This window comes from Lotus japonicus, chromosome 3, assembly GCF_012489685.1.
Source record: "Lotus japonicus ecotype B-129 chromosome 3, LjGifu_v1.2".
Classification (NCBI taxonomy): Eukaryota; Viridiplantae; Streptophyta; class Magnoliopsida; order Fabales; family Fabaceae; genus Lotus; species Lotus japonicus.
In genome coordinates, this window is record NC_080043.1 from 71,099,316 (window position 1) to 71,171,404 (window position 72,089).

The 72,089-nt window shown below is 38.3% G+C and overlaps 4 protein-coding genes and 1 long non-coding RNA gene across 6 annotated transcripts; 3 read left to right on the plus strand and 2 right to left on the minus strand.

Moving 5' to 3' along the window:
* Positions 1–7,107: 7,107 nt before the first annotated feature.
* On the plus strand, positions 7,108–8,136 carry LOC130742484 (uncharacterized). The gene is made up of 2 exons (XR_009021167.1): positions 7,108–7,528; positions 7,780–8,136. It is a non-coding gene; the product is annotated as an uncharacterized LOC130742484 (long non-coding RNA).
* Positions 8,137–33,626: 25,490 nt separating this feature from the next.
* LOC130745621 (protein HIGH CHLOROPHYLL FLUORESCENCE PHENOTYPE 173, chloroplastic-like) lies at positions 33,627–37,719 on the plus strand. Its single transcript, XM_057597973.1, has 9 exons — positions 33,627–33,735; positions 33,846–33,950; positions 34,774–34,854; positions 35,498–35,587; positions 35,694–35,759; positions 36,914–36,970; positions 37,120–37,197; positions 37,286–37,333; positions 37,421–37,719. The coding sequence occupies exons 3-9, from the start codon at positions 34,798–34,800 to the stop codon at positions 37,490–37,492; spliced, it is 468 nt and encodes a 155-aa protein (XP_057453956.1). The 5' UTR covers positions 33,627–33,735; positions 33,846–33,950; positions 34,774–34,797; the 3' UTR covers positions 37,493–37,719.
* A 1,939-nt stretch (positions 37,720–39,658) lies between these two features.
* LOC130744639 (U-box domain-containing protein 40-like) lies at positions 39,659–40,363 on the minus strand. The gene has a single exon (XM_057596807.1). It carries the CDS (start codon positions 40,361–40,363, stop codon positions 39,722–39,724), a length of 642 nt encoding a protein of 213 aa, XP_057452790.1. The 3' UTR covers positions 39,659–39,721.
* A 545-nt stretch (positions 40,364–40,908) lies between these two features.
* On the plus strand, positions 40,909–52,614 carry LOC130745620 (beta-amyrin 11-oxidase-like). Of its 2 annotated transcripts, none has more exons than XM_057597972.1 (8): positions 40,909–41,048; positions 46,581–47,055; positions 47,156–47,419; positions 51,063–51,152; positions 51,247–51,325; positions 51,423–51,529; positions 51,619–51,740; positions 52,232–52,614. In XM_057597972.1, exons 2-8 carry the CDS (start codon positions 46,597–46,599, stop codon positions 52,329–52,331), a joined length of 1,221 nt encoding a protein of 406 aa, XP_057453955.1. In that variant the 5' UTR covers positions 40,909–41,048; positions 46,581–46,596; the 3' UTR covers positions 52,332–52,614. The 2 variants fall into 2 exon arrangements, with proteins under 2 accessions (XP_057453955.1, XP_057453954.1); XM_057597971.1 differs by lacking the exon at positions 40,909–41,048 and adding an exon at positions 46,140–46,486.
* On the minus strand, positions 41,638–44,290 carry LOC130745619 (cytochrome P450 71D11-like). The gene is made up of 2 exons (XM_057597970.1): positions 42,759–44,290; positions 41,638–42,531 (listed from the first exon to the last, which is right to left on the minus strand). The coding sequence occupies exons 1-2, from the start codon at positions 43,632–43,634 to the stop codon at positions 41,914–41,916; spliced, it is 1,494 nt and encodes a 497-aa protein (XP_057453953.1). The 5' UTR covers positions 43,635–44,290; the 3' UTR covers positions 41,638–41,913.
* Positions 52,615–72,089: the final 19,475 nt, after the last annotated feature.

Genomic DNA, 72,089 nt, shown 5'->3' on the forward strand with positions numbered 1-72,089 from the left:
CACCTGCTGGAGATGGAAATAGAATCCAAACCCGTGGGCATCCGGCCGAACCCAACCCGATTTAACGGGTAAAACCCGATATGATGGGGTTTGGGTTTGGTATTGGTGAAACCCGCACCCGAACCCGAACAATATATGTAAAATTACCAAACTAATCTTATATATACCATGTTTAGAACTTGATTTGTTAACAATTCAATCGTATTTGAACTATAAGATACCATTTTTTTTTAAAAAGATATAAAATAGTTTTATTCACAATAAAATAATATAAGTTGCATTTTGTATTGCAAAAAAGTCTATGGTTTAAGTTAAGTTAGGACATGGGTCGGAGGCTACATCGGGTTTGAGTTTGGGAAAGGCAAAACCCGACCCGTCCCGTTGCCATCCCTTCCACTGGGTGAGGTTATGCGTCGAGCCTTGTCGTCTGGCACGTTCAAGCTTCACCGATGACAATCAGATGTCCAAGCTAGCCATCTTGGTTCAACCACGTCGAATGTCGTCGGCTGAGGCACGCTGACAAACACCCACCCAAGACACAGTCGACTGACATTCTACAACCAAAGCTACTCATTTACAACCAAAGGAAAATGATACATAAAAGGCAATGACACAAGGTTCATATATACATCCCACCAAACAAAACAAGACGAAAGAAAAGTTCATTACAAAATGCTCAACCAAAGTAAAGAAATTTCATCCATGTGTTTACATAATAAATAAAAGAGAAGGGGACATGAATAACCTACTTCAGTTTGAAGGGGTTGAGTGCTAAGAAATCTAGGTCGTCGTAAAGTATCCTCACCTGCTGCAGCGCCTTCTCAAAGCAGACGGCGGATTCCATAGTGTTGCTCTACTTCAGCTCATCTATCTCAGTCACGAACTCACTTTCCCTAGTCTCAAATGAGATGGTCGCTGTTGTCTTTGTCCTCTTCAAGCTCACATATCTTGTTAGTCGACTGACCATGGTCCTCTTCCCATTGTATCTTCTATGCTATCAAAACGGACACGTCATTCTCCAACGTCAGATGGGCTGTAGTTTGGTATGCGAGTTTCTTCCTCAAGTTCCCCGTCTTCGACGCATCCTCTTGTTGACTTCTCTTCAATGAGACGAGGGCTAAGAAAATCTCCCTGTGACACGTGTCTTTCTCACCTTGGAGGGCGAGCCGACTCTTAACGACAGCACGTGAACAGACCGATGAACAAGCACAATCGACTAGTATCCCACGCACGCAAGTAACCAGACATGTCGCTTTAATTAAGGCTTTTATGACTTTCTAGCCACAAGCCTTGGGGTTGTGGACCGTCATGAATTTGAGCCAGGAAGTTGAGTATTGGATTGTTGGGCCTAGGGGAGTTCAGTCAGAAGTTCATTCCACGTTAGGGGAAGTTGGCAGTCAATTAAACATCAGGGCGTCCCTCAATCACGTATCTAGCTACGGAAAGCAATCATGACCTCTACCCTGATTAGGGCTACTTGTCTACGTAGTCAACCAGCCATGTAATAGATGTTGGATCTAGGGTAAGGAGGTCGACCTACTATAAAAAGGGGACCTCCACAAACTCGTATATAGTCACTTTTTCCACTTGAATAATACTTTAAATCTTTTGCTCATCAAAATCTGGTCTTAAGGTTTTATACTAGAACATTTATCAATTAGTATTTTCTTACATTTGAAAAAAAATAAAGGTTGATATATGTGCATTTTGTTTTAAAGGATGCTAATCCGTTTTCTGCAATGACAATGCAAAAAGTCTCAGAGCCATTGATACTTTCTACTCGTAGTTGTTACTACCTAAAAAATAAAAATAGAGAAGTTCGGCTAGCTGCGTCAACTGTTAAGTAGCTAGTTTGAACTTTTAACTATGACAGTTGATTTTATTTAGTTGATTTTTTCTATACTGTATACTCTTTCTGATTCCTACAGATGTCACTCTCTCGTGTAATAATTTCTTTTGGTGTTTTTTTTCTTTCTCTCATACTATTATTATTAGGTTGATGATGTCATATTTATATTTTATGAATTTCTAAGAATTTAAAAATTCAGTATGACCTTATTATTTATTCAAATTCATAAGTCATGATAAATACAATTATAGAAATACATTATTTTCTCAAGTAAATTTTATTTATTTCAATTTACAATTTAAAAAGAAATAACGAATTGCATATCCAATTTAAATGTTTATTTTTATTAGTTTTCCTCATATAATCCAAACATGATTCAAAAATTTGATTGTTCAAATCTAATATTAAAAATAAATCGCATCTAACAAAACTTTGTGCTCATAAAAATTGTGATATTAATTCTAATTCAAAATTAATTTAAACTTTTTATTACAATGTAATTTAAAAGAATTGTCATCTTAAAATTTTGAAAAAAGGGTATCAATTTCTCAACTAATATCAATTGATTACTTTATTATATTATAGTAATGTAAATTAATATTATAGTGATATAAATTAACTACTAAAAACAAATCTTATTTTACACATTTTTGTGCTCTAAATATAAGTCAAAGCAATTGTAATTACAATTTAAATAGTAAATTATTTATTATAATGTAAAATTTCAACTAATATCTTCAAATACCAGTGCTAACATATGACTAATTGTATGTGATGCTTTCTAGAGTTACAAGTAGGAAATTGTTACCATTAACTGAATAGTAGAAAACTTGCTATGCTCTCTCTCCTCTATTTCACGCTTGACCTTGCCCCCTTGGGTAGCAGCCACATCGACACTGTGTGCGGCAACAATCCCTGTCGTCTTATTACTTCTTGTCTCCTCCCTTCCTTTCCGAGTCCTGGTTTCCTTGCCATTTCGCGGTGGCTAAGCTCTTTTGCTTTCAATGAAGGGGCGGACCACCCTTGTTGATCTCCTTTCCTGTCACGACGGAGAAGCTTTGGATCAGTCGATATGGGTCGTCCTCGCCTCCTGTATCTCTGCTCCTTCCTCTGCTAGCGTCTTCGCTATCCGTTTTGTATCGTTCTCGTCCGCCTCCCTTTTTCAAACGCTCTTGCCTCCTGGAGCCTCTACGATGTTGGTTCGATTTTTTTATAAGCTTGTTCGTTGCTGGGGTCGTGGTTTTGAGATCTAGCTTTGGTGGTTCATTCAGATCTGACTTCAATGGGTCAGGTGGTGGCTGGCTTGTTCTTGAGTCTCTATCGAGTAGTGACGACGGTGTTCTCGGGGCGTGCAACAGTAGATCTGAAACAGAAACCAGGCACGACTTCTTCTTCCTCCCCAATTGCTCAATCACTGCTTGCAAACGCCGCACTTCATGGAATGAGCATGCTTATGGAAAGCTGGATTTAATTATATGAAGCCAAAGGATTGGAGCTGCAATAGCAAATAACTCATCTTGTCAGCTCTCTCGAGAACTACCTATAATGTTTTCTCCTTCAAGATCAGTTAGAGAGACCATAAGAAGTCAAAATGTTGCAGCTTGTAGTTATTCACTTTGAAGACTCCATACCTGCACTCCAAACATGACCGTATTATTCATAGAAGTGAAATCTTCATTATGATTGGTTTCTACCTTGTGGAAGCTAATTCATGAGGTGTTATTTACTTTTGAATTGGTTATGAATATGGGAATAGGATAGCATGTCTGTTCAAAGATCATGCTATGTGAATTGGTGTGTGGCGGCGGTCTTCCCATTTTTTATGGTTTGCGTTCTTCTCTTCACCACGCCTCCTCTGTTCTTGGTTCTTGCATCATGTTTTTGGGTACCGTTTCAGATTGGTGCCTTCAAAGTGCTGAGTGTTGTTTAGTCTCCCTCACCTTTCTACAACTTTGGTGTTAGAGGCAGATCATATGATTCTTCCAGCTCTGTTCGTGAGGTGTTGCAAGGTGGAGTTATGGCCAAAGGTATAGTGCAGCCAGTGTGTCGCTGTTCATTTTCACAGATCTGTTTTGCAGCTCGAGGTCGATAATGAAAGTTATGAAGTTTCGAGCCGACCATGTGCGAATCGAGTCGTTGGTGTTCTTCCTCTTAGGTTTTATGATTTCGCTTTTTCGGTTGATGTCCTTTGATGATTGTCGTCTCCTCCAATAGCGAGATGTGCTCTGTTTTGGGGGGTTATGTGGCTTTTCTTTTTCACATCTCGGTCCCCGACATATGCTCCTTCTCATTGGTCGTGTAGTGCTTTATCTGGGTTTAGACCTTGTCAATGTTGCTTGGGGTTTTACTGCAATTTGTGCAAGGTAGGTGTTTTTTAGGTGTTAGATTTCTAAAGTTTATTCTTTGGGCGCACCAGAGTGAAGGTATGAAAAACACTAGAAAAGGGGGGGAAGGGTTGAATAAGGTTTTACGTTTAAAAACTTTCCCTTTAAGATTTTAACAAATCTTCTCGGTTTCAAGAACACAAAGTGCAAGAGATAAAGAGATGAGAAAAGCACACAAATATTTTATCCTGGTTCATTTGATAAATCCCTCAAGCTAATCCAGTCCACCCGTTAAGGTGATTTCTTCCTTCGTAGAATGAAGGTAATCCACTATTCAAAGATGGTTACTACAGCTCTAGCATACCTTGCTCAGTGTCTAAAAAATCTAAGAACTAGCAACACTAAGACACACAAGTCTTAGTCTTCTCAAGAAATCTGACCTAACCGGTCTCTCAAGGAAATACGAACAAATTTGTAGAAGGTTTGGGTTTACAATGATTTGCTTCTAAACAAGCAGAGGTAAACACAATAAGAACAATGAAGAAATATTGCTAAGGTATTCGCTGGAAGGTTTTCACTTTGATTGCACAATAGTTTCTTAGCCAATTTCTTCTTTCTTCAGCCTTTAAATACTCAAAGGTGAGAGGTTGTATCCGTTGGAAGAATCAAACCGTTGGAGGGCAATTCTGAAAATTCCAGAGCATGTTGTGGCTGAACCTTGTTAGGTAAGGCGGCAGAATAGTACACTGCTTTTGTACTATTGATAATGACATTTGTCTTATCCTAGTTGACTTCTGATCTTTGGAGACGCTTCGAGAACCTCTGAAGCAAATTGATCATAGTCACGAGGAAGCTTGGATCCTCTGACCCTCATAATTTCTGTATCTGGACCGTTCACTCAGAACTTCTGGTCTTCAGAATCAGAAGCACTTTGGTCTTGAGAGCCAGCTTTCTCTTGGACTTTAGAGTCTTCAAGTCTTCAGCTTCTGGACCGTTCGCTCAGAACTTCTGGTCTTCAGAATCTTCAGAGCTTACATCAGAGCTTTAATCTTCAGAACATCTGAAGCATTCACTACCGTTTAGAAGAACGTAGTGATTGCAGAAGCGATTCACTGGTTACTCTTTGGTCTTTAACTTCTGATAAATATGTCTTTGAATCAGAATCAGAACCTATTAGTCAAACACTTGAAAGACAAACGTTAGAGTACCATAATTGTTCATACACAAATATAAACTTGTTATCATCAAAACATAGAGTTGTACCACCTGGCCAAATCTTGGTCTTACACAGAGAAATTTGATTTCTAGGTATTCATGTGTACTATTGGTGGGGATTATGCTCACTATGTTGAGTTCTGTTTGTACAATCAATCATTCCATCTAATAAAACTTTTGCTTAAAAAAAAGTAGGAAATTGTTGAATTTTTTTTTTTTGCCATTGATGAGAAATGAAATCTGTCTTCACAACAAATAATGTAGTTTATAAATATGTTTTTACCAACATATGATTAACCCTTGATAATTTAATTGACTTATATACATGTTCAATTTAGTTTTTATTTATTTATTTGTGTGCTTCGTATAACAGTCGTGCATGGTGCGGGTTCAATACTAGTAATGTTCTAATTGAGGTATGTTCATCAACGTACTGATTCAGATTTTCTGGATAAGACAATTGATTTTGGATTACTAGGTCGACCGTTAGATTGACTGGACAATCAGTTGTTACCGATGGATCGAACTGCTAATGATTTGCTAATTAATCATTAGCTGATGAATTGGATGCCAATCATTTGATTTGAAATTTCTGAATTAGGCGAATGCTTTTGTCATGTTGGATCAACTCTTAACTTATTAATGGAGGCTAATTTAGCTGATTGATCGGTTGCTAGTCACCTAATTTGGGCTTTTTGAATTTCCAGTTGATTTGGGCCTTGAAATGAGGAGGGTTATCAACCTAAATTCAGTGCTTGAGTAAAATCCCTAGCTAGATAAAACACATGCTATAAGAGATCATGCAGTTTTTGTTGATAATGATAAGTTTATGCGTTTTTAGGAGGGAATATTTTGCATAGATCTTGAGAATTTTACAAAAGATTATTATATTTTTAGTGACATTTTCATTCAAAACTTGAAGAGAATGTCGGAATGGACCCGGTTGTCATAAATATAGGAGTTTCATGTCAAATAAAGGTAGAGGAACCAGCTGATCAACTTTGGAAAGGAAACCCACTAGTCGATTTTTCAATTTTTAAAGGACGTCGTGATAAAATGTCGTGATACTTTATGTTTGTATACATGCTTAGTGGCTAGAGAACGTGATGGACTCCATTGTAAGCCAATAGCTGTTTGAGGCTCATTTGTAGACAATCCAACAACCAAACATACAATTTTTTTTATTTTTTTTTGCATTTTTCTGTCTATTTTCCTAAGTTACCTTTCCGAATTTTACTTTAAGTTTTATACTTTGTCTTTAGCCGTTTCGGTTATTTGTTATTAATTTTTTGTCATTATCTTAGTTATGTTCAACTACTTCATCTTTAACCTCTTACTTATGGTAATAATTTGTTTAAAGAATCATTACATTAGTTTTGAGCCAGCTCACACAATAATCACTATACTACGTGCCCAAATTTATTTGAATCAAATAGTTGTTTTATTTATTATGCATAATATGAGCAAAAATGTTTTGTCGCACCCTTCCCACCTACACTTAATACAGGGAAAGAGAAATAAGATGAAATTTGATGAAATAAAAAAAGGTGCCTGCTGTGGTGCCTCCTCTCAGATGAAGGTATGATGCCTCTACCTAGTTGGACCAGTAATAATAAAACATGTATTAAATGAGGTGTCTTTTCCATTTATTCTGAAATGATTTTAAATAATATTGGTTTTTAGAAAAAAAGTTTATATATTTGCTAACCGGTCCCTAACTAAATCAGTTACCATTTACCATTTAGCCTTTGTTAATATTGTTTTAAATAATATAGTTGGACTTTTCAACACCCATTTACCATTTTCCGCCGCCCCTTTTGTTTTTTCTTTGGTTTTAAACAGATTCTATCATCTGGGTCTTAAGTTTTGATATTAAAGTTTGGATTTTTAGATTTGTGCATTAGGGTTTTTGGTTTTTATGGAGAATTTGGGTTTTTTTCAGGCACCGAGGAGTTTGTTGACGAAGTTGCAGAGGGAGATGAACAGATTTCAGGATCCACCATTGCTGGGTGCGTATATCTATTTGAAGGAGCAGAAGGTGATGGTGGATCATGAAAGGGCATTGTTGAACAAGAGAAAAATAGGGTGCAGATGCTGTTGCAGGGTAATCAATCCCTTGCTCTCTCACCCATATGTGCAGGTCCAATGTTTCACTCCCCTTTTTGCTTTTCTGCATTTTCATTGGATCTCATTTTCCAATCGTTAATTTGGGGGGTTCAGAGACCCATTTATTTTTTTCCTTTTTCATGCACTTGGGTTTCAGATTTTTCATTGCCTATTTATTTACCATTTCTGGCGACCCTCTTTTTTTTTTTCCAGTTTTACACAAATTTTATCATCTGGGTCTTCCGTTTTGATGTTAAAGTTTGCATTTTTTGATTTGTGCATTAGGGTCTTGGTATTTATGGAGATTTTGGGTAATAGTTAATCATCTTGAAATTAACGACAGAGGGAGAAAGGAGACGAAGTTGCAGAGACAACAAATTTCAAATTCTAAGGAAGATGAACCAAAATGGAAGATGAAAAGGATGATATTTGGGTTCCTCATCTCTGAAAGATGAAGAATTGAAGATGAAGAAGTATGAGATTAGGGTTTACTGGTGGTGTGTTGAGGATGAACCAAGAACAATAGAATATGAACCAGCAATGTCTACTTCAATCTTCAAACTAAATCTCACTCATGGTAAAAACTCATATTAACCAGGGGCAACTTTCTAACAATTGCTAAAAAATCCTTCTCAAAATTAATATCACAAATTATTTCAAATTTATAGAAAAAATTGAAATTGATGAAAATTAAAAAATTTGGTATAATAATTGCCACATGTCTCATTTCTATTTGACAGACCACATGGAGGCACCACACCCACATTTTCCCACAGACACCACAGAATTCACCAATAAAAAATGAAGTGTGAATATATCATATTTGTTATATTTTTTTGTTGTTGTTGAGCATCATATGTCTTGCATTAGATCAGCAGATATTGTAAATCCACTTTAAAATATATTTCTTCATTAATTTAGGGAAGTGCAGCGCTTTGTTTATTATATTGGAACCTACAATTGTAGTACTGCCGGCTTTCAAAAAACATCATGCTTAGGACTATTATGGATCAAGTGAACAATAATGTTTGGTCAGCCGTCTTAACCTTAACGGAATAATACAGCTATCGTCACTGTCTTATATTTCCTTTTCTTTTTGTTACATGTGGAAACATATTTCCTATTCTTTTGTTATATAATATTATTATTATTATATATTATTACTAGCAGATTGTTCTCGCCAAGAACATAAAATCAAGGCATGGTGCCAAGAGTGTGTGAAATGTGATCGGAGATTTTAGAGAGATGAGCTCTTAACTGCTTAGAGAGAGAAAATATAACTGAATTTCAATGTTGTTATTGTCAAATGAGCTAAGAGTCCCTTACAATTGGTAACCGTCCCCTATTTATAGATTTGGGGTTGAGCCTTCATGCCTTTAACCTGTCTAAATGGGCCGGTTGGGTCTTAGGGAGAGCGGCCCAAGGTCCAGGCATGTTCCGCGCCTAAGGTTGAGTCTCCTGGGCAAGAGACCCTGTGGTCTCGCCCAATCCACAAGTCCACAAGACATCGAGCTCGAAGCATGAGAGCTAAGTGTGTCTTTAAACAGAAGAAACCAAGGCGAGGACTACGAAAGACTAAACAGTGATAAAACCTAAAGCTTTTAACAAAATGAAAAAACAATTACCAACATGGCTGGGAGAATAAAGTCAAAAATCTCCGTGTTCTAAACTTTTCACTGCACCACCCTTTTCCTAGGCAAACTGAGTCCACAAGGAGTCCCAGGGCGATGACACTTGACCTGCTCGCCTTGCCAGCACTGCGCACGTGCCCTAAATCATGACACTTCGACAGGTGTTGTGCGTTCGCCACGCGTTGCGCCATGAAGTAGTTTTTAAGTCAGCAAATCCACCGAATCTCAACTGCCACTTTTGAAATGTCTTTTCGATTCCCAGCGAACCCTGTCAACCCGAATTTTAACCAATAAGCTTCTGTTACGGTACCTTCCATTTAATGCGTTACGTCAAACCCTGACATTTTTTTTGAATTTAAACCAATCAGCATCAACGGTTACAACTTTTCGCCTAACACGCTGCCTTTACTTTTTCGGGATTAATGCCACGTTTCTCAAATAATCATTCCACCTTTGTCATGATGGACACGATTTCCGAACCGACTCTTAATTCCTACTTTAAAACTTTCTTTCTTCTCCACTTTCGCCATTCTTGAACATCCAGCGACAATCCAAAAGTCATCAACTCAACATTTCCTGTTAGCCTTCTCCCTTCATTCTTAGAAATGACTCCTAAGCGCCGTACTCATAGGTCCTCCCGATCCCGAAGTGCTGCCTCTGCACCTCCCACTCCTGCCCCGACGGCCACACCCCCTGCCGGGGGAACTCCCCTTAACGAAGATGAGAAAGATGCCTTTTGTCGACAAATTTTCATCAATCTTCCCCAGCCCACAGTCGAAGAGCCTAAGTGTGCGGCCATTTGTCAAACCTCTGAGCTGTTTACTGACGAGTCCATCGCCGAGTTAATTCGTAAAGCCGGAGGGCTCTGCCGTGAGAAGTCTTTGGAGGATGCCCTCATCATCGGCCCAGGCTTGGACATTCGTCACCCCTGGAGGTGTCGTGGGCTTGAACAAAAGGCTAAACGGCCACATTTCTTCTATGTTTATGAATATTTCTACCTAGAGTTAGGAATCAAATTACCCTTTTCCTCGTTCCTCTGCCAAGTCATGAGGGAAATCAACGTGGCCCCTTGCCAACTCCATCAGAATGCTTGGGCCTTCATCCGTTGCTTCGAGATCCTCTGCGAAGCCATCGGCCTCGAAGCAAAAGCCTCACACTTTTTCTACTTTTATGGGTAGATCCAAAATGCTTGAAGACGGAAACTCCCGGATGGATTTCCTTGAAATCCCGCTCAGGTCGGCATCGCTTTTACCTTTATAAGAGTAACATTAAGAAGGGCCCCGGGCGACGCTATTTCCGTGTGATCGTTCATCCCTCTTACCCTGATGCCTTCACCCGACGATATGGATCCGTTCTGTTTCCCCTTTATTGGACGAAGAGTCCTTGTGATGTTCCCCCGCCAACTGATTCGTCGCTGAGCAGCGTGGACAAAGCAGCCATCGGCCTTTTCGCCAGACTCCCCATCCTTGAGTGCTCCCAACTGTTGGAGGCTTCCCGCAGCAACTCCCTTCGCTCACTCTTGGAGGGATTCAATTTCACCGAAGCCTCGCTGCAACGCGCTTTGGCCGCTGATTCTCCCAAATTTCCTCCCACCTTTAACACCGAGGGAGCGAAACAGAAACACACCGCGACTAGTTCTGACGCCGAAATTGCTGCCCCTCCCGCGAAGAGATTCTGGGGGTCTTCCTCCACTACCACCATCCCATCCGCCGGGGTGGCTAAGGCCGTCCCCTCTCCAAAAGGGCTCGAACTTACGCCGGAGGATACCGTCCAACCTTTACCCTTAAGAGAAATCCAAAAATCCAAAAGGGGTGCCTCTGGCATTGATGCTCCCTCTCCTCAGAAAGAGAAGAAGAAGAAGAAGAAAAAGGTGAAAAGATCCAAGACCGGCGACGCTGCTGCTTCCCCTCAAGCTTTGGGGGGGGGGGGGTGAAGAAAACGCTTCTCCAGGCGACACTGAACCATCACCCTACCCTAGAGGAATTGCTACCGGCGAGCCAAATCTGGAGGAGGGGGTCCCTTCGGCGGTTCTCTCCCCTGATCGCCCGTCTCCTCAAGTCGAGGCGACCCTAGATGAAACCTTGCTTGCCCGCACGGTAGACCCACATGGTGAAGACCTTGCACCTCGCACCCCGCCATCTCCCTACCAAACCTCTTTCAAGGCCAATCTCACTTCCACTGGTGATCAAGCAGGCTCCATTCCAAACCAGCGGACTTCTCCTATTGATTTCGTCCTTTCTGACAATTTCTTTGGGAGCGCGAGAGTGGCTGAGATTCCCGACCTTGATCAGGCCGCGCAGGAAGCTCTGTTCAACCTTCTACGCGCAGGGTGTCTCTTCGCCCAACTATCTCGGGGCTCAGCTTCTTCTCTAGAGATGGAGAGACTCCAGCAGGAGGTTGAAGGCTACCAGGCAGCGGCGCAGGAAGCGCACCGCAAGCATGACGAGATGCTGTCCCAAATGGTGGCTCAAACCAACAAGCAAGCCAACTTATGCATAGAGCTGAACCGCCATGAGGAAGACTTATCAGCTTGTAAAGATAGGATGGAAGATTTGGAGCTGGATTGGTTTGAACTGCGACGGGAAGTGAACGCAAAGATAGAGTCAATCAACGCCGGCAGGGCCACTTGCATCCTCAAGGATCGGGAAATCGCGTCCCTCCTCTTTGAACTGGGGGAAACGAACGAGTCTCTCGCCGACTTGAGGTTACAACTTGAGGAAAAGAAATGGGCCCTCGCCGAGAGGGACTCGCAAATCAAGACTTCTAAGGCTAGGTCCGTGGCTGGTGCTGCTGTTGAAATTTTGGAGGAGCGAGGTCGTGGTTTCTTCCTTGCCAAAGCTCAAGTTCAACATCTCTACAAAGGAATCGACCTTGATGGCATGGGAGCTTTCAAGAAAGTTACTCCTCACGGGCTTGTTGGTCGAGATGATCCCCCAGGCTATTCCACCGAGCACTTTGCTGAAATTGAGGAAGAAAAGATGAGGGAGAAAAGTTAATGAAACATAGTTATATTCGTACTAATTGTATGTACTTTGCTTTCTCGAGTTTTTCATCGCCGTTTTAGGCTCTGCCTTAAATTCCATCGCTTCGTGTTCTCCGTTCGCCTTTTAGGCTTAGCTTTTCCTTTTGCTAATTCGTGTAGCGATTTTGAAGGTGTGCCAAAGAAACTAGGACTTTTGCTCAGCTTTTGAACCGAGGCTTTTCCTCGTATCAATATTTCCCGTAAGAGCAGGTGCGGCCTCGACAGTTTTTTCCCGCCAAGGGCTTACACTGCTGGGGGCCCAATGGCCATATGGGTTTACCCAGACTTACGCCTAGTTTATATTCTCGCCACATATTTTGGGGAGGTCTCTTATTCCCAGATTTCGGGGAGACTAAGGGGACAAGGGACTTGCCCCATTTTGGGGATAAGTCGCTTTCCCGCACACATCGCCAACGAGAAATCAACGTTTCACACTGGACTTCCCCGGAGTAATCCCCAGACATCAAGGTCGTGTTGGGATTGCCACCTTCGAAGAATTTTTCTCACCACGCGAACGTGATATGATGATCGAATTTTGCTATCTGAGTAGCGTCGGTTCGCGCCGGACTTTCCCGGAGCAATCCCCAGACATCAAGGTCGTGTTGGGATTGCCACCTTCGGGGAATTTTTCCCACCGGGCGAACAGAGTTGAGTGATTTGAGCCAGGAGTATTTCTGATGAATATCCTTTTGTATTTGACTTGTTTGGAATTTTACATCGAGGGATGCCTCGTTAAAAAACTCCCGTGTTGGAGAAAAAGAGTGCATCTTTATTTTTTAGTCCTATTTTGTGGTTAATCCTAGTCGCCATCCTCTTTGCCGCGCCCCTGCTTGCCTAGCTCTTTCCTCAAAGTATGGTGCCCAGCACCTCTTCTTTCGTTCCCGAGGTACTTGCTATCCATTCACTCGCAGAATGCCTGTTCGCCTCTAACTCTTTCTTTTGCTTGTTACCCTTGACCTTTTTGCTTCTGGAGGCCATTTCCTTTGCCACAGATTTCCCTTTGCTCTTACTGCAGTGTGCCGAGCCTTTCTTCTTCCGAAAGTGGTCATGCCCTTTGCTCAACCCTTGTCCATAAACTTCCCGCTGGGATACTTCCAAGTCCAGACTTCGGCCTATCGCCGCTTTCCCCTTCCAGTCGCCTGGTCCCTTGCTCAAAAGGGCTGGTGTCCTGAACTGCGGAAGGTTCCAAAGTGCAGCGTCCTTCGGACTCCAGCTGAAGAGGTCAAAATTGCCCTCTACCAGCTTTTCCAATCGTCTATCTTGCTTAAGGGTGAGCCTAGGCTCAATCGCCAACACACCTCTACTGAACTTGTACCTTTCCAAGTCATCCACTATGCCTGCCCAGCGTTCCTCCGCTGTTATGTCTGTGAACGATCCATCCCACTTCGTCTTCTCGACTTCTTCCCTAAGTTGCCCCTGACTATTCCTTTGTCTTTTCACCCTCCTGTGTTCCATCTCCTGCGTCTCATTCCTTGACCTATCTTGCTCGTTCTGACTTTTCTCTTGGATCTCGATCTCATGACACCGGTGTCCCTCGCCTGTTCCTTTCTTCCCGTACATGCTGAGACAATTATTGTAGCATTCTCTCGCCCTTCTTTGGTCAACCACAATTTTTCCCACCTTTCCACAGAGCAGTGGGTACTTTACTGCAAGATGGACTGTTGAAATGACGGCGCACAAACGGTTTAAGGTATTCCTCCCAATGATAACGTTGTATGAGGCTACAACTTGTATCACTAAGTACCTCACGCGAAGGAGCTTGGCGTTGTCCTCTATCCTGAAAATGGTGTCTAAATCTATATAACCCCGCACCCACACTTGCTCACCTGAGAATCCCACTAGTGTTCCCGTATAGGGCATTAAATCCTTATCGGTTAATCCCAGCTTATCAAACGCGTCCCCGTAAATGATATCGGCGGAGCTACCTTGATCTAGGAGTACTCGGCGAACATTAAAGTTGTTGATCCGAACCATAACGACCACCGGATCATCTTTGTGCATTTTGACTCCCTCAAAATCCGCTGATGAGATCACTATATCCGAATGTTGGAAGCCAAAAGGAACTTGGTATTGTTGCACCGAGGTTACTGCCCTGACATGTCTTTTTCTCGCCGAAGCTGTATCTCCCCCTCCGCCGAAACCACCTGCAATTGTATTAATTGTGCCCACTGGCGGCTCGAGATCTTTATTAAATGTTTGCTTTGCATTCTTTTTCTTGGTAGTCAGTGTTTCCTTCTTTTCTGCACTCGGCGTGCGGCGACGATCCTCCCGTCGGCGATCATCCTGCTGGCGAAAGTTCCTATACCTGTTTCCCTGCTGTCGTTCGCCGTTCCAACGTTCATTGCGGTCATTCAGCTGCGCTTGCCCTGCTCTGATGAGCCTCTCGATCTCATTCTTTAAAGTGAAACAATCCCCTGTATCATGTCCCGCTGACCGGTGGTACTCACACCACTTAGTCTTATCTGATTTTGGTCGCGGTGGGTCCGCTTCCCTTTCGCCCTCTTCAACGGCATGGGTTGCCTTAACCTCACGGAGCAGCTCCGTTAGATGAGCGCTTAGACTCTTTCCTGACTCTCCACACCGGCGAGAGTCAGCCTGGCGCCAGGGCCGACGACGCTCGAAATTGTCCTTCCTCGGATACAAGGGATCTTTCGTTGTCTTTTCCGCTGTCCGGACTTTCCTGTCTCGCCTTTTACTCCCTTCAACCTTGTCTTTGCTCGCTTTATCCTCTGGCGACGAGTCCCTTTGATCACCATCCTTTTCCACCTTCGCTCTTCTTCGCTTGAAAGCGTCGTCTTCTTCATCAAGGATGTACGTGTTCGCCCGCGCGCGCACCTCCGCCATCGATTTGGCTGGCTTACGACTCAGTTTGCTATTTAGCTTGCCGGGTTGTAGATCGTTCTTGAAGGCTCGAGCGCAGGAATTCGGCTCCGACTCCTCAATCTTTACCGACGCAGCACTGAATCGTTTCACGTATTGCTTCAGAGTCTCTCATTCAGACTGACGCACGTTGTATAAGTCCTCGATCATCACTTGCTTAGTCTTGCTTGCTGAAAACTGGACGAGGAATTTGGACGAAAAATCTCGGAAGTTGGTGATGGATCCTCGCGGAAGAGTTGTGAACCACGCCATTGTTGTACCACTAGAAGTTGCTGGAAACATTCTGCACTTGACTGCGTCTGAAGCAGCGCTAATCACCATCTTTGTATTGAAATACAGTAGGTGTTCCTTAGGATCTGCTTTTCCGCTGTATGTTTCGAGGACTATATTCTTCATATTATCCGGAATGGCCACTTCCCTTACCGCTGCTGAAAATGGCTCGAATTCAGCCACAACCTCTGCCTCGCGTTCTCCTTCGTCCTGCTGCTCGTGACGATAGTACTCTAGCTGCTCCTGAAGATAGTCGTTATGTTGCCTTATATCGTCGATGCTGCTGATCAAGCGTCTCCAATCTTGGCTGGAGATCGGAGCTTGAGGTGCTTGCGTCTCTCCTCCTGAAACCACAGGTGACTGCTCTGGCGACCTTCTTTGTTCTGGTGATGTCGATGGAGAAGGCAGCGGAGGTGTTGGAGACGGAGGAGGCGGGGGCGGAGCTGGAGGAGTTACTGGAGTTGCTTCCTCGCGGTGAATCGTCTGGTGCTGCGGTCGGCCTCGAACGCGACGCGGCGGCGAAGTACATCGTCACACGTGATCTTCTTCCCGTCGTCTTCGACGTGTTTCCATTGACACCGAAGAACGTTCACCAAAAACTCAAGAACTGACGAAAATGTCTCACAGAAAATCAAAGAATTTCTCCTTCAAATCACGATCCACGTAGTCCGGGAATCAAAATTTATCGATTCCCACAGACGGCGCCAAATGTTCTCGCCAAGAACATAGAATCAAGGCATAGTGCCAAGAGTGTGTGGAATGTGATCAGAGATTTTAGAGAGATGAGCTCTTAACTGCTTAGAGAGAGAAAATATAACTGAATTTCAATGTTGTTATTGTCAAATGAGTTAAGAGTCCCTTACAATTGGTAACCGTCCCCTATTTATAGATTTGGGGTTGGACTTTCATGCCTTTAACCTGTCTAAATGGGCCGGTTGGGCCTTGGGAAGAGCGGCCCAAGGTCCAGGCATGTTCCGCGCCTAAGGCTGAGTCTCCTGGACGAGGGACCCTGTGGTCTTACCCAGTCCACATATTTATATGTGGACCACTTGTGCAACTGAATAGCATTGTGGTTGCTACGACATCACTCTTGGTCAAATGAAGATCTTCTTCTAGAAATTGAGTTGTGAATTCCTGTTTCCTTGGGGTGGTTTCAGACTTTGGACAAAGAGGATGAGCTAGTCCTGGGTGGAGCATCATGTTTTTGTCATTCATATAATTAAATAAATAACAAAAACAAAATAGAAAGATTAAGAAGAAGTAGCTAGATTATGAACCAATGAATATTTGTATATATATGAAAAAGAGAGAAAAGTGGATTATAAGAATAAAGTTGACAAAGTAAAATATAAAAAGAAAAACCTTAAACTTTTTAGTGATATAAAGACATGGTGGGTGCATTTATTATTTTATGGGGTGATTAATTATTCAATATTCTAATAGTATAGTGTATAATATAGAATATTAGTGCTAAAAATTGAAAATGTAGTGGGGGGATGCCCCCTATGCTACCATGTGCATCCTCCCCTGTAGGTTTGCACACCTCAACAAAAACTAATAATATGAGACGCCGGTAAAATCACCAACACGTTTGATATAGAATCGTCCACGTGTATACTGAAAAACATTGTCAGAAGTGATTTGTTCGGTGGTCTCTAAATAAGCACTTATGATCCGTTTGTTACGTTGTATAGTATAAGTATGATTGTATTAGGCCTGATAGGATAAAAACTGATAAAATTTTAATACTATACAACGTTTAGTCATATACTGCATAATTTGGTGGCGACAGTGGTAATGCAATAGTGGTAGTATTGCAAGATCATGATGGTTGTGGTGGTGGCGGCGATGATGATGGTGGTGCTAGTAATCGCGGTAGCGACAATGGTGGCAGTTGGTTGTGGTGGTGTGGTGGATGGTGGTGGTGGTGCTAGTAATGGCGGTAGCGACAATGGTGGCAATTGTGGTATGACAGTATTAACGATGGTGGCATTGGTGGAGCGTAGTGATGGTGGTGGCGACGATGGTGGTAGTGGAGAGTGGTGGTGGTGGAGGGTGTGGGCGGCGGCAGTGGTGGTATGACAGTATCAACGATGGTGGCAATGGTGGAGCGTGGTGGTGGTGGAGGCGACAATGGTGGTGATGGCGGCAGCGGTGACAGTAGTAGCTAGCGGCGGCGGTGATGGGGCCAGCGCAAGTGGTGGTATGACGGTATCAGCGATTGTGACAGAGCGTGGTGGTGGTGGCGGAGACAGTAGTGGTAATGATGGTGGTGATGGCGGCGACGATGGTGGAGGGTGGTGGTGACGGCGATGAGGTGGTAGTAGTAATTAATGATAACGATGACTGTATCAACGGTGGTGCATGACAGTGGTGAAGCGTGGTGGTGATGGCGGCGGTGGCGGCGGCGGTAGTGATGGTGGTAGTGGTGGCGGCGACGGTGGTGGTGGAAGGTAATTGTGGTGACAGTTGATTAAATATATTCAAGTAGTTTATACATCACACTTTTATCATGTCTTATTAATCATCTATAGTGGATTAAATAATTCATCATTTTAATGTATAAGATGAGATTGATGTATAAGCTTATATAATACCATGTAAGCACCAAACAATGGATAAATTCATAATGTATTGTATAAGCTTATACTATCATACCTAATACGGTGTACTAAATGAGCCCTTAATGTGTATATATGATATGATTGGTTCAGAGTCAACTATATTATATAAACTAATTGATGAAAATAAACCAAAGCTTCTTTGATCTTATATATCTTTTTTGTTGGTGGGCAACATTTAAAAATGATATTATGCAAGTAAAATATATATGGTACATATGCACGCAACACACCTCATCAGAATCATTTTCTTTTCTTTTTTGGTATAGAAAATTTGAATAAATGTGTATATGCATGAACACCCTCAGTAAAAAGAAATATGAGACGACTTTAAAACCACTTGAGTTTGATTATTAGATACTGTAGAATTACCATGTGTACACGACATAGATCGACAGACCATAGAACAATATAGCTATTAGCTACCACTTTAAATACTCACTTTTGTGGTAATTACCACACCCAGAAAGTGAAAAATTTAAAAATTCTAATTTTCACTTTGAGCGGTTAAACCTGCCATAAAAATAGGTGTTAGAAGTGATTTTCAATGTTTATTGGTATATGAGTCGCCACTAATATGCATACCTAAAATGTTATAAGTCACTTTTTAATATCTAGGAAGCATTAAATAATTTTTTCCAAGTTCACCCTCATATTTAATATGAAAGAGATGATAAACTTTAAAAGTATTAACTTGGAGAGAGAAAATCATAGGAAAGTAAATAAGGGTAATCTAGGAAAGTAAATCATTTTTTTTACAAATTTATTACTAGTAACTATTTTTCTTAATCTAAGAGAATTAGTTATTTGTGACTTATATATAGGAACGAAGTATTATGCAAGTTGAACAAATATGTATACATATGCAAAACTCAGTATCTTTTTCTTTTTCTGACTTCTTTGACTTGCCAATAGAAAAGTTGAATAAATATGTATACATATACACGCTCACTAAATATTAGGGTCGCACATGATTGGGTTGGATGAATTTTCAGGCTAATTAAGATTCGAATTGATCAAAATTGTTTGGGTTGGGTTGGGTTGGATTTCGTGAATTTTCACCTACGAATCCGAAGCAACCCAATCCGACAATCTTCAGGTTGGTTTGGATGGATTGATTGGATCGCTATATAAAAATAAAAATAATCTGGAATAGTGAAAAATATTAAAAATCAAGTAGTCCAAGTCTCTGACATGTAATTACATCATAAGTTCATAACTACCGTCTACACACATCTATACAATAACACATAACTAAACAAGTACTTCAAGTTTTTAAATATGACAAGTAATTGCAAACAAATTAGTCTCCAAGTCTCCTAAAAATTACTCTAGTAGAAGGACTCAAAGTCTCCATAAATTACATACCCTACAAGTAGTTTAGGTAAAAGTTAAAATTATTAAAAATATATATATTAAATAATATATTATTTTTATATGATTGGATTTCGGTTGGGCTGGATTGATTATTATGGAATCCATGTATCCAATCCAAAGATGATTGGATCGTAATAAAATCCATCTGATTAACCTGTTTGCTTAATCCAACCCGCATTTTTATCATTAGATCGGATTGGATTGGATAATATCATTGGGTTGACCCGGCCATGTGCACCCCTACTAAATATAAATATTAGTATTGATCTCGCGTCATGCACGGATGAAATAAGAGTATTTTTTCGACATATATTAGATGTTTTCATGTTTTCTTTCTCATTTTTCTTTTTTAAATATGTATATCACATATTTAAGTTTTTTTTTCTAATCCTAATTACATTCTAATTTTTTTTTCTTTCTAATTTGTTATACTTTGAATCAATATGCAAAACCATTTTAATCTTCCAGATGTATATACGAAAACATAAAAGCTAGTCAAATAAGTTATAAGGTAGCTGAAATGGTATGCCAAACATAAGCTATATCTTTCTTCATAAGTTTTCTCTATCATGCTATAACTAGTAGGTAGATGATGTCATATTTATATTTTCTGATATTTTTTTATTTAAATATAAAAAATTCCATATTTTCAAAAATAATTAATGTATTAATATTGCATTTAATAGTTATTAATAACATTATAATAATTAATAAAAGTCAATTATTATTTTTCTACCATTCAGATGTATGCAGACAAATTCTTTTTTTTTAATGAATATGATTATTTTTTACATTACAAAATAAAAAAATTGAATGTAATATCTTACAGCCACATTTTTTTTTCTGTGTAAGACAGATGTCCTCCTTCGAAAGCAATCATGTTCGAGCCATGAACATTCACATAATAGTGTGTGTTTGTTTTTCAGTTGGGGCATCCAAAAGTACTTTCGGGTCTTATGTAACTTTCTGTCACTATGTTTTTGGCAAATTAAAAACCACATTCACCAACCCACTTTTAGCCCCAAACCAACTTTCATCACAACTCTCCAAATTGTCACTTCTACATTCATTCAACATACTTTCAATCTCAAACTTTATTTTGAAATAAAAGAATTCAAACATAAATCACGTTACCAACCAACCCACTTTGATCCAAACTATGTTTTGCAAACTCACATTCACTCAAACTCTGTTTTGCAAACTAAAATTCAATCACACACATAGTGGGCTAACTCTCCCAGTGGGAGTTTTACAGTCAAAATGATATTAAATATACTATAAAAAATTGATATCAAATAGTTTTAAATGATTGATTTAAAAATTAATTTAATTTTTTTTGTATTATAGAATAAAGGGTGACACTTATTGAAGTTGCCAATTTTTTATTTCAGATATAATATAGGATAGGATAAGACACAATAATAAAAATTAATAGTTATTTGATAATGTAGTTTTTTTTTTTTTTGAATTTGATAATGTAGAATCGGCTATGTCTATACGAAATAGATTGACGGACCATGGAAAAATAGCTATATAAACTACAAAAATCAAAGTGGGTGTCATGATCAGCAGCTAATTGCCATTCATGTGTATATGACTGGTTCTAAGAATCAACTAAATTATAAACTAATAATAGATGGATACAAACAAAAACATCTTTTTCTTAGATTTACACTTGATATAGATGGACGTCATCTATAAGGAAATAATACGAGTTTAAATAAATTGCATCCAACTTGAAGTTTAAGAATAATATATTAATATATATACATTTTCATCAGCTATAAGAGCTGTAATGGACAAAAAGATAAGTCAAGCTCTTCGGCATTCAACCTTTAACCTGCACAAATTATTTTAAAAATGTGTCACATCTATTAATTAAATAAAATAAAAAATTAATATATTTAGATATTTGAAATCACTTAAGGAATTTTTTTTTCAATTGCTGAACCCACGTGATAAGTCATTTTTAAGAATAATATACATTTTCGTCGGCTATAAGAGCTGTAATGGACAAATTAAAAGATAAGTCAAGCTCTTTGGCATTCAACCTTCAACTGCACAAATGATTTTAAAAATGTTTAATTAATTAAATTAAATAAAAATTAGCATTTCTAGATATTTGTAATCACTTAAAGAACTTTTTTTTTCAATTGTTGAACCCACGTGAGAATTTATTAGTTGATATTTATCAGTATGTAGTTGACAAAAAAAAAATTATCTATATATATATATATATATATATATATATCTAAAGGAGACTTGAGTTTTTGCATGTATTAAATACATTAAACCATAAAAGCTCTCATTTTTTTGCTACATCGGAAAATTAACAACGAAACGAAAAAAAAAAACTAAGGAAGAGCCAAACGATCCCTCAAGACAAGGATCTCTAAATCCGACGGCGGGGTATCTAGGATACACAGCGCCATGGATGAAGTGAATGCCCCTCTCCTGGCTAGCCAATCCGCCGGTTGATTGCAGTCCCGACTAATATCAGAAACAGATACCTTCCACTGTCTACTGATAAGCTCTCGGATGTCGCTTAGAATGGGGAAGAATTTGTGGTTGTCTTCATCCTCCAGCGTCCGAATCAGTTCGCTGCAATCCACACTGCAATATACCTCCCTGAATCTGCGATCCCACACTAGTTGCAAGCCAAGTTTCAGCGCCCTTGCTTCCGATAGCAGAACACTGCCACCTGCAAGATAACTATGGAAACCGCTGACCCACTGCCCCTGATGATCACGAACTAGTCCACCAGAACCCATAAACCTGCCAGCGTGATTAAAGCTTCCGTCGACACAGAGGCTAATCGATCCTTCCGGTGGTGGCAGCCACTTTCTCAGCATCCAATTTCCATCATCATCGTTCATCCCCTTCTTGATTTCATCGTGATCCTAGCACACCCGAGGCCAAGCCTCGCCGCTGGACCACAGAGCCTCTTCAAAAATCATATTGTTCCGCCACTTCCAGCAACCCCACAGACAAGCCACAAACTGAGTTCCATGCCTTCCTTGTATTTGACGCTTAACCCAAGACCCACATCCATGCTGTAGAAATCCTGGCCAAGACAAGGCTCCAGCGCGCATCCAAATCTCTCTTGAATGAGGGCAATCCCTCAGGCAGTGGATTGCGTCTTCATCTGATGCAGAGCAACGAGAACAACTAGGGGTCGCTGCCATATTACAGTTAAAGCGATACCGATTCGTTTGTATTGAATTATGCAACACCAGCCATATGAAAATTCGCACCTTCTCCGGGATCTTTAAGCGCCAGAGCCAACGCCAATCCTCTTGCTGATTGTCCTGCTGCAATTGATCCACGAGCCAAGTGTATCCATCCTTGACAGAGTAGCACCCACTGTCGCTGCTTCCCCACACCCACATGTCCTGGCGATTGATAACCAGATGGGGATCTATGTGCTGCAGCTGAGGAAGCAAATCCGCTGGTATGGCTGTATACAACTTCTCTAAATTCCATCGACCATCGCTGATTATATCCCGTAGTGTCAAGTTTACATCGTGGATGTCTACATAAGGAATCTGGTTCGCCACGCTCCCCACTCCGCTCCATTTTTCATACCACAGAGATGTAGACCCCTCCCCCAATCTGAATTGGCACCCCAAATTGAGATGGTCACGGGCTTTGAGTATCCCTTTCCACACAGGAGAATCTGATCTCTTAGGTTGAACCTGCAAAACAGAGTTAGAACTTAAATATTTGTGTTTCATGACCTATACCCATAGCTTATGAGGCTTATGAATAAGGCTCTATATTGCTTTTCCAAGTAATGTCGTGTTTGCTAGGTTTGTGTCTCGAAGCGCCAGCCCACCATGTTCCTTGGATTTCAACATTTTCTCCCAGCTAACAAGGTGCCATCCCCTCCTTCCCTCGTTGCCCGCCCATATAAAGGACCGCATCATTTGATTAATACGGTTAGTAACATTACGAGGGAGATAAAAGACCTGCATTGTGTATGTCGGGATGGCCGCAATTACTGATTTTGCCAAACAAATCCTCCCTGCTAGGTTAAGCATACTCCTCCTCCAAGTACCCAACTTACGTTGAATATTCTCAAGAAGAAAATCAAAATCTTTGCTCCTCATGCACCCCCTTTGAGTGGAAACCCCAAGTATTTTCCCAAGTCCCTCACAAAAGGGATAGGAGCAATTCTAGAGATCTCTGTCCTCACTTCTATACTGACGCCCTTTGAAATTATGGCTTTGGACTTGTTCATGTTAATCTTGAGACTTGAACTGTCACAAAATGCATAAAAAACTGTCATAAAAGCTCTCATAATATATTAAATACATTAAAAACAAACAAATAAACATTGAATATATTAAAAACTAAAAAATATTGTATTATAAAAAATTATTCAACTACTTATATTAAATAACAACATTCATAAACTTAAAATCGACATGAGCTTTGCATTTGAAAAATATTAAAAATTAAAATTAATAATAAAATAATATGTATTAATAAATAACTTAGATAAAATACCTTTAAAATAAAAAAAATTCTATCTATCTATCTATCTACCTATCTATATACATATGTAAAGCATACTTGAAAAAATAGCATTAAACACATAAAGAAATAATAAATTTATTTTGTATTAAAAGCATTAAATAAAAAAATTGAAAACTAAAATAAAAACTAAATCCACTATATTATTCATTATATATAAATTATTAATCGTTAAACTTTTCAATTTCTCATATTTAAAAGTAAATATTAAAATTTAAAACTTTCCAATTTCTCTTATTTAAAATTAAATAATAAAATTATTTCAATGTTAATTATTCATTAAAACTTGAGGTGAATTATTAAAAAATAATAATAATTGAAATTGACTACCTTTACATTAATGACAATAATAGATTGTTAATAATAATTTGTTTATATTATTTACTAATTGTTAATAATAATTATAATTATAACTATAAATTATTTTAATATTAGTTATCTATATCTATATCTATCTATATCTATCTATCTATCTATCTATCTTTCTATATCTATATCTATATCTATATATTATATAAAAGCAAAGTTTGGCAACAAGGAGGGTAAAATAATCATGCAATAGACTATGACTCTTGAATAAATATTTTATCATGGGTCTTTATGTAATTTTGTAGAATAATTTCTAAGAAATCAATCATGACCGTTGATTAGTTTTGATCTTGACCGTCCTTACAATTTTAAATGAACTTATTACTATGGGATGTTATTAGTTATGGAATTCCATAGGGCAAACATACTTAGTTTTCATTTATTAAATTATTAATTCAATCTTAATTAATATTAATAATCCTTTAGAAGGGAAGTTGAAGAATTTTTTGGTTACAAGAGGAAAAAGAAAACTTAAAAGAAAATTAATTCCATAGGGAAAACATCATTAGTTTTGATTTATTGAATGGGTTAAATATTATGATTTCACTAAAAAAACACTAACCTTTTCCTCTTCCATCAATATTATCTTATATCCATTTACTATTCGCCTTGCAATTAATTTAAATGGATTTATAATTACTTAAATATTATATGTTATGGAATTTCATAGGGCACATTAAATATTATTTCACTCAAACAAAAGAAAAACACACCACTAACCTTTTCCTCTATAACTATATAAATTATTCATCAAGCTCTTTTAGAATGTGTACTTCACATAGTGTATGTTGAGGTATTTGCTTTGATTTTTTCAAATGCTCAAACTTTGAGTCATTTTGCAGGTACTTATAATGTCTTTTTCAATGATTAGCTTAGTTTACCAGTTTGATATTGATTTTTCATCTTGATTTCCTCTGTTTTTTTCTTTGATTTCATCTCACTTTTTCATGAACAAGAATCTCAAGGACCCGTCTTTCTTCAGCACGAAGTTAGTTGATCGAGAAAGCAAGGACTCATGTAGAGAAAGGTCATGAATAGATCGAAAAGACCTCGCGGAGTCGGTAATCCTTTGTCCAGGCTCCTCTCAGACTGAAGAAGAAGCAAAAAATCTTTGTTAGTCTTTCATCTTTCTCCCATGCATCTATTTATCAATATCTATAACTATATATTATATAAAAGAGAAGTTTGGCAACAAGAAGGGTAAAATAGTCATGCAATAGACTATGACTCATGAATGAATATTTTACCATGAGTCTTCATGTAATTTCGTAGAATAACTTCTAGGAAATCAATCATGATCGTTGATTAGTTTTGATCTTGATTGTCCTTACAATTTAAAATGTATTTTTTTTTTTGAAAAGAAAATCTATCTATAATCTATAATCTATAACATATCTATCTATAATCTATAATCTATAATCTATCTATCTATAATCTATAATCTATATAAAAGAGAAGCTTTTGCAACTTTGAGGGTCAAATAGTAACTCAAAAAATCAATGCACATGAGTGAATTTTTTTGTGGGCATATATGTAAATTTGTGAATAATTAGTTACGAAATCAATCTTTACCGTTGATTTCTTCTAATCCTAACCGTGCATTTTTTTACAAAACCCTTTAAGCAACATTTTCACATTCTTGGTTGTTTTGTAACTCTTGATTGTGTTACAAAAACCAGCAATAGTCTCTTCCTATTTCTCACATATATGAAACGTCTTTTCATTCCCCTTTCAAATTCTTTTAATATTTCTCATCTTGATCTCCAAAGCTTCTATTTGTGTGAGACCCAAGTTTTTAAGTTTGGAATAAATCGAATAAAATTCCTTTTCACGATTAATTTAATGTAACGTGAAAGAAAACCTGAACAAGTGTATATTAAATGGAACAAATTTGTGAAGGAGAAAGTTCAGGAAAAAACTAAGGATTGTATTAAGGTCGATAAAAGTTATAACACGATTAGTATTCGCTTAAACCTAGGTCGAAAACACTAGTAAATAACTAATTTACGTTTTTAGACACGACGGAAATTAATTCCAAAAATCTTCAGAGAAATGTTAGAACTTCTCTTGATCGTCTCTAAACAAGAGTTTCGATACGAAACCCTGGAATGTACGAACGCCAAATTCCAATACTTAGAAGTTTGCCGAAACCGAAACCCTGATAGTTCAGAAACCCTAAAATCTACGGACGATGAAGACTTTTTCTATTCGGAGCTTCAAATGAAGATTCCACCCGCGTTCGCCTATTTCTCTCGTTATTTCTAATCTTTCTTCAGAACAAAGTTTTCTCATCCGACGTCAACTGCAAAAAGTAGTTTTCGGGTAAAACTGATTTACACCGACTTTTGATCGTTTGATTAAATTCCAAGGAATACGCAGGAAAAATCGGAATCGCGAAATTATCATTTTTCCAAATTTTCCAAAACCTATAAATAGCGGGAAAATGAAAAATTTTCAAAAAAACCCACCATTTTCTTTCTCAAACCCACGAGCTAGCCAAGGAAGGAGGGAGGAAGTGATTTTCGCCGATTCTTGCCCGTTTGCCGCACAGTTCGTTGCTAATCGAAGACCTCGAGGTAGGAATCTCATATCTCACTTCTGATCGTCGTTTCTGTCGACTTCTTCTATGTCTTTCTGTGCTCAAAGTTTTGAGCTTTTTGTAAAACTGCCCAAATAAGATGATTTTAGTGTCTAAACATATTCCCTGCATGCTCCTGAGCGTGTTTAGCGGATTATATTTTGCCGAATGTCAACGAAATGCCACCGGGATCCATTTCTGTTGGAAAAACCCATTTCTGGGTAAAGTTTCGTTCTTTAAGCTGAAAATTCACGACTTAGCTTAGCGCTAGTAGGATTAGTCGTCATAAACGTCGTTGTTGACGTACCCATCCAATTTGTTTTTCGAAAATCCAGTTTTGAAATTCTGAGCTGAAAATAATGACCAAAATACCCCTGCGACAGTTTTTGATCCGAAAATTTTTCTGAGCTTAGAACCGTCTTAGTTACGGCTAATGATAACCTAGGAACCAAGTTTGATCGAAGAAAAATCGACTCACCTATTTATGGAAAGTGGCCGAGAGCTCCATCAAGGGGGGAGGAAATTTTGTTTTTTCGAAAACTTGTCTTAACGCGTTAGATTGTCGTACTTCGGAGTTTGTAATGTTGCGTGTAACCCTAGTGCGTATTGTTTGCTGAGTTTCTGACTCATTGTGCTTGATTTCTGTGAATTGTTCTAAGGTTCGTTTGAAGAACTTTGTGAAGTTCAAGAGGAGGATTGTGAAGGAAACTTGGAAGAACACCCTAGAAAACCAACAGGTGAGGGCTTCTCACTGAATACTAGATAATGAATTAGGTGTCGACGATTTCGACTTGATTTATTGTTTATGCACTTGATTGTGTTTGATTGGGAAAAACGTTTTCTGAGGCTACGACTGACAATTGATAATCTTTTATTGCTTGATTGTTGTTGAGGTTGATTCACATGCTAAATGATACCTGGTTAATCTAGGATGTGTGATATTTGCCCTATATGCTAAGTGCTAAATGGTTATTCCTCAATGTGTTGATATATGTGCCATGACTGTTGGATTGTACTGTTTTGAATATGCAAGTACACATATATCTGTTATTCGGCAGAGTGAGGATAACGGGCTGTTATGCCAGACTTTATTGTGAGATTTTGAGGAAGTTTGACGGGACGGACCGAGGTTCGGACCCTTGATATTGTTTTGATGGATCGAGACCTTCTCTGGGAATTATTTGGGATCATGGGATCTTTTGAAACTTATAAGACTTGAGATAAAACTGAATGAAAATTATTTTACGAGGAAAATTCATAAGACATTAAACAACCTCTAAACCTTTAATTAATGATTACAAATTCAATTAAGAGCTTAAGACATGAATATTAGTTTTTGGAAAATGAGAAGTGTCGCCGAGTCCAAGTTTTGGGGAAACTAATGAGTTTCCGAGTATGTTAATACTCTTTCGCTCGATGAGCTGATTTGTTGTTTGGGCTATCTAAAGGATAAGCCGAGAAATTAATAAGTTTTCGGGTATGTTGATACTCTTTCGCTCGATGAGCTGATTTGTTGTTTGGGCTATCTGAAAGATAAGCCGGGAAACGGGAAGTTTCCAAGTACATTGGTACTTTTCGCTCGCTGAGCAGATTTTGACCATCGGATGGAGATGAGTCGGATGATTCGAGAAATCATCATGAGTTACTTTTTATAATTAATTGTCTTTTGTCGCAGAATCGACATTTACCTTAGGGTATTCTTTTTAGAGACAATTAGTTAGCTAGAACACGTGACAACGTGACGAGTGAGGTCGGAGACGTTGTTTGGCTAACCACTTGCAGTCATGCACTCATTGAGGTTAATACACGGTGGGATGCCGGACCTCGTTGGATTCCAAAAATGGTCATAAGACCCGGATTTCCATGTAAGAACACTGCGGTGATTCTTGGTAGCAGACCGAAATGGCAGACCTGCGGGTTTACTGCTGATCTGACTACACTTTGTTTGGTATAAGAGACACCCGAGCAGAAATGGTCCCACCGTGGCTGGTGTTAGGGCTGACTCGTTGGTGCCCATCCCTCCGAATGCATCTTGTTCCTTTGCATATGCATTTCATGCACCATTCATGCTGATTATAGTTGCTGTTTGTTATTGTTGCCTGTTAATGTTTTGAGATATGTTATTTGCCAGCAAATGTTATATATATTTCTATTTGACAGGTTTTGCAATTTATAATGTTGACATTCGTAATTAAGCCTATGTGGCTACTACTTAATTTTTGCCTATTGGATGTACTATTATGTAATTCTTTGAGTTGACCCTTGCGCGTGCTACCTGTGTATGGGGGGCTATGTATGCCCTTTTTGTCAGATGATGTCGATGTCCGACTGGTTCGAGATGGTCGTCCCTACGGGGGGGACCAGATTTGAGTTGCTTGATACAGACACCCCGGGCTCTTGGGTGGTCGACCCCGCAGGTCACCGAGCCATTTATACGGGGCGAATAATGGAGGACCACGTGGACCGAATGGGGAACCTGACGCAAGGAGTCTTGAGACGCCACACGGTTAGCTTCAACCTACCACCAGGCGTGCATTGTGGCCCTGGAGTTGTGGTACCGCCACCTTCATCTGAGGACGAGGAGGACCCTTCAGAGGAGTTGCCTGTAGGAGGTGCTTCGTCTGAGTCTAGCTCACCCACCGTCGCGGCTGCTGCTGTCTTGGGTTCGGGTACAGTACCCGTGGAACCCGCTGCGAGGACCGATGCCGTCATCGACGTGATCGTCTTGGATTCAGATTCAGATGACGATCATGGTGACGAGTAGCTGGGAGTGGTGTGTAGTACTCCTCTAGTCGGGATTAGGGTAGGAGTAGCGTCGTGGCTCTGATCTTCAGTTTTTCTCATTTTGGGGCAGGGTAGGTCCCCGACCTATAACTTTTTGTGTGGTTCTCTTGACGGGAGTCACAAGGAGTTGGTCGGATTAGGAGGTCTTCGGGCTGTTTTGAGCTGACCTACTTTCTTGTTGGAGGACTGTATATCAGGATACTGACCTTATATTTTGTGTTGTACATATTTGCCGTCAGGCACTACTTTCCCGTCATTGGAGGTTACTCGTGACGTGGCTTACTGGTTACTGTGGGGAGTGTATATATTGTATATTAGTCTAGTTTATTTTTCGTCGATGCATCTTTAAACCCGACGAGTCTTTAATTACTGAAAACAAATATCGAAAAAAATTATTCACGTTTTTCCGCTTTTATTTTCTTTTGGTTACTAAAGTGACGCCACCGAAATCGGGGTGTTACAATTTGTATGCAAGAAATCTCACTAATCTAGATTCTTCAATAACACCGTCCTTGCACAAGAAAATCTTCCATCAAGTTAGAAAAAATTCCTTCTTAGTCTCTTCTTCTTCATCAGTCACTTCTTCTTCATCAATTTTCATTTTTAGGGTTGATGTTTTTCAACATCATAGTCCATCCGGTAAGAACCCCATTTTTCTTTTCCTTTTCTCTCTCTCTTTTGAATTATTTATTATGATTTCAACATCATTTCTTCTTCACATTTGTTCTTTCTCAACCCGTCTTCTTTCTCCATTCATTCTTCTCATTCTTCATTTTTCACTGCGGTAAGATTCAACGTTTATTCGTAATATATATGTTATTCTCGCTAATTCAATCGGTGAAAGTTACCCATTTTATTTCACTTTCGGCATTGATGCATGTTTTGATAATTTAATCTTTAGTTAATGTAATTTTCTTTCTTTTTTTCCATTATTTTATTATCAACCTAATCAACCAAATGATTGTCTTTTCTTCTAATGCAGTACCATGGAGTCTTTGTTATCCTCTTACATTTAACTGATTTCGTTTACATTTTTTTTCTTGCAGGTTTTGCCGCTATTGTTTTCATTCTTCCAATGTACTATCTTGAAAAAATGTAAGTTTCTTGCATTTTTTGTACTTTTTATTGTTTCATTGTCGAATTGGTCGACCAATGCGACATCTTTATTTTATTTAACAATTTTATGTGGTGTTGTCATCTTCACCGAGGTTCTTCTCTTCTAATACATTAAGTTTAATTCAACTTATGGCATTTTTAGGTGTCACTTACACTATGAATGTGGTCACAAATTTTACATTATTTTTAAAAATTTTGATTTTGTTATGCCTTCTTATTCCTTTTATCTATCAACACTATTTGGTGAGTGTACTTAATATTTGTTTATCTTCCTATTGAAATCAAATCCTTAATTTTTTAAAAAAATTGAAGGAATAATGACATTCAAGTTAAATTATTTGAATTGTCCTTCAATTAACCAGGATTCATGAATATATTTTTTACCGTTGATATTTTTGTAATTGTGTAGATTATTTTATAGGAGACCAATCATGATCGTTCGTTAGTTTTCATCTTGAACGTTCTTTGTAACCTTAATTAAAAAACATATTAGGAGTTAGATAGAAATTGTAAATTTCAAGAATGAATTTTAAATGTCAATACATCATTAAAAACAAAGAACTAAATCCATGAGGCAAAATATTTTTCCCTCCCCAACTTCATAAAGCATGTGTAACATTTACATAAATTTAATTAATATCTAAAAACGCATTATATTCTGACGAGTGTAAAATAATAAAATAAAGTTAACAATTTAAAAAAATAATCTCATTTTAAAACTTAACAAAAGTAAAATTTCATAGAAGACAAGAAAACTTAACCAGTCTCCACAGGGGTTCTTTGTAATATTTTAAGAGTTCTATAAGAAAACCTTTAGGATTTAAATAGAAATTAAGAAATTTGTAACCTTCAAGAATGAATTTAAATCTCACTTCAAAGTGTCTAATCATAAAAGAAAAGGAATTAAATTCATGAGATAAAAAACTTTTCATATCCATAACTCCATATAACATGTGCAAAATTTACATATATTTCAAAAAAAAAAAAAACAGGGTTCCATATTTTGCATTAATATCATTTAATAATCATAGACCAAATAAAAAAATCATATTTTTATGAGTGTAAAATAAAAAAAGAAAAATGATCCAATAAAAATTAAACAATGTCATTTAAAAAAAAATTCTTATAATGGTGTTTTATTTTGCAAGATAGAAACTTACTATGTAACGTATAGATGAGTGCATTTAAAACAAAGATTATATAAAAACAACATTATTTATAATGCAATAGTTTTATTACACTATCATTTATAATGTTGTAGATTTAAAACTTACTAAGGAGCAAATAAAAATTTTCGTATTTGCAAAAATAACAACTTTATTGCAGAGCAACAACATGTCATTAGACAGCTTCCCCTAAATGACTCAAATTGAGAACTTTTATTTGGAGAGAACAGAGAGAACTTTTATTTGAAGAGCATTAACAACAATTAAGATTAAAGGACGAAGAACCCATTACTCACAAGCATTATTTTGAAGTTGTAGACTGAATACTCGGAGATATTATAATATTTACTAATAAGCACAGTTTCAACCAACCTTTTGGAGGAGAAGTTGTTGTTGTGGAATGACAAGAACAACAGAAAGTTTCAACCTACATGAAAATATTGTATCACAAATTTCAAGAAAATATTAATTCAAAACAAAAATATGGACGCATATTGTATCAAAATTGAACTTCACCACATCTGGAGGACGTCGAGCACATGCCGAGGAGGAAGCTCCCTGGAGGTTGGACGCATATGAGGTATTTGTCGTCACCAAATATGGACACAATGCAGCAACATGTCACAATAAAAAACTCAATGTGACGAAACATATTATTTGGATCCTCCCGAATAGTGTAGAAAAAAGACATGAGGATACGTGCACTACCAACATCAACCAAGGTAAAAAAAAAACAGATAAAATCCTGCATATATATATATATATATATATATATATATATATATACATACATATATGCAACACACATACAACAAGCGTTGTAAAACAAGACAAGTTAAAAGTGTGTGTTATGTCGTCTCAGGGGAGACAAGACACCACAGACACACTAAATTCATTATCATGCTACGACCAAACAAAAAAAAACACATCTATAAAAAAAATCTAATATAAAAATTATATATTAATACAAAAATATATTTTAAAAAATAACACAAAAATCATAAAAACACACAAAATAAATTAAAATGAATACTAGTGTTTTTTACCCGCGCGTTGCACGGGAAATATGTCTATTGTATTTGATACATTAATTAATACTTTGATTATTAAAAATATATTAAACAACGAATGAAATAGAAAAGTCAGAATTGATGAGTAAAGTAGACATAAAGACTTCTCTTCTAAGCCCGATTGAGACCAAGAGGAACTCGTTTCACATTCGTTGTAAATATGAAGACGATAACACAAATCATAGATATAAGGAATTATCAACATATTAATCTTAAAAAAAAATTAATGTGATAGTAGCACAAATCAGGATTGTGTAAGATATATCATAAAGTATAACATTATTGTGTTTATTCCAACTAAGTAGGGATGACAATGGGTAGGTACTATAGTACCATCTCCATACCCGCGTTTTTAAAAATTACATGTACCCGTCTCCATACTCACGTGGGTAGCAACTCGAAGCTCTCCACCTTTAGACAATTCAATGTCATTATAGGAAGCTATCCATCTTTACCAAAATCTAAATCTATGGATGACAATGGGTCTCAAAATCATAGGGTACCGCAAAAAATATCCACTATGGGTAGGGTAAAAAACCGCTAAATGGGTATGAGGTTGAGTATAGATAATTACCCGCAAAAAATAGAGGGTATGGGTGCGGGTATGGGTACTATAGTACCCAACCGACCCATATCTGCACACACATGTTATCATTATTATTATTATTATTATTATTATTATTATTATTATTATTATTATTATTATTGTTGGCGGCAATGGTAGATCTTATGTATTAATTCTCGAAGCTGGTGCTTCTGGGGATCCAAGTCAGAGTAAATTGTATTTTACAAGATTTAGTACAAAAGTGGGATTTTGTAGGGTAAGAGTAATTTTCTTTTTGACTAACCTTCTCTGAAATTTATTTTTTGTCAACACTGATGACAAATCAAGTTATAGCTTTCATGTTCCCTATCTGTATTACTATGACAGGTTAGAGTACCATTTTCATCATTCCGCCCTGTGAACCCAGATGATCCAGTTTTAGACCCTTTTCTTGTACACACATTGACAATACGCTTTGAGCCTAGAAAACAGGTTATGTTCACTACCTTATTGCTTCCAATTCTTTTCCTTAAACAGTTAAATGTAGCTTTGTGTTTTCGGACCTTGTAAATATTAATCCACGGCAACTTGTCGTCTTTTCTTATTCAAAAATATGGATAACGGGTGAGGGGCAAAACTACCCGGATGAGCTTGCTGAAATCCAAAGCTCCCAGAGAACTCACTGTAGGGAAAAGGCAGCTGCTGTTTCTAAACTCTTGTTATAGAAGGTTGTTGTCCCAGTGACAGCCTAAACCTTAGAAGGAATTTAGAAACTCCAAAAAGCTGAATTGTAAGCGGAAGGGTTTAGAGACAAAAAGAATGCAGGATAGAAATGTTCTTTCAGGAGGGCACTTTTCTTCCCTCCTCTGTTTAGTAACTAACAATTTGTAACTATCTAACTAACTCTCCTTCTCCCCCTTTGCTCATTACAAATACCTCCTCTAACTGCCTGGTCGACAGTTATGTCATTTACTAACAGACTTGGGATTCCAATCCCTAACAGTTATGTCATTTATTCTCCCTAACATAGACCTTAATTTTCGGACTTGATAACAGGTTCCTGCTTAGCTTCCAACCAAAAGCGAGGTCATTACCTAATTATCCTATAATTTTTTTAATGAGTATTATCTTTCTTTCCTGTTAAATACCTTATGTAATTCTAAACATGTGCAATAACTTACGAAGTCCCCGTTTCATTGCTTTGTTTTGTTTTTGTACATAACTTTTCCCCCTCTTTTCTCTGCATAAGTTTCATGTTTTGTTGAAACTAGTTTACAATTGCTAAGTGCTGAATCTATATTCATTCTTGTTTCAGAGGTCCGTTGATGCAAATGCAACTATGAAACAGGATTTGAGAAGCTTTAAGCTTATATTGGAATATATAAAAGCTTTGCCTGTAAGTGCTTTTATGCAGTTTCCTCTTAAGGTGGCATCAACTACAGCATCGTGTATTTGTGCTGTAAAATCAGTAGTTCAATGTAGATTACAGTGTCAGATATTGAGATGAATGAGGAGAATAAATTAGTTGTAACAAATTATTTCTTCTTGAGATAATTTAGTGCAATTATGCCAACAATAGTATGTACTTAAATGATAACACTTGTTTATTTTTTGAAAAAATCTTTAGTCTTCATCTTTTTACAAGTGTGGATATGTTAGGTCTAACCCTTCCATGGACCCCATCATGGTGGGAGCTTTATAGTACCTACCAAGTTGCCTTTTTTTTACAAGTTATGGTTCTTACCAAGTTTTCTTCTTGAGAGAAACTATTGTCATCATTATCATTTTCAAATTAATTATTCCAAGAATGCTATCCTTAGTTGTACTGCTTTTTTGGAAGTATGAAAAGTACTTGTATGGTGTAAATTCTTTCATTGCTAGTTTTTAGGTCTTGTTCTGCCAGATTACAACAATGTGAAAATAGAAAAGAACAGAAAAGAAGGCTGTTTTTAACAAGGCGTGTAGATGACATAAATTCTCTGTTAATGTTGATTATACTTATCATCCTAATGTAAATTTTACATGTGAATATGCTGCAGACCGGGCAAGAAACCGATTTTGTCTTAGTTTCATGTTCAGGACAAGGGATTGAGCCTTCCAGGCGGGAGCAGGTTCTTAAAGCCAAGCAGGTCTGTTCTGTTCTTTGTTTAGTTTTTCCGAGTTTACTGACAGTTGATTTCAGTTCTTTTTTGCCCTTTTTTATATGTCTGATTATGTCAATGCTGAATTCTCCAGGCAGGCGAAGATTCCTTAAGAAGATCTGGCCTTGGGTACACAATAGTTCGTCCAGGTCCATTGGAGGTAAAGTTCCTATTGTAGCGTGTAGGTAGAACATGTACTTGAATGTGCTTACGATTGATAAAATTTTATCAATAATTAGTGCTCTGATTTATAACCTGTTTGTATATCCATTCAAAACTCTTCATACATAAGTTCTACCAAAAACATGAAAAAAAAACCTCTCACGTTCAGTCCCTTGTAAGAGTCTAAGGTTAGGATTGCCAAAGCTTTAATAAAACTATTTTGGCCATATCTGTAGTCGATGTGGGATCTTAGCAGCTTGGAAGATGTTGTTGCTAAATCGAACACAAATACAATGCCTTGACCCTTACTACTTGTGAACTCATAATGATTGAAACAACTTGTCTATGAATTAGTTCGGTAAAATAAGAGCAAGTCTTATTTGTGATAAACAAATAGACTTACATTTGCCTCTAATCTTGTCTTTCATGAGTGACATAAACATAGGTTGACTGCCATTTTGTTTGAGAAAATGTTCTATCTGGAAAACTACTACACCTTTTGTAAATTCTAATGATCAACTAGCAGATATTCTTACCAAGTCACTCTGAGGTCCAAAGACAGCATATAGTTGTGACAAGCTTGATGCATATGACATATTTGCACCGATTTGAGGGGGAGTGTTGAGATTTACTTGTTTGTCCAGACTCCAGATATTGTATCGATTGTGTTAATCAGGAATCAAGTGTAATTATCTCATCTAATCCCTAAAATTAAGGGATTCAGTTTGTATTGATGTATTAGAAATTCAAATGTCTGAGTGCTAATCTCAAGCATTCAGATATATAAAAAATCTTGACAGATAATAGGACTTTTTTTTTTTCAATTGCAATGTGAAAGCCACGGAGCCAAGTTAATTTGCAAATTTAGGATAGACTAGAATTTCGAATTGGAAAAACCTAAAAGTAGTGATTGCCCAAGCCTAAGCTGCTTTATTGTTGTCATATGACTCATATCTCTACTTGATTTGGGATCTCAACATATAGAAATATTTAAAGTTTAAACTGCAAGATTTTATGATAATTTTAAACGATTAAAACCTCTAGTAATGTGAATGTTATATTGAAGTGAGTTGGCCTCTTCTTTCTGTTCATGGTGTGGAAATATAATTTAGCATTCTTCAATTATCAACTAACTTGCAAGTTTTCTAACAGGAAGAACCTGGTGGGCAGCGCGCTCTAATATTTGATCAAGGAAATCGAATATCTCAGGTTAGTAGTGTATTATTATTTACTACGTTTCTTTTTTGAGGCTTTTCCATTCTAACTTATTTCAATTACCTGCAAAGTGCAAACAATTTTTCATTATTGGAATAATTGATCTGTTCTGACAAATGCCAAATTGTATGATTTATTTATAGGGCATCAGCTGTGCTGATGTGGCTGATATATGTGTGAAGGCACTACATGATTCAACTGCAAGAAACAAAAGCTTTGATGTGAGTAAACCCTGCATGGTTATAAGATTGAACTATTTAAGCAAAAAAAGATAAAAAAGAAAAACTAAACCTTCTCAACCTTGTCTAGGTATGTTACGAGTATGTTGCTGAGGAAGGGAGGGAGCTTTATGAGCTGGTATGGAAACTATAATTGATAACATTCTTTGTGTAGGAAAAAGATGAAACCATTCACTGAACTCTTCTCAATTTTGCGTTTGCTTAGGTTGCACACTTGCCTGACAAAGCAAATAACTACTTGACACCAGCACTTTCTGTGTTAGAGAAGAATACATGATCATCCCTCGTCGAGACAACATGCTTCCCAGTTGTGAGATTTCATATAATCGCTTCCTTAATCCTTCTTTGTTCTACTTCTACTTTGCTGCTTCAAGTGGAATGTAACTATTTTACCTGTATATATTCACGTGCAACCCAAAATCCACGATTTCAGAAAGTATATAGATTTATATATTCCTTCCTCAAAAACTGAAATAATACAGAAACAGATTTCAATAGTTAAAATTCATTATGCAATATGGATATGCACATTTTACCCTCTTCAATGAATAAGTGAAGGCGTAAATATGTTTAGTCACAACCTAAATATCCCAAAATTGTTTCTCCATAAAATTTAACTTTTATAAACACTGTTCAATCCCCCATTCTTGTGTGAGTTTGTTTATTTCATAAAAAAAAACTTCTGTACGCTTGCATTTCAACTATGATTAATTTAGGCTTTGCTTTCCACCCATGTTCATGTTGAGAAAAGAATTCAACTCTGAATTGGGAGTCTTTCATTGATTAAGAGTGGATGAGAGGAAGACAATACAAGAGTTATCACCCACATACCCAATGCCTTAAGGGTTCGGGACTTTGGCTGTGCGGTTTGATTCTCTTGGTGGTTTTTAGTGTTAGTGTTAGTCCATTAATGTAAGTTCTCTTGTTTTGGGCTTCCTCGTCTCTCTAACAAGTGATATTGAAGTTAATGGTTGGTGTGACATGGTAACGACTCATTGTGATACAATGAGAGTGAATATCGGTGACTTACTGTTTGAGGAGAAGAATGTTTGAAAAAGTTTAAGTATTAGTTGGAGTCTCACATTGATTAAGAATGGATGAGAGGAAGACAAATATACTTGACATATATGATAAACCGTAATACAATAGAAGCAAGAGAGAAAACTAACGCTGTATTATTTTCTTAATGATAGAAGGTTATGCGGCTCTCTATATATAGAGACCACAGAACACAAACTTACACAACAAGCAAGTAACCCTAGCCGCCACATAGGCTGGGATACTAAACAACTAATAACATAACCCTAGCCACCACATAGGCTGGGTTATTACACAATTAATAATAATATAAAAACCAATATTAACTACTAATTAACTAAATCAACTATTATCTCTAATACTCACCCCACAAACTGAACCGGGAAGATCAGTCACGGTCAGTTTGGCTCTCAAATCTTGAAACAAAACTGTACGGAGAGGCTTGGTAAGGGCATCAGCCAGCTGATCGGTAGCAGGAATATGCTGCACATGAAGCTGTTTAGCAATGACCTTATAGATAGAGCCAAGATAAGCTTTATAAGGGTAGTGTAAACCTCAACTCTTGAGCTAGCTTTTGTGGTTGAATATAGGCCTCCTAATTTCTAATATGGTATCGGAGCCTATCATAGATCCATTTGTTGTGGAGACCTCCCATATTTGGGTCACCCATTTTTTATCTCACGTTCCAGTCTGTTCAACCCTGGACGTGAGAGGGTGTGTTAGAAGTCCCACATTGGCTAGAGATAGAGCCAAGATAAGCTTTATAAGGGTAGTGCAAACCTCAACTCTTGAGCTAGCTTTTGTGGTTGAGTATAGGTCTCCCAATTTCTAATAACATATTAAAAAAATTCAAGGTCTAATACCGACTTGTTACCTGTTATAGATTTTTTTAGGCCAGGGCCTGATCTTTTTAAAATCGTGCATGGTTTGGTCTGATAGCTTATTTAAAGACTTATTTTATAATAAAATATTCGAGTAGATTGACAAATCTATTTGTATGTCCATAAATTTATAGGTTAATGAGTTAAAACATATTGAGATCACTATATCTTCTAAAAGTTAAAAGGCTTAATTCCATTTTGGGCCCCTGATGTTTCAAAAATGAGCGATCGGGGCCCCCCGTGTTTAAACGTAGCGGTCAGGCACCCCAACGTTTCAAAAACGTGCGTTCCAGGCCCTTCTGTTAAGTACCGTTAGTTTGACCAAACGGAACCCCTTTCATTAATTGACGTGGAATTTCTTTTTCATTTTAACATTATATTTTTTACCCAAACTCATTCCCCAAATCAGAAACACGATTCCCCTCCCCCAATTTTAACCTAATTGAAGAAAGGAAGATGAAGAAGAAGAGAAGGGGAGAAGAAGAAGCTCGAAGAGAAGGAGAAAGGAAGAAGCTCAAAGAGAAGGGGGGAAGAAGCGCGGAGAGTAAGAACCGAGGAAGAAGCTCGTTCGATTCAAATACGATTTCTTATTCTTCTGGGGTTGTTGCTGGTTCGAGTTCAGAGGAGGAAGGGGAAGAGTAGCAGTAACTGGGTTGCGTTGAGAATTGCAGTGGCGGGGTTGATGATGAAGCTGCGGTGGCTATGGATTCCTCGGAGCTCGTGTAGAGGTGGGTTGGTCGCAGAGGGACTTGAGTTTCTGCGCGGGTGAAGAGATTCACAGGTGGGTCTTTTGGTGGTGGCGGCTTGGAAGCCATTAGTGTGTGAACGAGGTTCTCTGTGGTGGCGGTGTTGGGTGCGGTGGTGGTTTGGGTTTGGCACCATTTGAGAATGGAGGATTTGAGGGCAAGGTTGGGAATGACGACGGAGAAATCAGGGGTGTTACCATCAGGAAGTTGAGGGGTGAAGTTGAGATCCTTGCAGGCTTGGACGGAGGCACGGTCGAAGGAGTGGCCGGAGGAGACGATGACAGGGTCTGCCATGATGGAACCTGAAATGGGGCAGAGGAACTCTTCTGGAGGGTTCTGGGTTTTGTTGTTGCTGTTGGGTTTTGAAGGGTTGATGCTGTGGAAGAAGAGCTTCTTCCACTTCAGCCTTGGGGTAGTGATTGGTTCTGGGAATTTTTCAGACTCTTTTGCTGCTTTTGGTGAACCCCATTTCTTGTGGACCATCCGCTTCACACTTTGCTAAATCTCCATGAAATGATTCAACTCAGTTAAATCTTGTTGGTTTTGCTGAAGAAGTTGTTCAGAGAGTTGAGGGTGAGGGGTGAAGATTCCATGGTTTGCTAAATTAGGATGAAATTAGGGTTAAAATTGGGGGGAATCGGGTTGGTGAATTGGGGGGGAATTTTTTGGTAAAAAATATAATGTTAAAATGAAAAAGAAATTCCACGTCACTGGCTCCGTTTGGTCAAACTAACGGTACTTAACAGAAGGGCCTGAAACGCACGTTTTTGAAACGTTGGGGTGCCTGACCGCTATGTTTAAACACGGGGGGCCCAATCGCTCATTTTTAAAACATCAGGGGCCCAAAATGGAATTAAGCCAAAACTAAAATAAGAATATGCACGGTATGTGTGAAATTTATGTTTTCAATTTTTAAAAATCATGTTAGTTAACAAAATTGAGACTAAGCACGCACTTCCATATGCAAAATTCATGCTATTTTTGCACTTTCCGCACATTCTCACCCATCGGAGCTCCTCGTCTCAGAGTGCTGGAGGAGTTTGGTGGAGCGGTGAGGTTCCGAGAGTTCTGATCTAAGGCGGCGAGGGAGGATTGCAAGAAAGGACGGTGGTGGTTTGGCCTCTTCCCTGCTCCCCCTGCTTCTGCTTTATGTTGGGGAGGTGCAAAGGTTGGTATATAACTATTATTGATAGCTGCTTTTTTGGTATTATTTCAGGTGTTTCTGTTAGTTAGTGGCCATTCTTAAATTTTGTAGTTTTAAGTTTCCTGTGTGTGTGATTAATTTTAATTCATATTTGATTTCTATTTTGAAAATGATTGAACATTTGATTTTCTAAAAGTGTGAAAATAGTGTGGTTGTAGTTAAGAGGCCTCTGTTTGAGCTCTCTAAGCTACTATGGATTGAGCCTCTTTATCTGTATGGCTGTTGAATTTAATCATCCTTGATCAATCTAACCATATATATACTGTTTTCATATTTTACTAAACTGTTCTTTGCACTTAAATTGTGTTGCTACATGCTTGAGATCAAAGGCTTAAGAAAATGTAAGAATGATTAGTCATCTCATTGTTACACTATATGGTTCTAAATCATGTATTTGTTTTTATTCCATTGTTCACTATTTAAGTCTATTGAATTATCCGATTTGGCTAGTCATCAAGAACAGTTTCTTATATAAATATTTAAAAACAAGAATCATAAGGAAAATTATGTACAACTTTTAAAAGTAAAAAAGAAAGGACAAAAGTCATAAAACTAAACAAAGCAACTGTGTTTTATTGAAGAGAAACTGGTGACTATATAGTTAGAATGAAAGGCTAATCAGAATGACTGCATAGCCATTACAAAGTTCCACAATGCCTGAGACACATAGTTTACAGGATAAGAGTAGGAAAAGAAAAGGAAACAGGAACACTCCTAATAATGTAACAAAGCCATCATAAAGGTGGAAACATTAATACATAATCACAGATACAAAGTTGGCTGCAGCCAAGCATGGATTGCTCAACATCATCATATCATCCGTGTGTTTTTATTCAACAGAAACAGGATTGTAAGAAATGGGAATCACAACTAGATCATTTTTCCTCCTGACTGTAGTACCAAAAGCTTCAGCCATGTCAAAATCTTCATGACTAGTTCCAAATGGAAGTTCCCAATCAAAATAGTACAGCAATTGTGCTAGAGGGAGTACAATATTTGGTAGAGCAAACAAAATGCCAGGACAGATTCTCTTTCCTGCACCAAAAGGTATGAATTCAAAATTGGACCCCTTGTAGTCAATTGGACAATCCAGGAATCTCTCAGGATAAAACTTCTCTTCTTCACTCCAGCAAAGGTCTCTTCCAATTGCCCATGTATTCACAATTACTTGGGTTCCTACTGGTATTGTGTAACCATCAATCTCACACGTTTCACCACACTCTCTTGGAAATAAAGGAATAGGAGGGTGTAATCTCAAAGTTTCTTTAATCACTGCTTTTAAAAATTTCAGTTCTTCAAGAGCCATTTCCTCAACATACCCTCTGCTACCAAAAACTTGCCTAACTTCTGCTTGAGCCCTTTTCATCACTCTTGGGTTCTTCAGCATTTCTGAGAAAGTCCATTCCAAACTGGTAGATGATGTCTCACTTCCAGCAATAAACATGTCCTGCAATATGTCCACCCCAAATACTTGTTGTTTAAAAGCCGCATATCAACTTTATACCCATAAAAGTCCCTTAGAAATTACACATAATAGGTGAAAACCCACCACTGGATTCATTTCTTAGCTTATAGTAGTACTAATTAAGGCTAGGAATAGTGTCCAAATTGTAATTTCTTACATTAGTGTTAAAACGAAAATATGAAATGAAGCAGAAAGATATAGAAACTAACCTGAAGAACGGCTTTAATGTTGTTGATGGTCAAATGAAATTCAGGGTCACCATGATCTTTCAGATTCAAAAGAATAGAAAGAAGACTTCCATCTCCACCACTCTTTGCTGTTGCTTCAGTGATGATTTTTTCTAGAACCTTGTCAGTAGTTCTATGCAATTCCTTAAATTTATTCATCGCTCCACTAATCACAAGTAGCCAGCGTTGGGAAGGAAACAAATTAGTAACACTGAAACTTTCAGCCACTCTCATACTTTTCTTCATGAAGAGGATATATGCTTCTTGGTCCTTGCATTTATCACCAAAAGCTGCCCTTGCAACTATGCTATATGTCATAGATAAAACTATATCCGTGAGGTTGACACATGATCCGGTGTTCATAGATATATATCTTATTAAATTTGATACCTCTTCCTCCCTAATTGAATGGAATGATCGCACACATTTAGCACTCAACAGCTCCAGTGCGCATATTTTTCTTAGCTGCCTCCAGTAGTCTCCATATGATGAAAAGGCAATGTCAGTGAAACCATAAGTTGTAATTTCTGCACCAAGTGATCGAGGTCGTTGAGCAAATGTGATTTCATGAGTTTTCAACACCTCTTTGGCAATTTCTGAAGAAGAAACCACAATGGCTGATGTCTCTCCAAGTTGCAGGTGCATGAGAGGGCCATATTTCTTGGATAACTCTCTCAGGCGGTGGTGGGGAAGGGAGCCAATGAGGTGGTGTATGCTTCCGAAAATTGGCAGCTTCCATGGCCCTGGTGGAAGATTGGAGGCTGTGTTTGTGGTTTTAAATCTCTTTAGGATCATAAACATTAAGAGGACCATAAGACTGAGAAGGATGGGGAAGGATAAGAAATGATCCTCCATCATTAGCAAAAGGGCAGTGCAGGGAGGGAGAGCAGTGATTAATTAATCAATAAGGTGAGTCCTATTTGTGCAGGCTGAATGCCAAACTGTTAGACTTATCTTTTTGCCCATTACATTTACAGCCCTTATAGCTGATTGAAAATGTATATTGTTCTTAAACTACAAGCTGGTTGCAATTTATTTTAACTTGCATAATATCCTTTAGTTGACTCTTGGAACCAATCATATCATATCATATAGACTTTAGTGGCAATTCGGAGACAATTAACTCATCACAAAGTCTGAAACCACCCCTGGGAAAACAGGAGGGGTTAACAACTCAATTTCTAGAAGAAGATCTTCATTTGACCAAGAGTGATGCCGTAGCAACAATAATGCTATTGAATTGCACACGTGGTACATATATAAATCTGCTTGCAGTTAGATAATTGTATTATTTTTTTTTGACGATTGATAATTGTATTATTAAACTTAAGACAATTGACTAAACATTTTTTTTTTATCAATGTTGACTAAACATTATTGTTCCATAATAAATCTCACGGTATCACATCACACCTTTGCACCAATATTGAATGTATGAACTAGTCAAATTGTTTGACATTTAACCTGCATAAAACTAATTTTAAAAAATGTGTCATATCAATTAAGTAAATTAATTTCCAGATATAATTGAACACATTTATCTATTGTAGAATTGTCTATACGAAAAAGATTGATAGATCATGGATTAATAACTACACTCTTCATTTTTCTAGGAACCTTTGATTGTCATAAAATTTAAAATATTTTTTTTCCATATTTTATGACAGTAAAAAATTACAACTAAAATAATGTTGAGAATAATTAATTTTTTTTTTTACATTAGAAAGATAAATTGTATCTGCCAGTGATTGATCTCTAGACCTCTCTCACCTAACATACATGTCCCCTAACTCTTATCACTTGAGTTATTGTCCGGGGAGAATGAGAGAGTAATTAATCATTAATTGTTCAATGGTATACAAATCGCAACTAATGTGTATATAAAATTGGTTCCAAGAGATCAACTAAATTATAAACTAATATAGATGGAAACAAACAAGAAGGATATTATCTTAAATTTTCACTTAGTGGATGACATCTAAAAGGATATATGCAAGTTTGAATAAATTGCAACCAGAGATTGTAGTTTAAGAATAATAGATACATTTCCAATATAAGGGCTGTATTCGACAAAAAGATATATAAGTCAGATTGTTTGACATTTAACCAGCATAAAACAAATTTTAAAAAATGTGTCATATCAATTAATCTGACATTAAACCTGCATAAAACAAATTGTTCAAAGGGCAAAACTTAGATACAGTTACTTAGGTGCAGTTTGTACTGTTTGCCAATTAAAATATGATATGTGTAATTTTTTTTCCACATCAGATTCAACAAAATTCCACCCACCCACCCCACTCCATCTTCTTCCTCTCACCTCCCAAACCACCATCTCCTTCACAGTGAACAATTCAGAACCACATAAATGGAGCCCCACCGCACCAAGGGCGACCATCGTCCCCTCCCTTGTGTGAGTCTTTCCTTCCTTCGCCGCCTCAACCTCGTCTGGGCCCGATCTCCGCCTTGCCGTCAAGGTTCCGGTGACCTCAACCGTGACTGGCGCACCGCCGCGCCGTGCCTCGAGCACCCCTATCCCAGATCTCTGCTCATGTCGCCGGTGGGAATTGGGAACCGCGTGGTCACCACCGTCTTCCCAACCTGAATTTGGGTGAGCTTTAGATTTTGGGTGTTGTTAAATCAGATGTGAAATTGGTTGTGGTGGCTAAATTGAAAAGGGTGGGTTTGGCTTTTGGACAGTATCAATTTGATGTGGAATCAGATCTAGATTGATGGTCTGGGGCTGCTAGTTTGGGTGGATACAGCAGGTTCAACGTGAATGTAAGGAAGAAGATGAAGTGGGGTGGGTGGGTGGGTGGGTGGAATTTTGTTGAATCTGATGTGGAAAAAAATTACACATGTCATATTTTTATTGGCAAACAGTACAAACTGTACCTAATCAACTGTATCTAAGTTTTTTCCTGGTTCAAATTACTGTTTTATCTTCCTTTTTCTGTTTTTGCTGTATTGTGATAGTTTAGTTTTATTTTTAAGTCTCCTAGTTTATAAGTATTCTGTCTTATCTGTAATATTTTCTATAGCACAAGGCTTTTTAAACTTCCAAGCCTACTGCTTTACTTGTACTCTTGATTACTTGGAAATAAATTCAGCTTTCTAAAAAAAATCAATTACTTAAATTAATTAAAAATTTGATATTTCATTTCCAAATAATTGAACATATTTATCTATTGTACAATTGCTTATACGAGTCTTATCTCTAGCTAATGTGAAACATAACATGACATCAACCGGGCATACAATTCAATAATTCTATATGCATCCTCAATATTACATATATTTGAGTAGTTGATGACTTTATATTTAATTTAAAAAATTAACCACGAGAAACATACATATGACTTTTTTGGTTTAGATCCTTAACGTAAAGAGAGATAGAAATTAGCATAAGAGATACATCAGAAATCAACTTATTATAAAGAGAGAGGGATGAATTGAGCAATCGATAAACATCCAGAAATGGAACTATACTGGGCTTGGGTGTCTGCTGCCACTTTGGCGACATGCTATGTCTTTGTAGACATATTTTTGAGGAGGTTGAATGGATGGTATTATGATCTAAAGTTATGCAAGAAACAACACCCTCTGCCTCCTGGTGATATGGGATGGCCTCTTATTGGCAATCTAATTTCCTTCTACAAAGATTTCTCATCTGGTCACCCTAATTCATTCACCAACAATCTTCTTCTCAAGTCAAGTTTCTCTTATTTTCTCATTTTTTTTTGTGTCTGAATAAATAAAATTACCATATATGCTTATATATATTATATATGTATGTTTGTTCAGATATGGACAAAGCGGTATGTACAAGACTCACTTGTTTGGGAAGCCAAGCATAATCGTGTGTGAGGCTGAGATTTGTAGGAGAGTGCTTACAGATGATGTAAACTTTAAGTTTGCGTATCCAGAATCCCTGAGACAGTTGATACCAGTACAAAGCATTTCTCGTGCTGAACATAGGCAATTTCGGCGCCTAATCAACACTCCCATCATGAATCACCAGGCGCTAGCGGTGTACCTGGAACGCATCGAAAACATAATGATCAATTCGTTAGAAGAATTATCTAGCATGAAACACCCCGTTGAGTTGTTGAAAGAGATGAAGAAAGTCACCTTCAAAGTCATCATCGACATTTTAATGGGAACTTCCATTCCGCACATGATCACTCAAAACATGGAAAGTTTTTTTGCGGAGTTGTGTAATGGGATGCTCTCTGCCCCCATTAACGCACCTGGTTTTGTGTACCACAAAGCACTCAAGGTTCTTCATTTCCTTTATCTTGCATACTATTAATTGTTAAGAATTAACTTGTTTCGATCATAATTATTTTACAATATTATTTGCTGCATATATATACTAGGCACGTAAGAAGCTGGCAAAAACAGTTCAATCTGTTGTAGACGAAAGGAGACTGAAATCGAAAAATGGCCAAGAAGGAAAAGATAAAGCTTTTATTGATAGTGTTCTGGAAGTCAATGATGAGAATGGTCGGAAACTGGAGGATGGGTATATTATTGACCTACTAATAGCAATATTATTTGCTGGCCATGAAACTTCTGCAACTACTATGATGTGGACAATTGTATATCTTACACAACACCCACACATCTTGAATAAAGCTAAGGTAATTAATAATTTTGCAGCAAGCATAAAAGCATTTCCAACCATTACACTTACTAAAATTTCTCAACTTTATTTTATATCATTCTTTTAAAATTTTCGATAATTTTACATCATTTACAACACTTTATTAACTTTTTACTCCTTCCCAATAACTTTTAAAAAGTTTCTCTAACTAACCCCACAATCAACAGAAGCACTATATGCCTTTTGATCAAATATTATTTCATTTAATGTTCCGTTTTTTTTCCCTAATTTTATGCGGTAAGCTTTGCTAAGACACGGATCTGCAATGAGATACCCATCACAGCCAATGTTGAAATTTCTTTTTGCTCCAACGGCTAAGACTCTTCTGTGAGTTGCTCTTTGATGTAAGACAGTGCTTTAAGCCACTGGTTGGAGATGCTCTTATGGATAAGAGTTCTCGTACATTGACATTGACATCTCCTTTATCTTTTTACCTATATCTTCTTTTTCAAACATATGTGATATAACCTTTCTATAACTATTTTTTTTTTTAAATTAGAAAATAAAATTTAAATGAAGGGCAATTCTATATGGTGAACCATATTAAAATCATAGCATACTCAATAGTATATAGACACATACAACCAAATCATAATATTTGCGTACCTGATACAAGGGAAGAGGAGTCCATGTTCTTGAACCGTGTGAGAATACTGCTCTCTATTATGATAAGCGTGTAAAGTAGATTAAGTTAACTGTTTAATGAGGAGACAAGTTTATAACCTATCAGTTGAGAGCAGAGACCTCTCATTGGGCTTAAATAAATAACACAACCCATCACAGGTTACTCATCAGAAGAGCCCAATAATAATATCCATCAAGTGATTTAGCGTTAGAATTAATATTAATTTCCAGTAATTGATATATTAATAATTCAAGGATTACACATTCCAATTAAATGAATAATGCTAATCCATAAAATATCCAACAATCTCCCACTTGGATAGCATTAGTCATTTAACAGAGATGCAAGAATTATTAAGACTAGGATATCAATAATGGACAAAACGCAAATCCACCAAAAACAAGAAAATATAAGCTTTAACACAAGAGAAGATAATATCCGATAGGGATATGTGTCATATGTGTTAAGAATACCCGATAGGGATAAGAGATTCATATTTCATAAAAGAATGATGGATGTGGAAAAGCATTATAGAATTTAGATAAACATGCAATTCCAAAGAATGACCCAAGCATCTTAAAATGCTATGTTTTCAGACTCCCACTTACGTTAAAAATCAAAAGACTTAACCATATCAATTTATATGGTTTAGATAGGCTCCAAGAATAAAGTCTTTAATCAGTGGATCAATGTACTCAATTAGGACATTGACATCTCCTTTATCTTTTTACCTATATCTTCTTTTTCAAACATATGTGATATAACCCTTCTATGACTATTTTTTTTTAAATTAGAAAATAAAATTTAAATGAAGGGCAATTCTATATATGGTGAACCATATTAAAAAGCTTTAAATCGCATAGAGATTTGGTAAACTTGAAAACCAAATTTTATTTTCCTTGTTCTTCAAAGCCTTATGGTTGGAGCCTATATATTTCCTCTTTAAGTTCTCCATGAAGAAAAACACTCTTTACATCTAAATGCTCAAGATGCATATCAAATGCGGCATACATTGTCAGAAATACTCTAATAGTTGTAAGTCTTGCCACTGGAGATAATATATCATTGAAATTAATACATTCTTTTTTAGCATGTTCTAAAAACATTTGTCTTGTACTATATTGTTCCACCTGATCGTTTCTATATCGTTTAATCTTAAAAACCTATGTATTCCGATGACTTTTTTATCTTGAACTTTAACAAGCTCCCAAGTCATGTTTTATGCAAAGATCATTCTATCTCTTCATGCATTTCTGCAATCCATAGAGAAGAATCTAGAACATTTAGAGCCTCTTGAAAGGTGATGGTTCTCCTTCTTTTGATATGAGACAATATGCATCGTGACTTTTCATTACATAGTCTCATTGCCATGATGGTTTTCTGTTCGAACGTGTTATGCGCCTAGGTTCTACGTCATTGACCTCATTTGGTTCATTTTCTTCATCATCTTCTACAGACTTTCCTTTTATCTCCACCATAGCAGTCTCTTTTGTAAGTTTGTCATCTTTTTGCTCCTTTTGTAGTTCATCTTCTACGACAATTATGTCTCTATTGAAAATAATCTTGCGGGTGGTGGGATCCCACAAGCGATACCCCTTCACATTGTCAGCATGACCCAAGAATATGCACTTCCTAGATTTTGCATCCAACTTTGTTTTTTCTTGGGAGTGGTACATCACACAAATACATCCAAATCAGTTGGTTTTTTAGTCCACACCTTCATTGGTGTTTTAAACCGGTCACAGTTGATGGCGATCAATTTATATTGTAACATGAAGTTTTGCATGCTTCTGCTTAGAAAGTCTTGGCTAATTTGATTGTTCTTAGCTCTTGTTCTCTCGAGGAGAATTCGGTTCATCCTCTTTGCTACACTATTCTGTTGAAGTGTGTGGGCAATTGTAAATTACCTCTTAATACATTCTTGCTTGTAGAATTCTAGGAAATCACAATTTGTATAATCTCCTCCATTTCAACTTGTGCTTTGAACTTCTTGAACACTGAAAACACACTTGACTTCTTCTTGATAGGTTACACCCACAATCTTTTGGAGTAATCATCAATGTATGATACAAAATATTTTTCACCCCATAGACATTTCTGGTGACTCCCACACATCAGAATGAACCAAGTCTACTATGTGTTTGCTTCTAGGAGTTGACTTAGAAAACTTGGTAGTGGCCGATGATGAGTGTTGTGGATATTTCTTGACAAGGGGGCAATGGTGATGGTGGGGGAGGGGTATCATGTAGTGGGGTAGGGGAGGGTACTAAATTTTGAAACTAAAAACAAAAATCACAAAATCAGTTTTCATGATTTTAAAAATTGAATTTAATGGATATGCACTGTTAGTGTAAAACTGTTTTACACTGACAACCAATCACAGCATGTCACGTATGTGGAATAATAACTTTCACCTTAAATTGTAAGGGATTGTCTAAATGACCTATGATAAAGTTTGGGTTAAATAACCCATCATCTAATCACATTAGAGATAAGTGAGTTGAAATTTCTATATTTTATTTATTAATTTATTTCCAATTGACTTATCTCCAATGTGATTGAATGATGGGTTATTTAACTCAAACTTTATCATGGGTCATTTAGACAACCCTAAATTTTAATTAAAACAAGAATATATTTGCTGATGTGACGGAATTCAATTGGGTGACTGTATAAACAAAATTTACACTGACGGTGCACACACATTAAATTCTTAAAATTAGGATGAGATCATTTTAAAGTTATAAAAAAAGTACCTACCAAAAAAAAGTTATAAAAAAAGCCCTTCAGTGAGATTTTTACGGACATGTTTAGCTTTCAAATTTACATTTGAAAAACTAAAACTGGTAATGATAGCATGAGTTAAATCAACTACCACTATAGTTAGTGGAATGCGTACTAAAAAATGGTTTTCTTTTAAATCTTGTTATCTTTACAAAAATATGATTTTAAGTTAGCAATGTAGACGTAATATGTCTTCATCTATATTTTGTAGGAAGAGCAGGAAAAAATCATGAAGGTAAGAGTGTCCTCGCAGACTAGATTAAATCTTCAGGAAATTAAGCAAATGGTTTATCTTTCTCAGGTAAGTATATATATATGGAAATGAATGAATAGAGATTTCATGTCTAATACTTGATTTGGAGCATTCAAAGACAAACACAAATTTTATCTTGTAGGTAATTGATGAGACGTTGCGGTGTGCCAATATTGTGTTTTCAATGTTTCGCGAAGCTACTTCTGACGTGAACATGAGTGGTACGGTAAAGTTATTCTCATAAGTGATTAAGACGACCTCATCTTTTGTTATGAAAGAATGAAAACATTTAAGACTCTAGTTAAATAATATTTCCAGGTTATGTTATACCGAAAGGATGGAGAGTGTTAATTTGGGGAAGGGCTGTTCATATGGATCCAGAAAATTACCCAAATCCAGAAGAGTTTAACCCATCGAGATGGGATGTAAGTTGAGTTAATACACTATTATCTATTTTTGGACCATTTTTAATGTATCACGGATTATATTTCTTAATTTGTTATTATTTATGCAGGATTACCATGGCAAAGCTGGAACCTCTCTACCTTTTGGAGTAGGAAGTAGGCTGTGTCCCGGAAAGGACTTAGCAAAACTTGAAATTTCTATATTTCTTCATTATTTCCTACTTAACTACAAGTAAGCTCTATGTCAAGGCCCCTTTTTCTTTAATCAATTTTCTTATATTGATCTTTCACCTTACTATCTCATAATTATATAGTACTTCTTTGAGGAGATCGAATATACTTATTGGAATATTGCCGTAGCAGGGTAATTGGGCAAATTCAGTACACTCATTTAGGCCAACAACATGTAGAGTGAATTTTATTAATTGTTAATTAGCTTTATTACTTACATGTTATATTTTTATTAGTTATTATTGAGCCACACGTATGAGGCTTCTTCATGCATCTTAATGTTGCTGCTTGCCTTAGACTTATATAAATTGTCTTTCTTTTATTAATTAAAAAGGTAAGCAAAAAATTAGCAATGGGGTTTTGTTAGCCTTTTCTTCAAGTTCCTACTGAATATTTGATAGAGAATTCCACTCTATCATATTGTCATTTGTTTTTCTATTGGGAGAGTTTTGTTATATTTGAAATTTTTTTATTAATTTGTCTACTTTATAGGTTGGAGCGAATAAATCCAGATTGTCCAATTACTTTCTTGCCAATACCCAAGCCCGTTGATAACTGTCTTGCTAAGGTGATAAAGGTTTCATGTAATTAATTAGCTTGTTATGAAAATCAAGTTTCAAAACTATTTGGTTGCAAATACATACTTTGCTTCTTAAGTTTCAAAAGGGAAAAATAACAGAGTAATAAGTTTGTAGGTACGTACATTTCTTTTTCTGTGTTGCTACTCTTTTGAATTTTCTGGGCTTACTAGGGAGAGCTTTGTTCCCTAGTGTTTGATCCATCAATAATGTTTCCCTAATCTTTCTAGAAAACAAAGTTTGTAGGTACATAAATTTGCAGTTGGATTCAATAAAAAAACCATATTTCTCATTCTCCATTATGCTCTTGAACTACTCTTGATGGACATAGACTCATATTGTAATTTCCTACCTCAATTATTTTGCTATTAGTGTGTTATTTACCTATTTTTCAATCATGCTTGTTTTTTCATAATGTACGAGACTTCTTTGATTTGCCTCACTTTATCTGGGCACTGGTAATTGAAAACGAATAAAACTTACTCCCTTCCTCCGTTTTAATAAAAGTGTCAACTTAAAAAAGATGTACACATGTTAAGAAATGCAATCCATTTTGTTAATTTTTTAAAACATATCATTTATATTCCTATTTTACCTTTTACAATGTATTTTTATCTCTTCTCATTTATTATTCTCATAGGGGCACTATATGTAAAAATATCAATTAATGCTCTATTGGAATTCTAAAAGCATATCCAATGCATGGTTATTAGTTCTTATTTTTGAGTTAAGAACTAAGAACTAAGAACTTTACCATTGAAGGTGCTGACATGGAGCTCTTAGTTCTTAAAAATAAGAACTCAATTCTTATATTATGAGTTTTACTTTTTGAGTTCTTAGCTTAAAATATTAATTACTTCTCTCATCCAAATTACTTTATTACTTTTGTTTTTTACTTTATGAAAATAAAAAATATAAATAATGTGGTTGGTGAGACCAAATGAATAGTGGTAAGAACTAAGAACTAAGAACTTATGGTTGAAGCAAAATTGCTTGAGAGTTGCTTAAGCACATATGGCAATACGGGCTCACATGAATAGTGCTAAAGAACTAAGAAATAAGAACTAACATTGGAGATGCTCTAAGTGGACAGTTATTGTGAAACAATTTTTTTCTTTCTAAGAGAATCTCCAATGCAAGGTTCTTAGTTCTTATTTTTGAGATAAGAACTAAGAACTGAGTTCTTAACCATTGGAGGTGCTGACATGGAGTTCTTAGTTCTTAAAAATAAGAGCAACTCCAACGCTGGTTTCTTAACCCAGCTGGAGTTGCTAAGAAACCGTATCCTATTTTTTGCAGCATTGGAGCATGCCTAGTTGGCACTTCTGGTATCTTAGCAACAGTGCAGAGTTCCTTGCACAAGGAACTCTGCTTTTTGGTTTCTTAGCATTTAAAATTATTATTTTCTCTCACTTTCTTCAACCGAATGCTCCAGAATTCAGAGGGAAAAAAATAGATTGAAGGAACTTGGAAGAAGATGAACAACAGAACTCCAAAACAACAATTTGATTACAACAAAATTCAAACTTTAAAATAAAAATTATTACTTTACAATAAAAATTAAAACTTTACCCTCATGATCTGGGTTACATGAAAAAAAAAATAAGGAAGAGGGAGCAAAGTGAGCAGCAAAAATTAAAGCTTGGACCACCGATCAAGCACCTTGCATGTCTGATCCAGAAGCTTGAGGGGCGATCTGGGTCTTGATTGAAGCTTTGGTGGCGGCTGGGGTAGGTTTTAGCTGCGGTGGTGGGTGTTTGGTGGTGGTGAGGTGGGTTTCGATGGGTGTGAGGTGGGTTTTGGTGGCGGTGGATGCTGCATCGTGGCCGGTGGTGGGTGTTTGTTGGCGGTTGAGGTTGTTTGTTGGCGGTGGTGGGTGTTTGTTGCGGTGGTGGGTGAGAGGAAGGGGAAAAGGAGACGCTGCAGGTCGTGGAAGAGGAAGGGGGAAAGAGGAAGGGGAAAAGAAGAAGGTGAGTGAGAGCTTGAGGAAGGAGGTGAGTGAGAGAGGTTGAAGAAGCTGAGCGTGAGAGAAGAGAGGAAGAAGAGAGGAGCGGCTAGGGTTGAGGGTTGGGTCTGAGGGTGAGAGTGAGGAAAAATAGATTATATAGTGGGTGACCGGCTGAACCGGTCATCCCACCGGCTGGAGCCGGTTTTCTGCCCGTTTGGGCTTTTTTTTTGAATTTTTTTAAATTGACATGTTTGACCGGTTTTCTGACCGTTTTTTCAATTATCAGCTTCTTTACCGACCGTTTTTTCAATTCTCAGCTTCTTTACCTTATATATAGTGCAGTAGACCATTTGAAACACCAACATTTACTCCCACAATTTCTCTCTTGTCCAAAAATTCTCAAATTTCTCAAAATGTCTAATCCTTATGAGCAATATTATCCACTGCTCGACAATGAAACACCTCCTACAAGTGAAGGTTTGCAACCTTCGCCTATGTTTCTGTAAGATCAAGTTTTGATCTAGTAGTACAACTCTATGTTTTGATGATTACAAGTTGACCTTTTGATATGAACAATTGTGGTACTCTAACGTGTTTTTCTAAGTGTGCTAATTACAGGCTCTGACCTCAACTCAATCTCACACAAATCAGAAGCACTGTGTATAAAGAGCAACCCAAGCAACGCTTTCGCATTCACCATGTTCAGTATGAACAGTGGAAAAGCTTCAGAAGTTCTGAAGTTATACAAACTCTGATGTGGACTCAGTCACTAGAAGCTCTGAAGATCCAGAAAGTCTGATAACCAAGAAACACTGAAGGCTCAGATATTCTGATGGTGTAGAAGACTCTGAAGATCCAGAAGCTGAATAGTGGAAACTCTGATGTCCAGAAGCAAGATACTCTGAAGACCATGTTCTTCCCTCTGAGTTCAGAATCAGAAGAAACAATGGTCAGAGGATCTGGGCTTTCCCTCTGACTCTGATCAACCGGCTTCACAAGTTCCAATATGAAGCATTCCCCTGATCAGAAGTCTCCTAGGTTTAAAGGTCAAGTCGCTATCCAAGTACAAAAGCAACTGTACCTTCCTGACGACCTACCTAACGTTCTCAGCCACAGCAGAAGCTGGATTTTCCAGAACTGCCCTCCAACGGTAGCATTTTCCATGCAACGCTCAACCCTAATCCTTGGAGTATATAAAGAGGCTGAAGATTGAAAGAAGCGGCCGAGAAGAAGCATTCACATACGCGCAAGACAAACTTAAATTCTTCTAAGCTTTCTTTCATCTGAAATTCATTGAGTTTACTATTAGCTTTTTAGAAGCAAATCTCTTGTAAACAATTCTTTGATAAACAGTTTGTTTAGTTCCTTTAGGAGATCAAGGTTGATCGGATCCTAGAGAAGACTAAGAGAGTGAATCTTAGTGTGAGCTAAGTCAGTGTAATTGTTAGTCACTTGTAGGTTTCAAGTGCAGTTGTAACTCTTACCTGATTAGTGGATTGCCTTCATTCCAAGAAGGAAGAAATCACCTTAACGGGTGGACTGGAGTAGCTTGAGTGATTTATCAAATGAACCAGGATAAAATCCTTGTGTGCTTTTCTATCTCTTATCTTTAGCACTTAAGTTCTCGAAAGATTTGTCAAAATCTTTAAGGTGGAAGTTTTATACTGAAAACGTTATTCAAACCCCCCCTTTCTACCGTTTTTCATACCTTCAATTGGTATCAGAGCGCAAGTTCTGATTACCACACCTAACAGTGTTCAGTGATCCGGGCCGGTGTGAAAAACAATGGCTGCCACCACCAGTGAAACTCAAAGAGATGGTTACAATGCAAAGCCTCCTATGTTCGACGGTCAAAGGTTCGAATATTGGAAAGATAGACTGGAAAGTTTCTTTCTGGGTTTCGATGCAGATCTCTGGGATATTATTGTGGATGGCTACGAGCGTCCAGTTGATGCAGATGGCAAGAAGATCCCAAGGTCAGAGATGACTGCAGATCAAAAGAAGCTGTACTCACAACATCACAAAGCAAGAGCAATTCTTCTAAGTGCTATTTCCTATGAAGAGTACCAGAAGATTACAGATCGTGAGTTTGCAAAAGGCATTTTCGAATCTCTGAAGATGTCTCATGAAGGAAACAAGAAAGTCAAAGAATCAAAGGCATTGTCTTTGATCCAAAAGTATGAATCCTTCATCATGGAGCCAAATGAGTCCATTGAAGAAATGTTCTTCAGATTTCAGTTGCTTGTAGCTGGCATACGACCTCTCAACAAGAGCTACACAACAAAAGATCATGTCATAAGGGTCATCAGGTGTCTTCCTGAAAGTTGGATGCCTTTGGTGACTTCAATAGAGCTCACGAGAGACGTTGAGAATATGAGTTTAGAAGAACTCATCAGCATTTTGAAATGTCATGAGCTGAAGCGCTCAGAGATGCAAGATCTAAGGAAAAAGTCCATAGCCTTGAAATCTAAATCTGAAAAGGCTAAGGTTGAGAAGTCAAAAGCTCTTCAAGCTGAAGAAGAGGAATCTGAAGAAGCATCAGAAGATTCTAATGAAGATGAGCTGACTCTGATCTCCAAGAGACTCAATCGCATCTGGAAGCACAGGCAGAGCAAATACAAAGGCTCTGGAAAGGCAAGAGGAAAGTCTGAATCCTCAGGTCAGAAGAAGTCCTCACTTAAGGAAGTCACATGCTTTGAGTGCAAAGAATCAGGGCACTACAAAAGTGACTGTCCAAAATTGAAGAAGGACAAGAAGCCAAAGAAGCACTTCAAGACAAAGAAGAGTCTGATGGTGACATTTGATGAATCAGAGTCAGAGGATGTTGACTCTGATGGTGAAGTCCAAGGACTCATGGCTATTGTCAAAGACAAGGAAGCAGAGTCAAAGGGAGCTGTTGACTCTGACTCAGAATTAGAAGGAAATCCTAACTCAGACGATGAAAATGAGGTATTCGCTTCTTTCTCTACCTCTGAACTGAAACATGCATTGTCTGATATTATGGATAAGTATAACTCCTTATTGTCTAAGCATAAGAAGCTGAAAAAGAACTTATCTGCTGTTTCCAAGACTCCTTCTGAACATGAGAAAATTATTTCTGATTTGAAAAATGATAATCATGCCTTGATCAACTCTAACTCTGTGCTTAAGAACCAGATTGCTAAGTTAGAAGAAATTGTTGCCTGTGATGCCTCTGATTGTAGAAATGAATCTAAGTATGAAAAGTCTTTTCAAAGATTCCTAGCTAAAAGCGTGGATAGAAGCTTAATGGCTTCAATGATCTATGGCGTAAGCAGAAATGGAATGCATGGCATTGGCTATTCTAAACCAATTAGAAATGAGCCCTCTGTGTCTAAAGCTAAATCCTTGTATGAATGCTTTGTTCCCTCTGGTACCATATTGCCTGATCCTGTACCTGCTAAAGTTGCTAAAAACCCTCTTAAAAAGGGATCTTTCTCTATGACTAAATATCATGCAAATATTCCTTTAAAATATCATGTTGAGACACCCAAGGTGATCAAAACCTCTGGGGTAACTAACAAAAGAGGACCCAGAAAGTGGGTACCTAAGGACAAGATTATCTATGTTGCAGATATCCTTGATAGCTCCACTGAAACACCAATCATGGTATCTGGACAGTGGATGCTCGCGTCACATGACGGGAGAAAAGCGTATGTTCCGAGAGCTGAAACTTAAGCCTGGAGGCGAAGTTGGCTTTGGAGGAAATGAAAAGGGTAAAATTGTTGGTACTGGTACTATTTGTGTAGATAGTAGTCCATGCATTGATAATGTGTTATTGGTAGACGGCTTAACACATAACTTATTGTCTATAAGTCAATTAGCTGACAAGGGTTATGATGTTATATTCAATCAAAAGTCCTGCCGGGCTGTAAGTCAAATCGATGGCTCTGTTCTGTTTAACAGCAAGAGGAAGAACAACATTTATAAGATCAGATTATCTGAGTTGGAGGCTCAGAATGTGAAGTGCCTTCTGTCTGTTAATGAAGAGCAGTGGGTATGGCATAGACGGTTAGGGCATGCCAGTATGAGAAAGATTTCTCAGCTGAGCAAGCTAAACCTTGTCAGGGGCTTACCCAATCTGAAGTTCGCTTCAGACGCTCTTTGTGAAGCATGTCAGAAAGGCAAATTCACGAAAGTCCCTTTCAAGGCAAAGAATGTTGTGTCAACCTCAAGGCCGTTGGAACTTCTGCATATCGACCTTTTTGGACCAGTGAAAACTGAGTCTATAGGTGGCAAGAGATATGAGATGGTTATCGTTGATGACTATAGCCGCTGGACATGGGTAAAGTTTCTAACCCGCAAGGATGAGTCTCATGCTGTGTTCTCTACCTTCATTGCTCAAGTGCAAAACGAGAAGGCTTGTAGGATTGTGCGTGTCAGAAGTGACCATGGTGGAGAGTTTGAGAATGACAAGTTTGAGAGTCTGTTTGATTCCTATGGAATTGCACATGATTTCTCTTGTCCCAGAACTCCTCAACAAAATGGTGTTGTTGAGAGGAAGAACAGAACTCTTTAGGAGATGGCTAGAACCATGCTCCAAGAAACTGGCATGGCTAAGCACTTTTGGGCAGAGGCAGTAAATACAACATGTTACATTCAGAACAGAATCTCTGTGAGACCAATTCTGAATAAGACTCCTTATGAATTGTGGAAGAACATAAAACCCAACATTTTTTATTTTCATCCTTTTGGCTGTGTTTGTTATGTTCTCAATACTAAGGATAGATTGCATAAATTTGATGCTAAGTCTTCTAAGTGTCTATTACTTGGTTATTCTGATAGATCTAAAGGTTTTAGATTTTATAATACTGATGCCAAGACTATTGAAGAATCTATTCATGTTAGATTTGACGATAAGCTTGACTCTGACCAATCAAAGCTAGTTGAAAAGTTTGCAGATTTAAGCATTAATGTTTCTGACAAAGGCAAAGCTCCAGAGGAAGCTGAGCCAGAGGAAGATGAACCAGAGGAAGAAGCTGGTCCCTCTAACTCACAAACTCTGAAGAAGAGCAGAATCACTGCCGCTCACCCTAAGGAATTGATTCTGGGCAACAAAGACGAACCAGTCAGAACCAGATCTGCCTTCAGACCCTCTGAAGAGACCTTGCTCAGTCTGAAAGGATTGGTGTCCTTAATTGAACCCAAGTCCATAGATGAAGCTCTTCAGGACAAGGATTGGATTCTGGCCATGGAAGAAGAATTGAATCAATTCTCCAAGAACGATGTTTGGAGCTTAGTGAAGAAGCCTGAGAGTGTCCATGTTATTGGAACGAAATGGGTATTCAGAAACAAGCTGAATGAGAAAGGAGATGTAGTCAGAAACAAAGCAAGGCTAGTTGCTCAAGGCTACAGCCAGCAGGAAGGAATAGACTACACTGAAACATTTGCTCCAGTAGCAAGACTGGAGGCAATCAGACTGTTGATCTCCTTCTCAGTGAATCACAACATAGTTCTACATCAGATGGACGTGAAGAGTGCCTTCCTAAATGGTTATATTTCAGAGGAAGTCTATGTTCATCAACCCCCAGGTTTTGAAGATGAGAAGAAACCAGACCATGTGTTCAAATTGAAGAAATCACTCTACGGTCTGAAGCAAGCTCCCAGAGCATGGTATGAGAGACTTAGCTCATTCCTTCTGGAGAATGAGTTTGTAAGGGGTAAAGTAGATACAACTCTTTTTTGCAAGACTTATAAAGATGATATCTTAATTGTGCAAATTTATGTTGATGATATTATATTTGGTTCTGCTAATCAATCTCTATGCAAAGAATTTTCTGAGATGATGCAGGCTGAATTTGAGATGAGTATGATGGGAGAATTAAAGTACTTTCTGGGAATACAAGTTGATCAAACACCAGAAGGAACATATATCCATCAGAGCAAGTACACTAAAGAACTTCTGAAGAAGTTCAATATGCTGGAATCTACAGTGGCCAAGACTCCAATGCATCCTACATGCATTCTGGAGAAAGAAGATAAAAGTGGTAAAGTATGTCAGAAGCTTTATCGTGGCATGATAGGTTCACTTCTATACTTAACTGCATCTAGGCCAGACATACTATTTAGTGTTCATTTATGTGCTCGTTTCCAATCAGATCCAAGGGAAACCCACTTAACTGCTGTTAAGAGGATCCTAAGGTATTTGAAAGGCACCACTAACCTTGGCTTGATGTATAAGAAAACATCAGAGTATAAGCTTTCAGGTTATTGTGATGCTGATTATGCTGGAGATAGAACAGAGAGAAAAAGTACTTCTGGAAATTGTCAATTTCTGGGAAGCAATCTAGTCTCATGGGCAAGCAAGAGGCAATCAACCATTGCACTATCAACTGCAGAGGCAGAATATATCTCAGCAGCAATATGCAGCACTCAGATGCTCTGGATGAAACATCAGCTGGAGGATTATCAGATCCTTGAGAGCAATATCCCAATCTATTGTGATAACACTGCTGCAATCTCATTGAGTAAGAATCCTATCTTGCATTCAAGGGCAAAGCACATTGAGGTAAAGTATCACTTTATTAGAGATTATGTACAGAAGGGCGTACTTCTTCTGAAGTTTGTTGATACTGACCATCAATGGGCAGATATCTTTACAAAGCCCTTAGCAGAGGATAGATTTAATTTTATTCTGAAAAATCTGAACATGGACTTTTGTCCAGAGTGATGATGGATCAGAACCTCTGACTATGATACTTCTTGATCAGAAGATGTCTAGTCCAGAAGGTAACTCAATCAGAGTGTGTGTACCCACTGGTACTGACTCTGAAGCTGAGACAACAACACGTGTGTCAGTATTTCTGATGCATAGTTCCTTGTGCCCGTGTGACAGTCTGTTATGATTGCGTGTAGATGTGCTTCTCTCCTGTGTGTGATTTGTGTATTTACTGTTACTATCTATCTTTAATTTTCAACCGTTGATCTTAAAGTGCTTTTTGAATCAACAACGGTTATTTGTTAAAACCCACTATACACACACGATCTCTTTCACTTCCGGTTTTTACTCTCTCTCTCTCTGCCTTTTTCGAAACCGCTTATCCTCGATCTCTCTCTCGATCTCTCTTCATCTTTCAACCTTCATCTTCTACCTTAAACCTTCAACCGCTTCAAAATGGTGAGTCAAACCAGAAGAACTACTGCAGATGCAACCCAGTTCCCTCACATGGTAGTTGGTCTAGCAACGGGTCAAAGGGGCCCTGAGAATCCGACACCAGATCAAGGTCAAGCTCAAGAGCAGATTCTTCCAATTGCAGAACGGGGCTGTGCCGTTCACTGCGTATTTGCTCCTGAGGAACTTCAAGTCCTGGCAGAATGGAGATTCGACCTCGACAACCTGGCTACAAATGGGTATGATCTTCGTCCCGAAGTCCAAATTCAAGGTTGGGGAAATTACTTCAACAGACTTCGAGGACCGGTGTATGAGAAACTGGTAAAGGAATTCTGGAAGCACGCCGACTGCGATGATACTCAGGTGGTATCTCACATTCTTGGAAGAAAGATCATCATCACTGAGAAGTCCTTCGTGAATTTGCTGGGTGCAGACACTGCTTTTGGGTATCGTTTCCAACTCACGGAATCGAAGCTGAAACCCAGCACCAAGGATACAATCAACCAGGCCCTGTACACCACTTACAAACCGGGCAAGACGACTTACAAGGTGATGGACCTTCATCCTAAGCTCAGGATCTGGCACAAAATCCTGCTCCACTGCATAAACCAGAGACCAAAGGGCAGTTCTCCAGACTACATCAACTTCAACCAGAAGGTGATGTTGTTCTTCATCCAAGACCAGAAGAAGATCTGCCTTCCCTACTTCCTGTTCTCCTACTTGAAGGAATGCATCCGGAAGTCTCGTACCACTGCCTCCATCAAGTCAGCGATCAAGTATATTCCCTTCGGGAGACTTCTGTCTGATCTCTTCATTGAGAGTGGCCTCGTCCAAGATCTGATAAATGCTGGATGCACAGAGGATCTGACCACCATTGTCAGTGATGTCTTCACGGCAAACTCTCTAAAGAAGATGGGCCTACTCAAGAAGAAGATTGCTCCTGCCCATGAAGACACATCTTCTGAGATCAGAAGTAGAAGGATGCCTCTGAATGACTACCCTCTGTGGACTCAGGCAGACAATCCTGACGCCATTAGGTGCTATGTTGAAGACCTAAGGGCTCAAGGATTCGAAATTGATCTCGATGATTTCTTCAGCAGACTGCCGCCAGCTCCAGAGTTTCCTTCTCCTCCCAAGAAGAAAGTTCAGAGGAAGATGCTCCTAGAAGAATCTTCTGAGGAATCAGATGCCCCTCTGATCAAAAAGAAGAAGAGAAAGCCTGATGATGGTGATGATAGTGATAATGAGGATGGTCCTCCTAAGAAGAAGAAGAAGCAGGTCAGAATCGTGGTGAAGCCTACTCGGGTGGAACCAGCTGCTGAAGTGGTCAGAAGGACTGAACCTCCTGCCAGAGTGACTAGATCATCAGCACATTCAAGTAAGTCTGCACTTGCTTCTGATGATGATTTGAATTTATTTGATGCACTCCCTATATCTGCCATGCTCAAACACTCTTCAAATCCCCTCACTCCTATTCCTGAATCCCAACCAGCTGCACAAACCACCTCTCCACCACTTTCCCCAAGGTCTTCATTCTTTCAACCTTCCCCTACTGAAGCACCTCTCTAGAATTTGCTTCAGAACCAACCCTCTAGGTCAGAAGAACCTACCTCTCCCATCACCATTCCATACAACCCACATGAACAACCAGAGCCTACCCACACACAACCTGGACCCAGAACCTCTGATCACTCTGTCCCAAGAGCATCAGAACGTCTGGCTCTCAAACCCACGGATACAGACTCTTCCACAGCCTATACACCTGTATCCTTCCCAACCAATGTTGCTGATTCTTCTCCCTCCAATAACTCTGAATCCATTAGAAAATTCATGGAGGTCAGAAAAGAAAAGGTGTCTACCTTAGAAGAATATTACCTCACTTGTCCAAGCCCTAGGAGATATCCTGGCCCTAGACCTGAACGTCTAGTTGACCCAGATGAACCTATCTTGGCCAATCCTTTACAAGAGGCAGACCCTTTGGCTCAACAAGCTCACCCTGCCCCTGACCAACAAGAGCCTATTCAACCAGAACCTGAACCAGAACAATCTGTGTCTAACCAATCCTCGGTTAGATCACCTCATCCTCTGGTTGAAACTTCAGAACCTCACCTTGGAACCTCTGAACCCAATGATCAAATGTTTAACATTGGTTCTCCACAAGGTGCCTCTGAAGCCCACAGCAGCAATCACCCAGCCTCTCCTGAAACCAACCTCTCCATAATTCCTTATACTCCTCTCCAACCCACATCTCTCTCTGAGTGCATCAATATTTTCTATCATGAAGCCTCTTTGAGGCTACGCAATGTGCACGGTCAGACTGACCTCAGTGAGAATGCTGAACGTGTGGCTGATGAGTGGAACACTCTGGGCACTTGGCTGGTGGCTCAAGTTCCAATTATGATGCAGCTCCTGCATGCAGAGGGAAGTCAGAGGATTGAGGCTGCAAAGCAAAGGTTTGCTAGAAGGGTGGCTCTTCATGAACAAGAACAGAGAAATAAGCTTCTTGAAGCTATTGAAGAAGCCAAGAGAAAGAAAGCTCAAGCAGAAGAAGCTGCACGTCAAGCAGCAGCTCAAGCTGAACAAGCCAGACTAGAGGCAGAACGACTTGAAGCTGAGGCTGAAGCTCTTAGATGCCAAGCACTTGCACCAGTAGTGTTTACTCCTGCTGCTTCTGCTTCCATTCCAGATCCTCAAGCTGCTCAGAATGTTCCTTCCGGTTCTACTCAGTCAAGCTCATCCAGACTCGACATCATGGAACAGCGTCTTGACATTCATGAATCCATGCTAATTGAAATGAAGCACATGATGATGGAACTTCTGCGTCGAACTGATAAACCTTAGTTTTTAGGATCTCTTCGTTTTTCTTTTTCTTTAACGTTGTTTTATTTTTGTTAAACTCTGTTTCTTTCTTTTTATTTAATTATTCTACTTTGTTCGTTTGTGATTATCTATGCATATCTATATATATTTGTGTCACATATGTTTGCAAAAATCTTTTTATTCATAATATCTTTCTGTTTACATCATACATTCTTTCCCTAAAGTCTAGAATGGAGGATCCCTCCTCATTCTTCTGCACTCCTGGCGCTGCTCTGACCTATCCTTCTCCAGACGCTCCAGTACATGCTGGATGTTGTTGAGCCTGTCCTTTAGCTCATCCCTCTCCAGAATCTCTTCTGCAGTCTTGAGCTTCTCTTCCAAGATCTCTTTTTCTTCCAGCAGCTTGAGTTCAAGCCAGCTGAGTTCTTGCACCTCCTCAACGAAGGCAAGAAATTCCCTCAGGTCTCTCTCCAACTCTGGACGCAGGTCCTCCTCCAGCAATGTCCGTGTTAGCTCCGAGATGGTCGCTGTACCCTCTGGATGCCTGATGTTAAGGAACAAGTCCTCCTCGAAGGCCTTCTTCCTCAGCTCTTCTAGTGCTACGATGTATGATGCCATTTTTTTCTTTACTGAAAATTGTTCGAGGTGTGAAGCTTACCTTTCTCTCCAACGCTTTATATAGGCTTCACTTTCTCTCTGAAAGTTAATGCTCCTACGGTTTCTCGAGGTTAAGTTCTTGGTAACTGACCCTTCTCTTTACTCCCTTGACCGGTAGTAACCGTTCTTCTCTTGCATTAACTCTTCTATTTATTTCGCCTAACTCTGATTCTTACATCGTTTTCATTTTCTTTAAACTTAGACCTTCTCTAAGGGGGAGTACCTTGTACCTCAAGCTAAGTTTTTCACACCCCAAGCTTTTTGCTTATGACAAAAAGGGGGAGTAAACCCAGTTTTTGATGTGTAAGATGTGTTAGTGTGATTTATTTTTCTTTTGGAGAATTTAAGAGTTCCACCTTCATGACCATAGATGTGTCACTGGGCAAATACAAGGAATACATTTCACTTCTTCTGAAGTGATTCTAAGTTGACTCTGATACCCAAGACTCTGATACCTTGTCCGTGACTCTGATTACTTATGCGCTCTGATTACTCTATTTTCATCTATGTCATAAGTTTTTCACTCTGAACTCTTATATCATTTAGCTCAGAATCTAGACTTTACTAACGTTTTCATCAAGTATTAGATTCAGGGGGAGCTAAGCTCAGAATCAAACAGTGACTTGAATTCAGAATGAGCAAGATAAACTATTCACATCAAGATAAGTCTTATTCTATATCTCTAAACTCTGAGTGAATTCAGCTTAATGTTTAAGAATTGTTCATCAAAAATCTTAGTTTTGTCATCATCAAAAAGGGGGAGATTGTAAGATCAAGTTTTGATCTAGTAGTACAACTCTATGTTTTGATGATTACAAGTTGACCTTTTGATATGAACAATTGTGGTACTCTAACGTGTTTTTCTAAGTGTGCTAATTACAGGCTCTGACCTCAACTCAATCTCACACAAATCAGAAGCACTGTGTATAAAGAGCAACCCAAGCAACGCTTTCGCATTCACCATGTTGAGTATGAACAGTGGAAAAGCTTCAGAAGTTCTGAAGTTATACAAACTCTGATGTGGACTCAGTCACTAGAAGCTCTGAAGATCCAGAAAGTATGATAACCAAGAAACACTGAAGGCTCAGATATTCTGATGGTGTAGAAGACTCTGAAGATCCAGAAGCTGAATAGTGGAAACTCTGATGTCCAGAAGCAAGATACTCTGAAGACCATGTTCTTCCCTCTGAGTTCAGAATCAGAAGAAACAATGGTCAGAGGATCTAGGCTTTCCCTCTGACTCTGATCAACCGGCTTCACAAGTTCCAATATGAAGCATTCCCCTGATCAGAAGTCTCCTAGGTTTAAAGGTCAAGTCGCTATCCAAGTACAAAAGCAACTGTACCTTCCTGACGACCTACCTAACGTTCTCAGCCACAGCAGAAGCTGGATTTTCCAGAACTGCCCTCCAACGGTAGCATTTTCCATGCAACGCTCAACCCTAATCCTTGGAGTATATAAAGAGGCTGAAGATTGAAAGAAGCGGCCGAGAAGAAGCATTCACATACGCGCAAGACAAACTTAAATTCTTCTAAGCTTTCTTTCATCTGAAATTCATTGAGTTTACTATTAGCTTTTTAGAAGCAAATCTCTTGTAAACAATTCTTTGATAAACAGTTTGTTTAGTTCCTTTAGGAGATCAAGGTTGATCGGATCCTAGAGAAGACTAAGAGAGTGAATCTTAGTGTGAGCTAAGTCAGTGTAATTGTTAGTCACTTGTAGGTTTCAAGTGCAGTTGTAACTCTTACCTGATTAGTGGATTGCCTTCATTCTAAGAAGGAAAAAATCACCTTAACGGGTGGACTGGAGTAGCTTGAGTGATTTATCAAGTGAACCAGGATAAAATCCTTGTGTGCTTTTCTATCTCTTATCTTTAGCACTTAAGTTCTCGAAAGATTTGTCAAAATCTTTAAGGTGGAAGTTTTATACTGAAAACGTTATTCAAACCCCCTCTTTCTACCGTTTTTCATACCTTCAGTTTCCGCCACAAAACCAACCTCCGCAGATGATTCACCCGCAAAGCCAACCTATGATGGTGTTCCAACAACAAAACCAACATTCGCAGGTGATTCGCCCGCAAAGCCAACCTATGCCGATGTTCCAACAAGAAAACCCACATCCGCAAATGTATCAACCACAAAGCCAACATCCGCAGATGTGTCACCCTCAAAACCAACCTCCTCACACCGGTGGTAATGTTCAAAATCCTTCGTATCAAATGTTTCCACAATCGTTCTACCATCAAAACCAACCTCAGGGTCAAATGGGACCATATCCACCACAAATGCCTTATCCAAACAATCCACAATATTGCATGTATCCACCACAATACCAAGCACCTCCTACTGGTAGCAGCAGTAGTTCAAAAGTCTCAAGTACACAATGTGAGGCTATGCCCGATGAGCCTGAATTTTCTACTCAACGGGGTCTAGATGATATTGATCTTGAAGAATCCGGAAAGAAACGCACCAAATGGAGTGGTAAAGATAATATACTTCTTCTTCAATCATGGCTCAACGTTTCTACCGATCGGGTCGTGGGAAATGAGCAAAAGTCAGATTTGTTTTGGAATAAGATTCGAGCCCAATATGAGGAGTACCGCGACGATGCCTCTCCTTCGAGGACATGGTTATCCCTGAAATCTCATTTTAATAAATTGAATGCTGATCTTCAAAAATTTGTCGGTTGCCACACTAAAGCCGTCAATCATTGGAAAAGTGGACACTCAGATAAGGACATCATGGCTACGGCGCATCAATTATATCATGTAGATACGGGTAAAGATTTCAAACATGAGAATGAATGGCGGTTGGTGAAGGATGAACCAAAGTGGAAGGGAACATTTATGACAACCAGTTCAACGAGGCAGAAGAAGTCAGTAGATGGGGTGTATGCAACATCGTCTGACCGGAGTGCATCAATCGAGGGCGACGAATATGAGGCCACACAACCAGCAACCCGCCCGTTAGGAAAAAAGAACCAGAAAAGGAAGGCCAAAGTAGGAGACACAGCTTCAAGTGATCTCGATTATGTTCCTAACTCCGAGATGATAGCCATCGGGAAAGCTAAACTGGGATTCCTTGCGAGTTTTGAGAAGCTCAAGACTGAAGAACTGGAGGTGAGAAAGGAAAAAAACAAACTTCAAAAGGCGCGGTTATTGAAGGAATACAAAGATATTCTTATGGAGGACACATCTGAAATGAACGAGGTGCAGTTAGCAACGCATCAGCGCCTAGTTGAATTCGCCATGAAAGAACTAGGAATGTCTTAATTCTTGTTGTTGTCTTTCTTAGCGTGTGCCAATGTTGTGATTTTAGCATTTCTACTTATTGATTCTGCATTAGTGTTGTAATTTTAGCATTTCTACTTATGTGTATTGCATTAGTGTTGTAATTTTAGCATTTCTACTTATGTAATCTGCATTAATGTTGTAATTTCAGTATTCGAATTTTTCTTAATGTGTGTACTGCGTTTCTACTTATGTGTTCTATATAGTCGTTGGGGAATATAGTCGTTCGAGAATATAGCCGTTGGGGAATATAGCCGTTGGGGAATATAGCCGTTGGAGAATATAGCCGTTGGGGAATATAGCCGTTGGGGAGCCGTTGGAGAATATAGCCGTTGGGGAATATAGCCGTTGGGGAATATAGCCGTTGTGGAATATAGTCGTTGTTGTTTCTCTTATTTATACATGTCATATTTCATTCATCGCAACATTCAAGAGTTGTTTTGTCCTCTCATATCGTTTTCCTCCTATCCAATTACACTGATAGTTTCTCATTGTGTCATAGAATGGATCCAAACAATATGGCCGACTTGGACATTTACGACGTTGTCATTGACGAACTTATCAATGACACGACTATAGAAGATATGATGCAGGAGGAGATGGAGTTTTATCAATGACGTGCCAACACCGTTAGGCCCAAGCGAACAAGAAAGGTGATAGAGAGATATCGTGAAGCTGGGAACGAGCGGTTGTGGAATGACTACTTCTCCGAAAATCCTGTGTACACGGAAGAGCTTTTCCGACGAAGGTTTCGAATGCGAAAGCATGTGTTCCTCAGAATTGTAGGGGCCCTTGGGTCTCATGACCCGTACTTTTTAATGTCTGTCGATGCAGTTGGAAGACAAGGCCTGTCACCATTACAAAAGTGCACCGCCGCTATTCGTATGTTGGCGTACGGATCACCTGCTGACAGTGTTGACGAGTACGTTCGAATTGGTGAAAGTACTGCAATTGAGTGCTTAAAGAATTTTGTGGAAGGTGTGTGTGCAGTATTTGGTGAAACATACTTGAGGCGCCCGAACCAGGAAGACATTACCCGCTTACTTCAATGGGGCGAGTCTCGTGGATTTCCAGGTATGTTGGGTTCTATTGATTGTATGCATTGGGAATGGAAGAATTGTCCAGTTGCGTGGAAAGGTCAATTCACCCGAGGTGATCATGGAAAGCCCACAATCATGCTTGAAGCAGTGGCATCACAAGACTTGTGGATTTGGCATGCATTTTTTGGCATTGCAGGTTCTAACAATGACATTAATGTGCTAAATCAATCTCCGGTTTTCAATGAGGTTTTGAGTGGAAATGCTCCCATGGTGAACTTTAGCGTGAATGGAACAATGTATAACATGGGATACTATCTAGCAGACGGTATCTATCCCCCGTGGGCTACATTTGTGAAGACCATCCCAATGCCGCAAGGAGAAAAAAGGCAAAAATTTGCGAAAAGACAAGAAGGAGCAAGAAAGGACGTTGAACGTGCATTCGGCGTTCTCCAATCTCGGTTTGCAATAGTTCGTGGTCCATCACGCTTTTGGCATCCGAATGAGATGAAGTCAATAATGTATGCTTGCATCATATTGCACAACATGATTGTTGAAGATGAGCGCAACACGTACCGAGGTAATTTTGTTTATGATCAGGTCAATAATGACATATTGGATGCTGAAGTAGTAAGTGGTCCTATTCCCGCTTTTAGAAATATCTTGGAAAGAAGAGCACATCAAATTGATAGGTCAATTCATCACCAGCTTCAAGCAGACTTGGTGGAGCATATTTGGCAGCTTCCCGAAAACGAGAATAATGAAAATTAACCTTCAAGTGTTATTATGTATTTCATTTCAAATGTATTGTTGCTTATTTTTCATTGTCATGTATTTTCTTTCGTCTTTATTTCTATCATTCAATAAAATTGTTTTTGCTAGAAATAACACAATGTACTTTTTTATTTTTGTTTCAAGTTAACATGCCGATATTTAAATTTAATTGTTTTAAATATTAAGTAAAATTAAATTTAAATTAAATTCGTATTAATTTTAATTAAATTATTTTTAAGTTGAAGTATTGATTTAGTATTAAATTTTAAATCTAAATTGGGTGAAAATAAATATTATTAATTTATGTTGTATGGTGGGACACGGGTGGGACCCTTCAAATAGTAATTTAAGAAACCATGGGTTGGAGCAAAATCTGCTTCAGTTTCTTAGGAGTTTCTTAAGTCTGATGTGGCAGACAGGGCCCACAGAAATAGTGCTGAATAGTGCTGAATAGTGTGTTAAGAAACCAAATAAGAATTTTGGGGTTGGAGTTGCTCTAAGAACTCAGTTCTTATATAAAGAGTTTTACTTTTTGAGTCATTAGCATAAAAAATATTTTTTCTCTCTCATCCACATAACTTTATTACTTTATGAGTTTTGTTTTATTACTTTATGAAAATTAAAAGTATAAATAATGTAGTTGGTGATACCAAATGAATTGTGGTAAGAACTAATAACTAAGAACTCATGGTTGGAGCAAAATTGCTTGAGAGTTGCTTAAGCACATGTGGCAATACGGGCCCCATGAATAATGCTAAGAATTAAGAATTAAGAACAAGCATTGGAGATGCCCTAAGTGAACAGTTATTATGAAACAGAGCGAGTACCAACAATTCAACGAGTATGTTTCATGATGTTGTCCAATGAGAGAACATAGCTTCACACTTTCTCAATATTTATTAATGTGAATATGTGATAACTTCACTAAATTTTTTTAGGGAATTGTTATTCAGACCCCCCCACAGCTATTCAGACTGAAAGAATTTTCTGAAACCCGAAATTACCCCTTTCGAACGCACCCTTGTAGTGCGTGTCTATCACACCTACCCACGGAGCGACGTAGACGCACCTTGAACATGCGATGCAAGCGCACGTTGAAGATGCGATTAAGTAATGTCAGAGTTGATATCCCAGTGTCTGACTATACATAGGAAAGACACATATACGCCCTTAGTGAAGTGTGTTAGTCACGCCGTTACAAAGTGCGTGATATGAGTCGCTCTTTATAAAGGCTTTACCCTCGCACACTGAAAGTGCGTTGGTCACGCAGTTCCAAAGTGCGAGGTTTTGCAGAAACTTGACAGGAACAAACAGAATCAGAAACTCCAACAGAAACAGAAACGTTAACACAACAGAAACAGAAACTTCAACAGAAACTAATCTGTCATTGATACATTACAATGTTACATTATAAACTTCAAGTTAAATCTTACTTTATAATCTGTCATTGATACATTACAACTAATATGAAAATTTGCAAATAGACTACTACAACATCACGAAACTAATCTTCAGCGAGATTTATGATTCCATCGACCTTATGTATGTCTACATTTGCCTCTCGGGAGAGTTTGTTGAATAGGGCCATGCGATCCAGATATGATAGCTGCCAACCACGAGCTTCAACAGTACAATGATACATCCATTGTAGATTAACCGTTGGCAAAGGAAAGTCACTTGAAATAAGCACCTACAAAATGATCAATTATATTGTTAAGTATCTGATAAAGTTCATGTAATGTTAGGTAAATTCATACTAAATGTAATATTGATCAATACCTTCACCCAGTGGTTGTTGTTGACAAGGAGTAAACATAAAATCTGGTGCTCTGACGGATGTAGCACTGGACCGGTGAGAGGGAAGTAGGTGGCGCCCCCCCGATTCGACAAGGTCACGAACACAACCTGGTACATCGTAGCAACAATGTGGCCCATATCCGGCACGCATAACCACTTCTCCTCCGTTGCAAACTCATTTGGAGCAAGATGCAAGGCTTGTAGAACTTTTTGGTCATGAGTGTCGGTGCCATACATACCATGATAAACACCTTGCTGTAATCTAAGCTCCTTTATCATGTCTTCTCGGACTTGACGTCAATTTTGTTCTCCCTTACCCAT

Excerpts from the sequence above, each read along its gene's own strand:
- LOC130744639 (XM_057596807.1), bottom strand. The coding sequence starts at position 40,363 with ATGGTCCACAAGAAATGGGGTTCACCAAAAGCAGCAAAAGAGTCTGAA.
- LOC130745619 (XM_057597970.1), bottom strand. The coding sequence starts at position 43,634 with ATGATGGAGGATCATTTCTTATCCTTCCCCATCCTTCTCAGTCTTATG. Across the intron at positions 42,532-42,758 it reads ACATTAAAGCCGTTCTTCAG|GACATGTTTATTGCTGGAAG; the intron begins GTTAGTTTCTAT and ends GACATATTGCAG.
- LOC130745620 (XM_057597971.1), top strand. The coding sequence starts at position 46,254 with ATGGAACTATACTGGGCTTGGGTGTCTGCTGCCACTTTGGCGACATGC. Across the intron at positions 47,056-47,155 it reads TGTACCACAAAGCACTCAAG|GCACGTAAGAAGCTGGCAAA; the intron begins GTTCTTCATTTC and ends TATATATACTAG. Across the intron at positions 51,326-51,422 it reads TTCTGACGTGAACATGAGTG|GTTATGTTATACCGAAAGGA; the intron begins GTACGGTAAAGT and ends TAATATTTCCAG.
- LOC130745621 (XM_057597973.1), top strand. The coding sequence starts at position 34,798 with ATGAAACAGGATTTGAGAAGCTTTAAGCTTATATTGGAATATATAAAA. Across the intron at positions 35,588-35,693 it reads AGGTTCTTAAAGCCAAGCAG|GCAGGCGAAGATTCCTTAAG; the intron begins GTCTGTTCTGTT and ends TGAATTCTCCAG. Across the intron at positions 36,971-37,119 it reads AAGGAAATCGAATATCTCAG|GGCATCAGCTGTGCTGATGT; the intron begins GTTAGTAGTGTA and ends ATTTATTTATAG.